The sequence below is a fragment of the Staurois parvus genome, unplaced genomic scaffold (assembly GCF_062004578.1).
Source record: "Staurois parvus isolate SC_StPar_1 unplaced genomic scaffold, SC_StPar_1.0 ptg000732l, whole genome shotgun sequence".
Lineage (NCBI taxonomy): Eukaryota > Metazoa > Chordata > Amphibia > Anura > Ranidae > Staurois > Staurois parvus.
Genome location: NW_028318528.1, coordinates 458849 through 530937, shown reverse-complemented (window position 1 = coordinate 530937; position 72089 = coordinate 458849). Strand labels below are relative to the sequence as shown.

Below are 72089 nucleotides of genomic sequence, written 5' to 3'. Positions count from 1 at the left end.
TAGAAGGGTATGGACACATAGGATAACATAGAAGGGCATGGACACATAGGATAACATAGAAGGGTATGGACACATAGGATAACATAGAAGGGCATGGACACATAGGATAACATAGAAGGGCATGGACACATAGGATAACATAGAAGGGTATGGACACATAGGATAACATAGAAGGGCATGGACACATAGATAACATAGAAGGGCATGGACACATAGGATAACATAGAAGGGCATGGACACATAGGATAACATAGAAGAATATGGACACATGAAATAACATAGAAGGGTATGGACACATAGGATAACATAGAGGGACATGGACACATAGGATAACATAGAAGGGCATGGACACATAGGATAACATAGAAGGACATGGACACATAGATAACATAGAAGGGCATGGACACATAGATAACATAGAAGGGCATGGACGCATAGGATAACATAGAAGGGCATGGACGCATCGGATAACATAGAAGGGCATGGACACATCGGATAACATAGAAGGGCATGGACGCATAGAAAACATAAAAGGGCATGGACGCATAGGATAACATAGAAGGGCATGGACACATAGGATAACATAGAAGGACATGGACACAAGGGATAACATAGAAGGGCATGGACACATAGATAACATAGAAGGGCATGGACACATAGGATAACATAGAAGGGCATGGACACATAGGATAACATAGAAGGGTATGGACACATAGGATAACATAGAAGGGCATGGATACATAGATAACATAGAAGGGTATGGACACATAGGATAACATAGAAGGGCATGGACACATAGATAACATAGAAGGGTATGGACACATAGGATAACATAGAAGGGCATGGACACATAGGATAACATAGAAGGGTATGGACACATAGGATAACATAGAAGGGTATGGACACATAGGATAACATAGAAGGGCATGGACACATAGGATAACATAGAAGGGTATGGACACATAGGATAACATAGAAGGGCATGGACACATAGGATAACATAGAAGGGCATGGACACATAGGATAACATAGAAGGGTATGGACACATAGGATAACATAGAAGGGCATGGACACATAGATAACATAGAAGGGCATGGACACATAGGATAACATAGAAGGGCATGGACACATAGGATAACATAGAAGAATATGGACACATGAAATAACATAGAAGGGTATGGACACATAGGATAACATAGAGGGACATGGACACATAGGATAACATAGAAGGGCATGGACACATAGGATAACATAGAAGGACATGGACACATAGATAACATAGAAGGGCATGGACACATAGATAACATAGAAGGGCATGGACGCATAGGATAACATAGAAGGGCATGGACGCATCGGATAACATAGAAGGGCATGGACACATCGGATAACATAGAAGGGCATGGACACATAGGATAACATAGAAGGACATGGACACATGGGATAACATAGAAGGGCATGGACACATAGATAACATAGAAGGGCATGGACACATAGGATAACATAGAAGGGCATGGACACATAGGATAACATAGAAGGGCATGGACACATAGGATAACATAGAAGGGCATGGACACATGGGATAACATAGAAGGGCATGGACACATGGGATAACATAGAAGGGCATGGACACATAGGATAACATAGAAGGGCATGAACACATAGGATAACATAGAAGGGCATGGACACATAGGATAACATAGAATGGCATGGACACATAGGATAACATAGAATGGCATGGACACATAGGATAACATAGAATGGCATGGACACATAGGATAACATAGAATGGTATGGACACATAGGATAACATAGAATGGCATGGACACATAGGATAACATAGAATGGTATGGACACATAGGATAACATAGAATGGCATGGACACATAGGATAACTTAGAAGGCCGTTTGGAAGCAGTAAAATAAAAACGCCTGACGCCCCCTAAAAGTGGCTGCAAAAACGCCCTGTGTGCATGAGGCCTAAAAATGCTATTTGTATGGCTTTCTTTGGCTTCAGTATTTTAAAGCAGAGCAGGGAAGTTCCGCTTTAATGACTGCTCCCCCGCTCTCCGTTAAGGATTGGCACCTTTGGTGGGGTTGGGGGGACAGGTACCCGCTCCCACTTTCAGTCCGATTGCCTAGGCGATTGGAAGCAGAAGGTGTCCTCCCTCCTTCCCTCCCGTAGTCTTCTGGGACATGTGACAGGTCCCAGAAGACTACAGGACCATTCATGAAGTGCAGCACTTCTCGCACATGCGCAGTGGGTACCCGGCTGTGAAGCCGCAAGCTATCACAGCCGGGTGCCCACACTAAAGATTCCGGCCTCCTGGAATAGAGGACGGCCGGTGAAATGGGCTGCGGGGGACACACCACAGGACCGAGGGACAGGTAAGTGGCTGTTTTTTAAAAGTTAGCAGCTACAGTTTTTGTAGCTGCTGACTTTTATTTTTTGACAGCATGAGTGAAACTCACTCACTGACCTGGAACAATCATGCAGATTAGAAAGCAAAACTCCTATTCTGTATTTCAGCCAGGCAACTAGCATTTTCAGGAGGAGAAAATAATAAAGGCAGCCCCAACATTTCCATCAGTCGCCTAAAAAAAATCTGACAGTTTCCTGCAATAGAAGAACTATTATACTAACCTCATTAGAGGCCCACATTTACTACTTCCCTCCCTGCTGCAGTCTTCCTCAGACTCTTCAGCATTTGACAGTTCTGGGAATGTGACATGTATACGTCCTCGACTGGCGCTGCGATTGATGGAATTACTGTAGCGCTTGGTGAGGTTCAATCAAGGTTGCAACTTTTGGTATCCCTGTTCCTACGCCACTCCATTGTACATTTTAACCACTTGCCCTCCTGAGGATTTACCCCCCTTAATGACCAGGCCTCTTTTTGCTACTCGGAGCTGCACTAATTCAACTGATAATTGCGCGGTCATGCAATGCTGCACCCAAACAAAATTTACGTCCTTTTTTTCACAGAAATAGAGCTTTCTTTCAGTGGTATTTGATCACCTGTGCGCTTTTTATTTTTCACGCTATATGCAAAAAAAGACCAAACATTTTGTAGAAAAACTATATTTTTTACTTTCAGCTATAAAAAATATATAATAAACTCAAAGTTAGTTATAAATTTAGGCGGCACAGCGGCTAGACTAATGCACCTCACCACCCGCTCCACCTCTGCCACCCCCCTCTGCCTCTCCCTTCACTGGCTCCCGATTGCCCAACGCATCAAATGTAAACTTCTAACCCTGACCTACAAAGCCATTCACAACACTGCCCCTGACTACCTCACCAACCTGATCCCCAAGTACCGCCCTACCCGTACCCTTCGCTCTTCACAGGACCTCCTTCTGTCCTGCTCCCTGGTCTCCTCCTCCCCTGCACAACTGCAAGACTTCTCCAGGTCCTCCCCCATCCTCTGGAACTCACTGCCCCAATCCATCAGACTGTCACCTTCCCTCCTCACATTCAGGCGCTCCCTCAAAACCCATCTCTTCAGGGAAGCCTACCCCACCCTCACCTAACGGCCATTCTCCCTCATTCCTCCCACCACTTCATTCCCCTCAGCCACTTCCTACTGTACCACTACCCCCTCCCTCCTAGATAAGCTCGAAAGAGTAGGGCCCTCTTACCCCTCGTACGTTGTTTGTTGTTGTTGTACTGTGCCATGTATTGTCCCCCCCCCCTATTGTACAGCGCTGAGCAAACCCTTTGGCGCTATATAAACTCGATGTAATAATAATAATAAATTTAGGCCAAAATGTATTCTGCTACATGTTTTTGGTAAAAAAAATCCCAATAAGTGTATATTGATTGCTTTGTGTGAAAGTTATAGGATCTACAAACTATGGTATAGATACTGTAATTTACGTCATTTTTTTGCTATACAGTGCTGTGCTAGTTTAATGGACAATTGCGCAGTCATGCAATATGGTACATAAATGCAATTTGCATCCTTTTTTCCCCACAAATTGAGCTTTCTGTTGGTGGTATTTGATCGCCTGTGCGCTTTTTATTTTTTGCACTATAAAAAAAAAAGGCTGACAATTTTGAGGAAAAAAAACAATATTTTGGACTTTTTGCTATAAAACATGTCCAGTAAAAAAAACTTAAAAATCAAATTTAGTCATAAATTTCTGGCAAAATGTATTCTGCGACATGTCTTTGCTTAAAAAAATCCCAATACGTGTAAATTAATTGGTTTACGTGAAAGTTATAGCATTTACAAATGGTGGGAAAGATACTGGTATTTTTTTTTTATTATACTAATAATGGCGGCGATCAGCGACTTATGGTGGGACTGCGACGGACATTTTGACACTGGGGGGAACTGACTTGCAGTCGCTGACATCCCGTGACACCAATACAGTGATCAGTGCAAAAAAAAACACTGACACTGTACTAATGGCACTGGCGAGGAAGGGGTTAACTTTTTTATTAAATGAAAGGGTTAACTGTGTGAGGGGAGTGTTTTACTAGTGGGTGGGGGGGGTGTACTTCACAGGAACACGCTGATCCCAAGAGATAAAGTCTTCGCTCAGGTTCAGCGTGCTCTGTACTGACAGATAGCAGAGCTGCAGTGTAAACACTGCAGCCGTACTATTTGTCCATGATTACCGGTAATTGCTGGCACCCGGCAGCTAATGACCCGCCGGGATCCGGTGATGGACTCCCGCTGTCGCGATCTGCGGGACGGGTAGGGCGGGCACGCGCCTCGCGCACGACCCCTACCTGTTTTGCAGAGCGCCGTTAAAAGACGGCGCTGTGCGCACAGGTGCCGCCCTGCCGCAGTAAAAACACTGCGGCGGGTCGGCAATAAACGTTTTTCGCAAAAGAGAGAGTGTACTGTATGTCAAGTGAAAATAACAACAAATACATTACATCTCAGTGCAGTACATGTACATTTCCTGTGTTTTATCCCTTTAACTGCTTAAGGACTGTCCTATAGCAGATATACTGCTACATGGCGACACCTGTGCGCAGGATCACGTATATAAACGTCATTCTGCATTTCTGGGTAGGGGGCACACACGAGCCCTACCCATGCCTCCATTCGTGGCCACGGATGTCAATAACTGGGTCCTTGCCGGTAATTACCCGCCGGCGCCCGTTGATTAACGAACATCTCCTACAGAGATGCTCGTTAATCAAACAATCATCCTCCCTGTCAACTCCAACACACTGCTCCGTATGGCTGTGCACAGTAAAGCCATCCCAATCAGTGTGCTTACAGTGAAGAACACACCCCCCCGCCCCCTAGCAAAACACATTCAGCACACAGTTAACCCTTTGTTCACCCCTCACATTAACCCCTTCCTGCCCAGTGTCATTAGTACAGTGTCAGTACTTTTTTTTTAACACTGATCACTGTATTGGTGTCACTGGGGTGTCAGTGACACCAAGTTAGTTCCCCCCCAATGTCAGAATGTCCACCGCTGTCCCGCTAAAAGTCGCTGATCGCCACCATTACTAGTAAAAAAAAAAAAATCCCATTATCTATAACGCCATTTGTCTAACTTTCACGTAAACCAATTCATTTACACGTATTGGGATTTTTTTTTAGCAAAGACATGTAGCAAAATACATTTTGGCCTAAATTTATGACGAAATTTGATTATTTAATTTTTTATTGAATATATTTTATAGCAAAAAGTAAAAAGAAAATGTTTTTGAAAATTTTTTATTGAATATATTTTATAGCAAAAAGTAAAAAGAAAATGTTTTTGGTTGATATCGCAAATGATAAATACCACCAAAAGAAAGCTGTGAAAAATAAATTGATGTAAATTCCATTTGGGTACAGCATTGCATGACCGCACAATTATCAGTTAAAGTAGCATATGCTAAAAAGGAAAAAATACCCTGGTTCTGAGGGGGTAAAACCTTCTGGAGCTTAAGTTGTAAAAAAAAAAAAGAGCATTTATTTATTTATTGTTTAAGGAGCCTGTAAAGCATTGCACACGCGATGAGCAGATTCTGGGTGCAGTTTCAGGCTCCTGCAGACTGTCTGTGTAGCTGTCTGTCTGTATCTTCTATATGGGCAGGTAGTTACTGAATGATAGGGAGGATCAATGAACTACCTAGAGCACTCACCAGCATCCTGGTAGTTCATTGAGAATTACAAGCTGTCAGCTGCAAAGGCTGATGGTAGTTGTAGTTCATTCACAGAACTGCGACCCCCGGGGGGTTGGGGGGGGGGCAGGCAGATGGGGAATATGTTACATGTTACAGTACACTCTATATGTGGGTGTATCATTCACAAAGGTGAACCTATCCTTTAACTACCCTGAAAGTACACAGTAATACCTGTGTAATGATCTGTCTGCAGTTCACTCAGGTCCTAGATTCTTTTGTTGGCTGACAACAGACAGCATTTTGGTGCACTGAGTGGTGTCAGCCCTCCCACTGACTTTTTTGCCAAACTACTCAACCACTCCCACTCTTAGATCTCTACAACATAAAGGCTATTTATTCTGTAGTCCATGATAGGAACTAGGAGGGCTAATTAGGTTCCTTGAGATAACACAGAAAACATGCACAGGACAGATCTGAATTTCTGGCAAGGTCAACATGTATTTTTTCACTTATTAACCACTTCCCATCCAGCCCATGTATATAAACGGCCGGACGGGAGCAGTGCAGGAGCGGGTTGCCGTTCATAAACGGCGCCCGCATTTTCAAGCTGTGCGCGCTCCCTGGGAGCTGTACGGGACCTGTGTGTGGTCCCGATCATGTGATCACTGATTGGCCAATCAGTGATCACATGAATAGTAGTAAGCAAGATGTCACTTCTGACATCATTGCTTACTACTTGTGAAACCTGTGAATGATCAGAGAGATCACATGGTACAGGGCTATTCACAACAGCCTTGTACCATGTGACAATCTGTGACCAATCACAGCTCACACACTATTTCTCAATGGCTGCAAGAATGCAGCCAGAGAGAAGGAGACATGATTGCTTTTACAACATTTATGTGCGTAAAACCAATCAATGTAAAAAAAAAAAAATCTTCATCACCCCCCACAAGTAGTACAGTGTCACTATGGTGACATCGTACTGCTAGGGTGACAGTATGTTAAAAAATTAACAAATAATAGTATAAAAAATTTTAAAAAGGAAAAAAAAGTTTTGAAAAATTATAATTTTTCGTTATAAAACTAATTTGAGGTTTTTTTTTTGTTTTTTTTTTACTGAAAAGATAACCAAATACATTTTGGCCAAGCTTTATGAAGAAAGATTATTTGTAAAATGTTATAAGAAAAACACTTTTTTTCACTATGGTGACACTGCACTGCTAGGGTGATAGTATGTTAATAAAACATAAATAATAATATAAAAAAAAAACAAAAAGGAAAAAAAATTTTTTTTCAATTATAATTTTTGGTTATAAACTAATTTGGGGTTTATTTTTTTACTGAAAAGGTAACCGAAAACATTTTGGCCAAGATTTATAAAGCAAGATTATTTATTTGCAAAATGTTATAAGAAAAACACTTTTTTTCAACATTTTTGGACTTTTTCATTTATAAAGCAAAAAAAATCACAGTGGTGAATAAATACCACCAAAATAAAGTTTTATCTGTCTCAAAAAAATGCTAAAAAATTCATATGGGTACAGTGTTGCATGACCGCGCAATTGTCATTCAAAGTGTGATAGCACTGAAAGCTGACAATTGGCTTGGACAGGAAGGGGGTGAAAGTGTCCGGACTTGAAGTGGTTAAACAGATATACCAATATGTGTTCAATTGTATATACAGTGGGTCAAAAAAGTATTTAGTCAGCCACCAATTGTGCAAGTTCTCCCACTTAAAAAGATGAGAGAGGCCTGTAATTGGCATCATAGGTAGACCTCAACTATGAGAGACAAGATGAGAAAAAAATCCAAACAATCACATTGGCTGATTTGGAAAGAATTTATTTGCAAATTATGGTGGAAAATAAGTATTTGGTCAATATCAAAAGTTCATGTCAATACTTTGTTATATATCCTTTGTTGGCAATGATAGAGGTCAAACGTTTCCTGTAAGTCTTCACAAGGTTGGCACACACTGTTGCTGGTATGTTGGCCCATCCTCCATGCAGATCTCCTCTAGAGCAGTGATGTTTTGGGGCTGTCGCTGGGCAACATGTACTTTCAACTCCCTCCAAAGGTTTTCTGTGGAGTTGAGATCTGGAGACTGGCTAGGCCACTCCAGGACCTTGAAATGCTTCTTACAAAGCCACTCCTTCGTTGCCCGGGCGGTATGTTTGGGATCATTGTCATGTTGGAAGACCCAGCCACATTTCATCTTCAATGCCCTTGCTGATGAAAGGAGGTTTGCACTCAAAATCTCACGATACATGGCCCCATTCATTCTGTCCTGTACATGGATCAGTCGTCCTGGTCCCTTTGCGGAGAAACAGCCCCAAATCATGATGTTGCCACCCCCATGCTTCACAGTAGGTATGGTGTTCTTTGGATGCAACTCAGCATTCTCTCCCTCCAAACATGACGAGTTGTGTTTCTACCAAACAGTTCTATTTTGGTTTCATCTGACCATATGACATTCTCCCAATCCTCTTCTGGATCATCCAAATGCTCTCTAGCAAACTTCAGACGGGCCCGGACATGTACTGGCCTAAGCAGGGGGACACGTCTGGCACTGCAGGATCTGAATCCCTGGCGGCGTAGGGTGTTACTGATGGTAGCCTTTGTTACGTTGGTCCCAGCTCTCTGCAGGTCATTCACTAGGTTCCCCCGTGTGGTCCTGGGATTTTTTCTCACCGTTCTTGTGATCATTTTGACCCCACGGGGTGAGATCTTGCGTGGAGCCCCAGATCGAGGGAGATTATCAGTGGTCTTGTATGTCTTCCATTTTCTAATTATTGCTCCCACAGTTGATTTGTTCACATCAAGCTGCTTGCCTATTGCAGATTCAGTCTTCCCAGCCTGGTGCAGGTCTACAATTTTGTTTCTGGTGTCCTTCGACAGCTCTTTGGTCTTCACCATAGTGGAGTTTGGAGTGTGACTGTTTGAGGTTGTGGACAGGTGTCTTTTATACTGATAACAAGTTCAAACAGGTGCCATTGATACAGGTAATGAGTGCAGGACAGAGGAACCTCTTAAAGAAGAAGGTACAGGTCTGTGAGAGCCAGAAATCTTGCTTGTTTGTAGGTGACCAAATACTTATTTTCCACCATAATTTGCAAATAAATTCTTTCCAAATCAGCCAATGTGATTGTCTGGATTTTGTTTCTCATTTTGCCTCTCATAGTTGAGGTCTACCTATGATGCCAATTACAGGCCTCTCTCATCTTTTTAAGTGGGAGAACTTGCACAATTGGTGGCTGACTAAATCCTTTTTTGCCCCACTGTATAACAGAGCAGTCAAGAGAAGCACACTTTTAAGAGTCACGTATTGCTGATTTCTATGGTACACTCAGAAGGCAATACCGGTCAGCACTTTGTTGATCGCTGGAGGCATCTTAAGTAGCCAAGGAACACTTGAGTTGTAACTGATGGTCAACAAAATGTCAATATGCAGATGATGCAGGAAGGAATAATGAAACACAATAAACGCCAACAGAACCATTTATTAAACTGTATCGTTCTTCGCACTGCTACAGTAGTAGGATTAGTCCGGACCTTTGAGAGCATTGGAATCCGAAGCTTGCTGAAAAGTTGAACAGGAGAAATGATGGTTGTTTTTTTCTTCTCAGAACCTGGCTGAAAAGTTGAAGCATCTTCCACTGACAGAGAAGAACCTTAAAATGTTCAACAACGCTACTGAAAACCACATCCCCGCTCACAACCGCCAGTTCTCATGTAAAGAATGTGACAAGATGTGGTGGCGAAGGGTTCCACAGAGGAAAGAGGTGGGTGGTCAGAAGACAAGTGAAGCAGTGGTGGGGTATTCTATTGTACTTGTAGGGTTGAACCTAATATACAGTGCATGTATTCAGACCCCCTTCACGTTTTCAGTTTTGTTATGTTGCAGCCTGATACTACAGTTGTATAAATGTTTTTTGTTTTTTTTTCATAAAGCTACACTCAGTACCTCATAATGACAAAGTGAAAACAGAATTTTAGCAATGTCTGTGAATTTTATTAAAAAGAAAAAAGTGAAATCTCACATGTACTTAAAGTGGAGGTCCAGTCGGAATTTAAAAAAAAAATAAATAAAATCAGCAGCTACAAAAACTGTAGCTGCTGACTTTTAAAAAACGGACACTTACCTGTCCTCACACCAGCTGGGTTGACTGACCGTCCTCTCTCCTCGGCGCCGGTATCTTCAGTGTGCTTCAGACAGCTTGAGGCTTCTCAGCAAGGTGCCCACTGCGCATGCGCAAGTAGCATTAAGGTGAAAAAACGTAAGGTTTTAGAACCACTTTAATGTCCATCTCCACCCATACATAAACTATCTTCCCTACCCATTCCCATCTAACAGCATTTGCCATCACACCCTAAACATCTCCACTGACCACTGGTGGTCCAGCACTGGTGTCCAGGCCCACCACCGACTGGACTTCCATCCTTCTTTATCATGTCATCATGCTGCTGCAGTCTTCAGCCCTTGAAAGGACTTCAACATTGGACCACCAGCTGGAATTGTCCACGTCAACCAGGCAGAGGCATGAGCATCTAAAGAAAGAACCTTCAACTCTAATACAGAAGATAGTAAAACTAGGGTCCAGGCATGTCATGTGACCACGGATTAAGGTGAGTAAGTGGGACTTTCAGATTAGTTTTTTTTTTTTTTTTTGCATTTACGCTTAGTTGGAGGGGGTGGGGGATCACCTCCCTGGTCATTATCTCTAGGGTTAGGTAAATATTTGATTGGCCATGGCCTGGCCACAGGTTCACATTATCCCTTTGTTTGCATGCACACCTAGCCTCATCCCTAAAATCTTGCCTCTCCCCTCTCCACAACAAGTAATCCTTGTTGTCAGAGCCAAAACTAATAATCCGTAATTCTTTCAGGTACTTATATAGCGCCGTCAATTTACGCAGCACTTTACATATATATTGTACATTCACATCAGTCCCTAACACTCAAGGGGTGTACAATCTAAGGTCCCCAACTCACATTCATACATACACATATTAGGGGCAATTTAGACAGGAGCCAATTCACCTACCAGCATGTCTTTGGAGTGTGGGAGGAAACCAGAGTACCCGGAGGAAACCCACACAGGTACAGGGAGAACATGCAAACTCCAGGCAGGTGGTGCCGTGGCTGGGATTCAAACCGGCGACCCTAGTACTGCCAGGCAGAGGTGCTAACCAGTTAGCCACTGTAATGCCGTGGTAATGGGAACAATAGACTAGAGTAGTCCTTAAACTTTAATGTGGAAAGCAAGTCAAAACCTAACTCATCTTAAATCTACTCTAACATCATTCTAAGTCTATTCTATGTACACTGTTGCTCCAGTCCAGCCATGTGATCGGGTCCCAGTGCCAGCTTCAGAGGAGGGACAACGGACAACTGATGCCCCATGGTAAGCCTGACATCATCACACAGGCTCTGCAGCCATTGTTGACGATCTCTCCTACACTGAAGCCGGCGTTGGGGAGATCATGTGACCAGATCAGAGTGACTTCAGAATAGGTAAGCATAGGCATCTTTCCTTTTACAGGGCAGACAGGCTTTGAGTGGGGGCAGGAGTGGAATAAAGCTAAGGTAGGTTTTGACTTGCCTTCCACGTTAAAGGATACATATACCTTTGGAACATGTTACATGTTCCACCTGTTTTTTGGGTGGAAAATGTAACATGTTCCCATAGCCGCAGATGTGCCCGCCACCCCCCTCTCCCTCTGACAGATAATATGGGGTGAAGTTTCCCCGTACTATCTGTTAGATTTGAAAACAGTGTGGCCGTCCACATGGCTGCGTCATTCATTTACAGAGTTCTATGAATGAGTGCCTACAAGTCCTGACAGCCTTAGCAGCTGTCGGCTTGTAGTTTTCAATGAACTACCACAGAGCTCTGGAGCGCCGTGGTAGTTCATTGAAGCTTCCTGTTAGAATATCTGCTTGGCCATACATCCCGTACAGCAAACAGATATTCTGACAGGTCTGCAGGAGACCTGCATGGCACCAGCGGTCTACTGATCGCTGGTGCAATGCTTTCCAAGCTCCTTTGGACAAAAATATTAAATGCACATGTTTTTGCTTAATAAATAATAAATTTATTATTTTTGTCTAAAAGGTGAACTTATCCTTTTAATGCTATGCTGTGATCAGTCTGAATTCCTTGTGTTGTCATAGACCTAAAAGGCAGGATATTCGGTTACAAATGTGTGCACACACACTCCCCCTTCCCATCTTCTGATGTCTGGATTTTCATTCAACTTAATTCTACTGAAACAGTTAATCAGTGCAGGGCTAGTGCTGGGCTTTCTTTTTTGACAACCAGCATGTTCTGCAAACCCACTGTCAACAAATCACCCTGTATTTAATGTTTTATTAGTAGAACAATATTTTAGACAAAAAAAATAAAAGTCACTTTATGGGTGATATATTAATGCCATGCATATATTTCCATATACTGTACGCAATCTACTGAGCGCATCCAAAAACATGTAACTTAAATACTTGTGAATGTAATAATGACCACAACTTATAGTCCTTTATATGTGATATTATCTGTGCATATATAAAAAACTTTGTGCCAGACAGGTGCTCCTTTTTTCTTTTGTCCACATATATTCTTTGATGTGCTCCTCGACCAGAGACATACAGATATACTCTCACCTCCTTCTATGACCCAAATTGCATAGGTCAGATAGTGCCTTTCCCTTTAACCCGGGTAGGTATAATGTATTGCTAGCTCTACAAGCCTCCTCATTCTGCTACAGATGATCTCACCTCCTTCTTTATCCCACATATCCTCCGCATATGTAAACAGAAAAACCTGACATAGTGTAGTACTCAAATACTGAATAATTTATTAAAATAACAAAGCGCACTCACATTTAAAAGTGTCCTGCTGGGACACCACAGTAAAAACGCCTGTCAAATATTAACTCCAGTGCATTTAAGGAAGTTCCAAGATGGCGGCTCGTAAACTTTCAGTTTAGCGGCTTGACGTCATCGGCCCACCCTACGTGTTACGTCACGTCACTTCCTCGGGAGATCCCGATATCTTTGTATTTTTTTCAACAGTATGTGTATTTATGAATGTGAGTTAGGGACCTTAGAATGTAAACTCCTTGAGGGCAGGGACTGGTGTGAATGTATAATACATATATAAGGTGCTGCGTAAATTGACGGCACTATGTAAGTACCTGAAATAAATAAATAATTGATTCATATGCAGTACAAGTTGGTGACTGTTTGTAAAGACAATGCCCTGCATTTAGATCAGTAAAAAAAAAAAAACACCTTAATGTCTAAAAATGGGGCATTTTTAGGTGTCCATGTGCAAGAGGACTAAAATTGCGTACTGTGAGAACTAGCATCAAGGGTAGAGCTTTTACAGCACACAGCCACTCGCTTTCTTCTGTTTTAGGGCCTTTTAGCCCAATTTTATTTAAAGAAAAGTTCCATAACATATGTTGCCCACGCAGGGGTATCCACCATCAAAACAAATGAAACAAATATTCAGCCTCCTGGCTCTCTCAGGTATACAGCCCCTTGCTGCTCTGGCTCCCACCTCTCCTAGGTGGAGCCCTCCTGACTCCTGGGCAATGACCTCCTGTCTGCCGGGGTGGAGCCCAGACCCATGGTTAGGCCTCTATAAAAAGGCCTGCACACACCTGTGCAATCAGTGTGCTGGCTGTTCACAAAACATGGACTCAGGATTGGAGATTTCATCCCTCCCAAATCACTTCGAAATTTTCAGGCCCCAGGTCCCAAAACTGGCTTTACGAACCAAAGAGGAAACTGACAAACGTGTTTCCTCTGCATTAAGCAAACTGCCTGGAGCCCCTCAACCTGTATAGTTGAGAATCCAGGGTCATAACCTTGCTTTAGTATATCTATAAATTAGTGAAGCGCCATAAAATTTATATATACCATAGTGTCATTAATAACTCATAGTGCTCTGTGATAACAAGCTGATAAATTCCCCAAAAAATTTATACCAGACAAATAATAAATAAATAAAATTGGTGACAAACAAAATAGATAAGTGATAAATATATCTTGTGTATCCAAAATAATTCATGAATCAAGTTATTAAACTGATAACTGTGAATCACACAAATAAATCATCCGTGTATATATAAAAAACAAGTCCATGCAGGTGTAACTTGTGAAAAAAAGAAGGTGATCTTCACTTCTAGTGCACAAAATCCTCAAATGGCAGCAGTGCCTGCTCACCTCCCCACACTGACCCACACAGGGCCAAAGGGCTATTAATCTCCTCTATGGCCGATCCTTATTGCAGATTGCTCATCCAGGGATCGCAGGATTTCCACTCCACCTCCACTCAATGGTTATATAAGACACAAAAAAGAACCTCCATAGTGCAATATTGTTTAATGAAAAGAGTTTATAACATAATGGTTACACTCACATTTTTCTCCTTGTCAAAAACAGCATTTCACCTCATCCCATCGGTGTATAACATGAAACAAGGGGAACCAATATGGCCGCTGCGTCCGGACATGCGTCCCCACGTGACCGGAAATGACGTAGCCCAAAACCGGATATGGCGTACCGACGCGTTGCGCCATACCCTGATGAAGTCACGACGCACGTGATGCAACGCGTCGGTACGCCATATCCGGTTTTGGGCTAGTCATTTCCGGTCACAAGGGGACGCATGTCCGGACGCAGCGGCCATATTGGTTCCCCTTGTTTCATGTTATACACCTATGGGATGAGGTGAAATGCTGTTTTTGACAAGGAGAAAAATGTGAGTGTAACCATTATGTTATAAACTCTTTTCATTAAACAATATTGCACTATGGAGGTTCTTTTTTGTGTCTTATATAACCATTGAGTGGAGGTGGAGTGGAAATCCTGCGATCCCTGGATGAGCAATCTGCAATAAGGATGGGCCATAGAGGAGATTAATAGCCCTTTGGCCCTGTGTGGGTCAGTGTGGGGAGGTGAGCAGGCACTGCTGCCATTTGAGGATTTTGTGCACTAGAAGTGAAGATCACCTTCTTTTTTTCACAAGTTACACCTGCATGGACTTGTTTTTTATATATACACGGATGATTTATTTGTGTGATTCACAGTTATCAGTTTAATAACTTGATTCATGAATTATTTTGGATACACAAGATATATTTATCACTTATCTATTTTGTTTGTCACCAATTTTATTTATTTATTATTTGTCTGGTATAAATTTTTTTTGGAATTTATCAGCTTGTTATCACGGAGCACTATGAGTTATTAATGACACTATGGTATATATATAATTTATAGCACTTCACTAATTTATAGATATATTATTTGATCACTTATTGGTTTTAGTCGAGTGACAGCAGCTTTTAATATAGGGATTTCATCTATATAAAGCGCAGGAGGATACCCCCAATCAACCTTGCTTTAGACTGTGGCAGGATACCGCACTGCCACAGTACATTTTCAAAAAGTAACTAAACGCAATTGACTAAATGTCAGTAAAGTTTCCCATTAGGTCAGATGTTATCCTACTAGGCCAAGCCTCCTCTCTAGCTTATGCTCCGGAGCGGGGAGGTACTAGTTTTGGATAACACTTTGTCAGCATTGAACATTGAATTGGACCTGAGAGTTGGAAAATGGCAATTCAGTTCTGAATAGGAACCTTTACTAAGACTCCCAAGAAATGTTGTGACATGTTCTATTACCGTGCTCTCTTCTCTGTTCAGGTGTCCAGATGTCACAACTGCCGGAAGAAATATGACCCAGTACCTTATGATAAGATGTGGGGGATCGCCGAGTTTCATTGCCGGACCTGCAACCGGATGTTCAAGTAAAGCAAAGAGGAAATCTAAGAATTATTCTTCTCTTTCTTCCTGTTTATTATCCAGGATACACTGTGCAATCCCACCACCATTATTTCAATGCTCTCACCTGACTTTATGTTGATGTTTGTTCTTATGCGCTTTCTCCTTTAAGGCAGGGTGCCTATACTAGGAATGGTGTTTCCCTTAACAGGCCAGTGGATCAGCGGCTACAGCTAATCGGCTTCAGAGCTGATCGATGTATTCTGACGGCAGAGGAGTTTCCGCTGTCAGAATACAATAGCGCAGCTGGGAGGATTCCTCCATCCACCTTGCTTGTGTGGAGGGGGGAATCCATTCATTTTTTTATTTTTGATCAGCCCACTGGCTGATTAAAAACAACCTATCTATGGCCTGCCTAAGGGGCCCATTTTATAAAGCAAGCAGTATGGCCTAAAGCTGCAATAGCATTGCTTTCTATTAGAAGCTGCCCTGGCCAGTGCTCTGCATGATAGTAGTTAATGCATGAGATGCCAGAGCAGTGTGGATGCCTATTATACTTCTTTTTTCATGTTTAAAGTGGTTGTAAACCCTCACATACAGCAGGAAAAATACAGTCAGGTCCATAAATATTGGGACATCGACACAATTCTAACATTTTTGGCTCTATACACCACAATGGATTTGAAATGAAATGAACAAGATGTGCTTTAACTGCAGATTGTCAGCTTTAATTTGAGGGTATTTACATCCAAATCAGGTGAACAGTGTAGGAATTACAACAGTTTGCATATGTGCCTCCCACTTGTTAAGGGACCAAAAGTAATGGGACAGAATAATAATCATAAATCAAACTTTCACTTTTTAATACTTGGTTGCAAATCCTTTGTAGTCAATTACAGCCTGAAGTCTGGAACGCATAGACATCACCAGACGCTGGGTTTCATCCCTGGTGATGCTCTGCCAGGCCTCTACTGCAACTGTCTTCAGTTCCTGCTTGTTCTTGGGGCATGTTCCCTTCAGTTTTGTCTTCAGCAAGTGAAATGCATGCTCAATCGGATTCAGGTCAGGTGATTGACTTGGCCATTGCATAACATTCCACTTCTTTCCCGTAAAAAACTCTTTGGTTGCTTTTGCAGTCTGCTTTGGGTCATTGTCCATCTGCACTGTGAAGCGGCGTCCAATGAGTTGTGAAGCATTTGGCTGAATATGAGCAGATAATATTGCCCGAAACACTTCAGAATTCATCCTGCTGCTTTTGTCAGCAGTCACATCATCAATAAATACAAGAGAACCAGTTCCATTGGAAGCCATACATGCCCACGCCATGACACTACCACCACCATGCTTCACTGATGAGGTGGTATGCTTAGGATCATGAGCAGTTCCTTTCCTTCTCCATACTCTTCTCTTCCCATCCCTCTGGTACAAGTTGATCTTGGTCTCATCTGTCCATAGGATGTTGTTCCAGAACTGTGAAGGCTTTTTAGATGTCGTTTGGCAAACTCTAATCTGGCCTTCCTGTTTTTGAGGCTCACCAATGGTTTACATCTTGTGGTGAACCCTCTGTATTCACTCTGGTGAAGTCTTCTCTTGATTGGTGACTTTGACACACATACACCTACCTCCTGGAGAGTGTTCTTGATCTGGCCAACTGTTGTGAAGGGAGTTTTCTTCACCAGGGAAAGAATTCTTTGGTCATCCAACACAGTTGTTTTCCATGGTCTTCCGGGTCTTTTGGTGTTGCTGAGCTCACCGGTGCGTTCCTTCTTTTTAAGAATGTTCCAAACAGTTGTTTTGGCCACGCCTAATGTTTTTGCTATCTCTCTGATGGGTTTGTTTTGTTTTTTCAGCCTAATGATGGCTTGCTTCACTGATAGTGACAGCTCTTTGAATCTCATCTTGAGAGTTGACAGCGACAGATTCCAAATGCAAATAGCACACTTGAAATGAACTCTGGACCTTTTATCTGCTCATTGTAATTGGGATAATGAGGGAATAACACACACCTGGCCATGGAACAGCTGAGAAGCCAATTGTCCCATTACTTTTGGTCCCTTAACAAGTGGGAGGCACATATGCAAACTGTTGTAATTCCTACACCGTTCACCTGATTTGGATGTAAATACCCTCAAATTAAAGCTGACAGTCTGCAGTTAAAGCACATCTTGTTTGTTTCATTTCAAATCCATTGTGGTGGTGTATAGAGCCAAAAATGTTAGAATTGTGTCGATGTCCCAATATTTATGGACCTGACTGTAAGTACTGAACACGTCACCATTTTTCTCGGTAAATATTTTTCTAAAGGTGCTACTGACCACATGTCGGTAAGAATCCATGCAATCCATACATACAAAGAAACAAAAACAAATACGTTCAGATATTCATTTATGTGTAACAAAATGGAATGACACAGGGAAAAAGTATTTAACACATGATGAAAGGGAGGTACAAAAAGGCATGGAAAGCCAAGACACAAGCTGAAATCTATCAGTAATTAGAAAGCAATCCTGCCCCTTGTCAGTGCAAATTAATATCAGCTGGTTCAGTCTCAACTGATGGTCTATAAAAAGGTGTCTCATTACCAAGGTGTCACACAAGAAACATCTCATGATGGGTAAAAGCAAAGAGCTCTCTCAAAACCTTTGCAACCTTATTGTTGCAAAACATACTGATGCCATTGGTTACAGAAGGACTTCTAAACTTCTGAATGTTCCAGTAAGCACTTTTGGGGCCATAATCCAGAAGTGAAAAGGACATCATTTCACCATAAACCGGCCACGATCAGGTGGTCTTCGCTACATTTCTGACAGAGAAGTGAAAAATATCAGAAGAGTTGTCCAAGAGCCAAGGAGAGCTCCAGAAAACCTGGAATTAGCAGGTACAATTGTTTAAAAAATAAATAAAAGTAACGCACTCAACTGCCATGGCCAGTATATGCACACTCACCACACAAGACTCCATTGCTGAAGAAAAAGCATGTTGAAGCTTGTTTAAAGTTTGCTGCACAACATTTAGACAAGCCTGTGAAATACCGGGAGAATATAGTCTGGTCAGATGAGACCAAGATTGAACTCTTTGGATGCCATAATACACACCATGTTTGGAGGTCAAATGGCACTGCACCTCACCCCAAAAACACCCCAATACCAACAGTGATGTTTGGAGGTGGGAACATCATGATGGGGGGCTGTTTTTCAGCATATGGTACTGGCAAACTTCATGTCATTGAAGGAAGGATGAATGGAAAAATGGACCAAGACATTCTTGATCAAACATCTGCTGCCATCTACCAGGATGAAGATGAAACGAGGGAGGGCATTTCAGAAAGATAATGATCCCAAACACAAAGCCAAGGAAACTCTCAATTAGATTAAAAAAAAAGAAATGGTCCAGCCAATCACCTGGTTTGAATCCAATAGAAAATCTATGGAAAGAACTAAAGATCAGAGTTCATAGAAGAGGCCCACTGAACCTTTAAGATTTGAAGACTGTGTGGAAGAATGGGCCAAAATCACACCTGAGCAATGCATGTGACTAGTTTTTCCATACAGGAGGTGCCTTGAAGCTGTCATTACCAGCAAAGTATTTTGTACAAAGTATTAAAGAAATTTCAGTTAGTGTGCTCAATCATTTTTTCCTGTGTCATTCCATTTTATTGAACATAACCTAATTTCTGAAACTGTGTTTTGGTTTCTTTGTATGTATGGGTCCCATAGGTTGTAATCGACATGTGGTGAAAATTTCATGGCAATGGTACCTTTAGTAATATATTTACAGAGAAAAAAGGTGACGTGTTCAATACTTATTTTACCTGCTGTATACCTAGTGACTGGCCTTAGGTGACACACAGAGATTATACAAATCATAGTACATAAGTTTTACCTGTTTTTTCTGCAGTCTTCTCTTCTCTACATCCATTCAAAGTACTAAATTTGTACAGCTTTCTGAGCATTCAGAAAAAAGGGGGCGGAGAGCTGAAGCTACACTCTGCAGAGCTCAGTGAGGAGAGCACTGAGAGCTGATAGGAGGGAATGGACACACCTCCTCCACACAGCTCACAGGAACAGAGCTGAGGTTGTCAATCTGCTGGAGGTTCCTCCTCTGTCACCATTTTTTTTTCATGGTGTCAGGAATACTTGTCAGAAGTGATTCATGCTGATAGCAGAGGAATGAGGCAGCAGACAGAAATGACACTTTGTGCTCTTAACTGAGACAAGTACACGCTATTGAGTGATAAGCTTTGTTCATATTTTTCATATTTCATGTCACACTTTATAGCCTATCCATTATCCTAAACCCATTGAATTAAGGCAGAACTTTACCCATAACAACTTGATAAAAAATAATGTTTTATTTTATCTAGGAACAAACATTCCACATTAATAATTATGCTACCGAAATTAATGTGTGCTGTAAATTTCTTCCAGCGTTGATCCTGTTTCTTCTTGCTGGAGGCTTCCATTTTGCTGAAGCCCAGAGCCCTTAAGCAGCAGTAAATCTTAGAGGAACTAAACCCATTCATTTAACAGTTTCAAAAAACAGTTCTCTTCCTGGAATACCAGGATTGCTAACTGTCACATTTGCTTGTGCTTTCAACCAAACTATCAAACCATCAAATGTCCGGTGTCAACTGACCACATTTGCAGCATCATGGCAGTTGCAGATCAAACAGAAGCAGCTTCCTTGGCTGTAAAGGATAGGAGGGTTTAAGTCCGCGTTAAGGCTGTCAGCAGATCGGCCTCTACAGATTCAGCACTGCCTGAAAATAGAGAGCAACTGAGCATGTGCAGAGCAGGGTGAGATGGTGTATTACTGGATTGTAAACAGTATAAGCACTTATTTTTAATATTTTATATAGATATACCTGCAAAAAGATCCAGCCTGAAGTGATTTAGCAGGACTTAATTTTGTGACTAAAGTTCCACTTTAACAGTTTCAAAAACAGTTACATTCCTGGCATGCTGGGATTGCTACCTGTCACATTTGCTTGTACTCTCAATCAAACTGTCAATTGGCTGGTGTCATAACTGATCACATCTGCAGCACCATGGCAGTTGCAGATCAAACAGAGGCCAAGATGGCAGCTTCCTTGTCTGAAAAGGAGAGGAGAGTTTAGTTCCACTTTAGAATGTACATAGCCACAAATTGATTGAATATGGAAGAACTAATCTTATCAGGTTATTTCGTGCTGTCCATGCTGTGCTGGGGTGATTGTCCTTTCACTTCCCCCGCTGCCCTATAGCACAAATACTGCTACAGGGCAGCAAAGCTGCGCAAAATCACATGTATATATATGAGAATTTGGTGGCTACAGCTGTCAATCAACAGGTCCCAGCTGGAGATTCCCCTCCGGCACCCGGCGATTGCTGACTATCACTGATGGGGCAGAGGTCTTTATGTAAACAATACAGATCTCTCCCCTGTCAGCTCCAGCATGCTACTTTATATTGCTCTGCATAGCAGAGCAATATAAAACAGCATGCCTCCCCTAGTAAAGCGCACACACCACACAGTTAACCCTTTGATCACCCCAGATGTTAACCCCTTCCTGCCCAGTGCCATTATTACAGTGTCAGTGCTTTTTATTAGCACTGATCACTGTATTAGTGTCACTAAGGATGTCAGTGACAGTTCCCCCCTGTGTCAGAATGCCCACCGCTGATTGCCGCCATTACTGGTATTAAAAAAAATAAAAAATCCCAGTATATATACCGCCATTTTTAGATGCTATAACTCATGTAAACCAATTAATTTACACGTATTGGGATTTTTTGTTAGCAAAGACATGTAGCTGAATACATTTTGGCCTAAATTTATGACGAAATTTGATTTTTTAAAAGTTTTTTACTGGATATGTTTTATAGCAAAAAGTCAAAAATATTGTTTTTTCAAAATTGTCGGGGTTATTTTGTTTATAGCGCAAAAAATTACAAATGTAGAGGCGATCAAATACCACTGAAAGAAAGCTCTATTTGTGAGAAAAAAGGACATACATTTCATTTGGGTGCAGCGCTGCAAGACCGCACAATTGTCAGTTAAATTAACGCAGTGCCGTATTGCAAAAAATGGCCTGGTCAGGAAGGGGGGTAAATCCTCTGGAGGGCAAGGGGTTAAAGATGAAATGAAATCTCCCCAAAATGAAAGAATTCCCCTCCTAGACAGTTGTCACCAGAACATTTTCTTCATTGAAATTTCCTGTTGCGTCTTGCTCTCATGATGGTCAATGATCCCCAGGGCCAGTATGGGGAGGCTGAATCTCCCCAGTGGGCAAACAGGCCGCAATAAAAAATGTTTGCCTTTACATACGCTTTAAAGTTTTTTCTTGTTCTTTCAGGGGATTTGCTCAGATGGGCTGCGCTTGTCCATGTTACATGTGTGGTACACCCGTCCTGCCCATTCGCATACTTCCTCCAAGTCGGAACAAAGGCCCGCGAACCCGCAACCCTCACAGCTGCTTTGCTGAAGACTGTTACAGTCGCAGAGGTAAGCAGGATTTGCAATCCCTCAGGAACGTTAATGTTGACCTGTATTTTACATGTAGTAGGCAAATATTGAGTTCAATCATTAGCAAGGAGAGTAAGTGTCATCTTTCCAGCATATTCCCACTGCTTAGTCCACCAGTGGAGCCTAGTTACAAGTACCATTGACTGTAGGGTACCCTGACAGATCCCCCCTAGTTCCTGCAGCCAAATGAGTTCATTTCTTATACCTGCAATGCATTGTGCTGAATAGTGCAGCACATTGGTTGTGCATGATGCTACCCATGAGACATGAGAGGAAAAAGAAGCCTTGTGGGTTTGGAATAATCTGAAGAGGTTATTGACCATACAGAAGATCTATATTTGATGGAAAATAAATATTTTACTTTTTCTGGTTCTCCACAGAGCCTCATGTTCCAGGTATGCTATGTGTCCACCCTAGAAGCAGAGCTAAAAACAACCTACCCAAAGTGCTTTATGCCAGCTCACCACATGTGAGCTCAGGATCCACCGTGGCCACCTGCTTGAGCCAGGGCAGCTTGACCCAGTGTGATCTGGATGACCTTATCCTGGATGATATCAAAGAGACGGATGAAGAGGAGAGCGATGACGACAGTTAAAGACCAACAGTTGGTAACCTGGAGCCCATATGGACTGTCCATATCCACTAGGTCATTTCTTGAGTGAAAGGTTGGCCATTTAGCCTTGTTTATGTGACATTGTTTGACCATTAAAGGGTCATTACAGTGAAAGCTGTTGATTTTGCATAGTTTAGTGGGTTAGAACACCCATCAACTTGTTAAATGTCCCTGAAATTTGATGAGGAGAACAATCCCCCAAGGTCCTTTCCATCTTTGGTCTGAAGGCTGGATTCTTTACATATTGCCTGGAGAATCCAACAGTAGGCCAGCCAAACTATGGCTTGGCATTAAGCCAAGGGGCTTGTCACAGTCGGAGGGAGTGGAGGAAACCACCACTAGGTCCAGAAGTCTTATGACCAATCAGAAGATGATCGAACCTATCATGGGTTTTTCAAAACTTTAGGTTAAATGGGCCCTTGAACCTTGAGTTTTACATTGTTTGTTGACGAAACCTCAGTTGAAGATCAGCAGAAGTTGAGCCTTAAACATTTCCAAGAGAAATCAGTGCCTTATCTTTGTGTCTTCTATCAGTGTACACACTGTGTTGTACTTTTTACTGTTGTTCCTATCTAAATCATATCACTTCACCTGTCATTTGTCACATTATGCTCTGCCATTTTGATTTTGTAAGAGTGCTAATGGCTGACGTATCTGGTTACATCATCTAACATTTGGTATTCTCACACAACGTTGCTTCAGTCTTCACATTTTTTTGCAGTTCGAAATTCTTTGCTATGTCTGGAAAACTTTTTTTGTTACAGAAAATAAAAAGTTATGTTTTGGAACAAATTTGTGTGTACTGAGCTTTAATTCTGAATAATGGGTGACACCATTGTTTCTGAACATTATACACTGCAGCAGTTCAAGATGTTACTCCAGATGTCAATTTGATATTTACCTCTTTCCCAGCTATCAGTTTTTTACTAACATATGTTCTTAACCCCTTGTCCTCCAGACGATTTACCCCCCTTCCTGACCAGGCCACTTTTTGTGATACGGCGCTGTTACTTTAACTGACAATTGCGCGGTCATGCAACACTGTACATAAATAAAATGTATCGGTATGTCCTTTTTTTTCCCACAATAGAGCTTTCCATTGGTGGTATTTGATCACCTCTGTGGTTTTTATTTTTTGCGCTATAAACAAAACCAACAATTTTGAAAAAGAAAACAATATATTTGACTTTTTGCTATAAAAATGCAATAAACAAAATTTTTTTCATAAGTTTAGGCCAAAATGTATTCAGCTACATGTCTAAAAAAATCTCAATAAGTGTATATTAATTGGTGTACGTGAAAGTTATAGCGTCTACAAATGGCGGTATATATACTGGAAAAAAATTTTTATACTAGTAATGGCTGCGATCAGCGACTTATAGCGGAACTGCGGCAGGCATTCTGACACGGGAAGGGGGACTGACTAATTATCACTGACATCCCCAGTGACACTAATACAGTGATCAGTGCTAATAAAAAGCATCGACACTGTACTAATGACACTGGGCAGGGAGGGGTTAACATCTGTTTTACATTGTGTGCTGTTTTACTTGGAAGACATGCTGCTGTGCAGAGAGATACAAAGCAGCATGTCCATGCTGACAGCAGAGAGACCTGGGTTGTTTACACACAGGTCTTTCCCCTATCAGCTTTCCCAACGATCACTGTCCGGGACCCGGTGATTGACATCCCCAGCCACCAATAGCGGCGCAGGTAGGGAGGCACGCGCCCCCTATCTGGAAATGCAAATCACACATATATATATATTATGTGATTTTGCGCAGCCGTACCGCCCTGTAGCAGTACATCTATAGGGCAGATGGCAAGTGGTTAGGGCTGAAGTACACCTTCCTTTGCCCCATTTCCACCACCCAAGCAACATGAATTAAAAATAATTTTGTTTTCAAGAAATACCTCACTTGAAACCCAGGGGTGCCTACAATGACAGAGGTGCTTACAATGATCAGCTTGTATTTTTTAATGTTAAACCTTTATCCCAAAAGAAAAAAAAGCTGTTTGTTGTAACTGCTTATAAAGTATTGGCTGGATTTTGTTTTTCATTTTGTTGTTGTATTTAAATCTGCTAGTACATCTGCCATTCCCCCCCCAACAAGACTGGCAATGCTTCTTTCCAAAGGTGCCCCTATGCTCCTTCATCCAGAGTGGGGACACTCTAATATAGGAGGTGTGTTACTGGCCAGATCGACAGTTGAAAACAGCGGGGAAAAAAGCCTAAAAAAAAAAAACGAATGCAGAAACCACATCTAATGATTAGTTTGCTGCAACACGTTACATTTTAGGTTTTGAGTTTAATACCAGTTTAATATGTTTATTTTGCATGATTTTCAGCTCCATCTAGTGGCCATAATGCAGTATTATCCTGAAATACCCCAATCAGGAAACATACCACATTATGGCCACTAGATGGAGCTAACAATTGTAGGAAATAAACAAATTGTAAACATATTAGGCATATTTTGTGGGTTATTTGTGATGTCTGGCTTAGGATATTTGCACAACACATTTTTGTATAAATAGATGCCTAAAAGTGGAACTTAAATTGGGTGTATTAATGCTCCAGCATTGTTGGTGAACCGACCTTCCTGGTTGCATACTTAGGAATGGATACTCCATATATTGCTGTGAGATCCAGTGACATGTCAAAGCATGCTTGCTCCATTTATCTGTTGCTGCAGCCTACTGGTGGCTTTATAGGCGTATATGGAAACCCAATAGCTCAGGTAACACCAGAGCCCTCCTTATGAAAGCTGGGTGGGGTGAGCTCCTTGTTCACATCACGGATGGCCATCAAACTTTGCTTCATTCACCTAAACTAAAATATACACTCACCAGCCACTTTATTAGGTCCACCTTGCTAGTACCAGGTTGGACCCCCTTTTGCCTTCAGAGCTGCCTCAATGCTCCATGGCATAGATTCAACAAGGTGTTGGAAACATTCCTCAGAGATTTTGTCCATAGTGACATGAGTTACTGTTGCCTTTCTATAATCTCCAACCAGTCTGCCCATTCTCTGACATCAACAAGGCATTTTTGTCCACACAACTGCCACTCACTGGATATTTTCTCTTTGTCGGACCATTCTCTAATCCCTAGAGATGGTTGTGCGTGAAAGTCCCAGCAGATCAGCAGTTTTTGAAATACTCACACCAGCCCGTCTGTCACCAACAACCATGCCACATTCAAAGTCACTTAAATCCTCTTTCTTCCTCATTCTGATGCTCAGTTTGAACTTCAGCAAGTCTTCTTCACCACGTCTAGATTCCTAAGTGCATTAAGTTGCTGCCATGTGATTGGCTGATTAGCAGTTTGTAATACCAAGCAATTGAACAGGAGTGGCTGGTGAGTGTATGTGCGTTCGTTAACAGCATTTTGAGTTAAGTGTGAACAAGCCCTTACTTTAGTAATATCAGATTGCCTCTCGGGGGGTCAGGAAGGATTTATTCCCCTGGAGGAGCAAATTGGATCATGCTTTGCTGGGTTTTTTTGCCTTCCACTGGATCAGTTGTGGGTGTAGGATTATAACTTTTTTTTTTGGTTGAGCTGGATGGACTTTTGTCATTTTTCAGCCAGATTAACTATGTAACTTGTCACTGTAATCTTCTCTGTGCATTCTGATTTTCCCTCCTCCTCCAACCCCTCCACAGACATGGTGTGCAGAGTGGAGAAAGTTCTGTCCCTCTGCTAACCCTCCACACTGTCATCTTCAGAAGTGAAAGTAACATTTCGAATACATTTTGATTACCTTGCCATGAAGGTTTTTTCGTCATGTAAGAAAGCATATGGTGCCGCTTCAAGCCAGGAAACAAAAGGAAGTCATCCCACCAACAGGAAGTTATTCCAGAAACTTAGTGTGATAGGGGGATGAAAGCCGCTCAGACCAGTCCTGGGAGTCCAGTGCATATGAGATGGCCTCAGCCACCATTCTGGCCACACCCGTTGATGCATTTTGCACCCGAAACACATTAGTGGCATGCCCAAAGCAGCAACTAAGGCCATCTCACATGCACCAGACTCATGGGACTGGTCTGAGCGGCATCCATCCCCCTATCATACTAAATGTTTTGTCGTGTTATAAAGTGAAGGAAAAGTTCTATTTGTTTGAAACAAAAAATGCTTTCTGGACACATTCCAGGTGTTCTATCCCGTATTTTTAATAATTTTATTTTTTAGGTAAATTTATCTGCTATCCTTACCTTTTAGTTGATATCTGTATAAAGTTAAAAAAAAATTGTATATAGGATGGACCTCCCAAGCTACCTGCCTATACAACAATGAAAAGGGGAAGCTGGAGGAATGAGACCAGAAGACAAGGTGTGTTAATCAGAGGATCACCAGGTAAACATTTTCACCGGAAAAAAGGAAAACGAATGCAGTTACCAACGCGAAGGACTGGTAAGCTGCAATATAATTATTTTTAAGTTTTTGGGTTTCAATAGGCCTTAAAATAAAGGATAGAACACGTAAAGTGACCTCATCAAAAATGACTGGCACTTAAAGTGTTACAAAACCCCCAACAGTAAAATCTGTCTGCAGTAAAGCGTGCTTGTTATACTCACTGTGGAACCTAAGGGGTTAATCCTCTGCATTGTGAAAAAAGGATGTTTGATTCTGTTTTCTCTGATCCTCCCCTTCTACTGTCCTCAATCCATCTGCTGATAGAACAGAGCCTTGGGGGCAAGCTCCACATGATCAATTTGGTGTGTATTGCTAGAGAGGTTTATTATTTTTCTTGGGAGAGTGCATGTGATCAGCACAGGGCCAGCATTGTCCAAACAGAGGGTTAGGGGTCCTGCAGCCTCATAGGAGAGAATGAAAACTCCTCCTACAAGCCTTAACCAGTGCTCTGCTGGACACTGATAAAGTCACAAGACTGCTATATACTGCTGATGAAAAAAGGTATTTAGCAGTTTGTATTTACTAAAATAATTGCATTTCCATGTTCTGTGTACTGTGGGAGACCAGATATAGTGAATGCAGGGTCCAGGGAGACCAGATATAGCGAATGCAGGGTCCTGGGAGACCAGATATAGTGAATGCAGGGTCCGGGGAGACCAGATCTAGTGAATGCAGGGTCTGGGGAGACCAGATATAGGGAATGCAGGGTCCGGGGAGACCAGATCTAGTGAATGCAGGGTCCGGGGAGACCAGATCTAGTGAATGCAGGGTCCGGGGAGACCAGATATAGGGAATGCAGGGTCCTGGGTTTAGTAACACTTTAAGTTTCCAGTAGAGGCCTGCTATATGACTGGTTGGCCTTCCCTCCAGGCACCTTCCCCACTCATCTGGGCTCCTCATTAACCTGTTGCTCTGGGGAATGTCAAAGGACATTATTATAGTGAATTTAAATTCAGAGATATTTGTTCACGCTTAAGTATATCTGAACTTATTGTAATGTATTCATGCAGACTTGAAAAGTTATTAAATTGTCCCACTTTATTTTTTGTAAAAGTCAGTATTTACATATTGGAGGTCTTGGAGGGCAGTTTAACCAAACACAAGGTATGTACCAGCATAATAACTGCACCAAAATGCTGCATTAAATAGGCTGGGCTGATATCAACTGTATTTGCTTTAAAACAGGAGTCTCCAAACTTTCCAAACAAAGAGGCAGTTTACTGTCCTTCAGACTTTTGGAGGGCCCAATTGTGGCCAATAGAGGTAGAAAATGCCCCAGGCCTGGCATCAGTGAGGGCAAACAATTCCTCAGGTAGGGTGTTTAGTTGCATAGGGCCTGTGGTCAGTAGGAAAAGGAATAGTGCCCCATCATTGGTATTACCAGGAGGAATAGTGCCCCATTGGTGTCAGTGGGAGGAATAGTTTCCTATCATTGTTGTCATTGGCAAGAATATTGCACCATCATTGGTGTCAGTGGATGGAATAGTGCGCCATCATTGATATTAGTTGGAGGAATAGTGCCCTATTGTTGGTATTCAGTTGCATAGTGCCCGTGGTGAGTAGGAAAAGGAATAGTGCCCCGTCATTGGTATTCCAGGAGGAATAGTGCTCCATCATTGGTGTCAGTGGGAGGAATAGTGTCCTATCATTGCTAGCAGAGGGAGGAATAGTGTCTTATCATTGGTGTCAGTCAGAGAATAGTGCTTGATCATTGGTGTCAGTGGAAGGAATAGTGCCCCATCATTGCGAGGAATATTGTCTTATCATTGGTGTAATTTGGATAATAGTGCTTGATCATTGGTATCAGTGGAAGGAATAGCACCCCATCATTGGTATTAGTTGGAGGAATAGCGCCCCATCATTGGTATTAGTTGGAGGAATAGTGCCCTATCGTTTGTGTCAGCTGGGGGAATTATGCCCCACTGTTGGTGTCAGTTGGAGGAATAGTGCCTCAAATCTGTAAGAGAAATAGTGCCCCAAGGGCCAGATAAAGTCTAGCCAAGGGCCACATCTGGCCCTCAGGCCGTAGTTTGGAGATCACTGCTTTAAAGGATGATAACCCTGAAGCTTGCACATTTAAAACCAATTACAGGACCCATTAAGCCATCCTGACACATTCCCTTTAAGACAACATGATCAATATACTTAAATACATTCATTACAAGTAAAATGAATTAACAAACTCTAACAGAACACTTGTTAAGCTCCTCATGGGTGTAGAGCAGATTTTAACCTTGATGCAGGTAGAGTTCTTCACAGTAGGAATTGCTGGATTAAATCAAAAAACACCAAAATCAATCTAATCTAAAGTTATATAGAATGTCTAAATAAAACTGTGTTCACCCAGGGAATAGACCAGAGTCAGGAAGTGGACTTGAGTACCTTACAATAAGATTGGACAGTTGTCTTCTGTTGACCAATAAGGATCATGAAAGGATCTTGATGAAAAAATATATTCTACTTTATAGAAGACAATGTAAGCAGAAAAGATGTCTATTTGTTAGGCCTTATCAGCATAGAGACCTTCTTTAGCGAGTAGGCACCACCACGAAATTCAGCCCAGTAGACGCCATCTTGGTAGCGACTACGGTAATGACCTCCACGATACCAGACACCATTGAGGTTAGAGTGTGCACACATGTTATACCACCAGCCTCCTTTCTGGAAATGGGCACAATTACCTGAGGAAACAGAAAAAGCAAAGGATGCAGAAGGGTATACACTCTTACGAGCAAAACATTGAGCTTGCAGTACCGGTTGTTAAAACCTTTGTTTTGAGAAATATGTAGCAAAACTGGTTTGTAACTACATTTTTCCATCCATATATGTGTTTTGCGTTTATACAGTAAATCATATAACTCCAGTGTTGGATTTTATGGTAAGATTTATAGCAAGGGTAGACTACCCTGGCAAGGTGGAGATCCATCTGAACAACATGGCAGAGATCAAAGATCAACAAGGTGCAGTGCACTTTTTTTTAAGAGATAACCTAGTAAGGTCCCATTAAAAAGTAAGGAAGGTTTGAAGAAAATATATTACAAAAAATCACTGTAGAAAATACAAACCTATTCTATCTTTGTCATGGTTACCGGGACTCATTGCGATTGGTCTCCTTCCTGCTGAGGTTCTTTCAATGGTCACTGTCGGCTTCTTTGTGTTCCACTGAGGTCATTTCTGGTGCACCATGGCGTTACTTCCGGTGTGCGATCTTCGGTACATCGAGGGGGTCCTTCCTGGTTCCTCTCATCCCTCTAGTAGCATTTCATCAGACCGATGGCCTATGGACTCCCTGTTTACCACCAACTGTGGTTTATTACTCTTCCATCCTGAGTCCACTATCCAGGCTCCCCATAGCCATGTCTACACAACAGTAAGTGGCTCCCACTATTCCTTTCAGCTTACGTTTTGCATCAATCCTTGTCTTGCATTATATATTTTCATGGATACAATTTATATGGTGATTATGGTTTTATTGCTTCATTAAACGTTTTATAGACATTGACTGCTGGTCATGAATGCTATCACATTTATTCTTGGCTCACACCATGAGCGCTCTTATTTTCTATGCTCCCAGCAGTTTGTAATGCAGAGGTTAGCAGCAAGTAACCCAGAATTCAGAGATCAGTAGTAATTAATGAAGGGTTTAGAGTTCAGTATGTAATGAAGGTGTCCATAGTAATTCATACATAATGCAGGGGTCAGTAGTAAGTAATGCAGAGTTCATAGGTCAGTAGCTAGTGCAGATTGCAGGTATCAATAGAAAGTCATGCATAGTGCAAGAGTCAGTAGTAAGTCACACAGAGTTCAGAGGTCAGTGGGTAGAGCAGAGTGCAGGTGTCAGTAGTAAGTCATGCGTAGTGCAGGGGTCAGTAGTAAGTCACTCAGAGTGCAGGGGCTAGCAGTATGTATCACAGAGTGCAGAGGTCAGTAGTAAAGAACACAGAGGGAAAGGGTCACAAAAAGTAACACAGAGGTCAATAGTAAGTAATGCATAGTGCAGGGCTCAGTACCACAGCATTACTTTCCCCTTCCCTCTGTAAAAAATTGCTCACCAGAATTCAGATGCAGCAGCTAGTGAAGTCCTCCCAGGTCTCCCCTCAGCTGTGTTATATGATATGTCAAAGCTCAGGAGGAGCCTAGAACCTCTCTCAGTTCTGCTTTCACATTGCTGCTCTGACCTGAGGTCTGAGGGACAGTTGTCAGGGTCAGGACCTGGTAGCACAGCATCACTATTTATCGGTCACATAGCAGCGAATGATGGGTAGATCAAGTTTGGCTGGTTGCTGACCCCCTTTTCTTAAGTTCAACCCATAGCTGATAACTCTGGGTAAGTATAGGTGGACTGCATCTCCCATCAGATTATACAATACATCTACTGTATCAGAGACTCTAGCTCTAGACTCTAGCTCTAGTTCAGTGTACACTTTCATAATTCATATCTAATCAATTCTCAGACTTGTCTGCATAATAATCTACCCACTGGTGGAGTGTCACTTGTGCAGATGAAAAGTTATAGGCCAAATATGAGTTATGGGAGATTTTTGCTCCAGTTGAGGCATCCACCCATCTCTCCACGCCCTAAGCGGAGATTGGTCCTTGATTGCAGAGCCACCCCCTGCTGGGGACTACAAAACAGGCTGTCAGGCCTAAGAGTAGGAAGTTGAAGAATTCTCCCATTGACCATCGTAACATAGGGAGATCAAAGCACCATTCTGCTCTGAAACTTGGATCTGCTAACCCAGGACTTTGGCAAGTACTTAAACCCTTTCACCTCTCTCTGATATCTCTTTGCTGTGATATGGTTCTTTGTATATGTATATCTATATCTAAGGTACATCTTTTTCTGTAAATATTGTTATTGCACCCATTTGACCTTTTAGTAATAAATCTTTCCTTCTGAAAGTGTTGAACTGTTTCTATAGCGCTTTATTGCAATTTACGAATTTCTGCCTCTAAAGAGAATGCTACTGTGTTTGTTTAAACCTCTGTATAACCGGCCTGCGGACCATTTTACACAGACGATTATCTCAATCATTATAGTGTTATAGCTGATAACGCCAAGTTTCCTCTTTCCCTGTACAAAAAGGAGGTGGTGGCAGTGTGAAGGGTTAATTGCGTAATTAACCTGACCCAGTAACAATCGCCCAGGCTGCCGGTACATCAATTGTGGCCCATTAGCTGGAAAATCGTTGTGCAGGGTGCAGCTGGGTGTGGCATTGTTACGCATGTCACATCGCAGTTCTAGATCGGCTAGTCCTTCGGTCACGAGTTTGGGTAAGAAGGTCTGGGGTCTGATGCAGCAATCGTGACATATTGGTGGCAGCGATCGTGGGATCGTGACAGTACCCAAAACAGATGTCCCATTAGAAGATATCAATAAACAATAAAGCTTTTAATTTCCCAACTATATCTCTCTTAATTAAGACAGACATCAATGAAATCCTTCCTTAAGAAAACAAAAAAGAGTTTTTGGTTTAGATATTTAGATTTTCACTGCAGGTAAAATCTACTCCTGCACGCAAGTTTGGTGCATTCCAAAAAACAATTGTAAGCCCAACTGCCTGTAAACGACGATGTGTACATGGACACATAGGAAAATATTAGGGAGAGTTCAAGGGCTGCTGAAAAAAACGCAGAAAAGCTCCTAAACGTGAGTTTATCAGCTGCAGTGTACATGGAGCCTAAAACTGCATCTTCAGGGAGGTCAACCTAAATACTTTGAGTCAACCTTTCTCAACCAGGGTGCCTTGAGGTTTCTTCAGAAGAGGAGAAGGATAGTGCTACCTGTTTTATCTAGTAGTAGTTAGTAATATTCAGCCGGACTTGTCCAAGCCTTCAGTTCTAATGAGTGTCAGGCAGCATTAATATCCTCATATGGTTGCACCAACACATTGATCTTAAAATTTTGGAAAGGCAGATGTTATTGTCCAAAACCAGGTGTGAAAATTGTGGACCCCCCTCATTCTATATACATCCCATGTTTGGTGTCAAGAAGACTTCACAAATGTTAATCCTTCAATTTACCTAGCTGAAAGTGCGGATTGCTGTCAAAAGGCCAGGGTAGAGATGGTAAAATGGGTTGTGGAAGACACATGGGAAATGTTTCACTAAAACTGCATGGTGCAAAATCTGGTTCAGCTGTGCATAGAAACCAATCAGCTTTCAGGTTGTATTGTCAAAGTGTAATTGAATAAACTGAAGTTAGAAGGTGATTGGCTACCATGTACAGCTGCACCAGATTCTGAGTTCTCCAACCTTAGTAACCCTCCCCCATGGTGTTGAAGGCCCCACCCCTGTTCAGTGATGGTTGTTCCAGTTGGTATGTTTTCCTGAAACTTATTAGAATGCAAAAACCGTTTGGACAAGCTACAAAACGTCTTTAACATTATAGAACAAGCCCAGCTGAATGTGCTTAACTACTGCTGGATATACAGTGGATATAAAAAGTCTACACATCCCTGTTAAAATGTCAGGTTTCTGTGATGTAAAAAATGAGACAAAGATAAATCATTTCAGAACTTTTTCCACCTTTAATGTGACCTATAATCTGTACAACTCAATTGAAAAACAAAATGAAATCTTTTAAGGGGGGAAGTAAAAGTAAAAAACCAAAATAATGGGGTTGCATAAGTGTGCACACCTTCTTATAACTGGGGTTGTAGCTGTGTTCAGCTTTAAGCATCACATTCAAAATCATGTTAAATAGGAGTCACTACACACCTGTCATCATTTAAAGTGCCTCTGATTAGCCTCAAATAACATTCAGCTGTTCTAGTAGGTCTTTCCTGACAGTCTCCTACTGTAAAAGCCATGGCAAGCAGACAGCTTCCAAAGCATCAGAGGGATCTCATTGTTAAAAGTTATCAGTCAGGAGAAGGGTACAAAAGAATTCCCAAGGCATTAGATATACCATGGACCACAATGACAGTTATCATCAAGTGGAGAAAATATGGTGCAACAGTGACATTACCAAGAACTGGACGTCCCTCCAAAATTGATGAAAAGACGAGAAGAAAACTGGTCTGGGAGGTTGCCAAGAGGCCTACAGCAACATTAAAGGAGCTTCAGGAATATCTGGCAAGTTCTGGCTGTGTGGTCCATGTGACAACAATCTCCCGTATTCTTCATATGTCTGGGCTATGGGGTATAGTGGCAAGACGGAAGCCTTTTCTTAAAAGAAAAATATCCAAGCCCGGCTAAATTTTTCAAAAACACATCTAAAGTCTCCCAAAAGCATGTGGGAAAATGTGTTATGGTCTGAAGAAACCAAGGTTGAACTTTTTGCCGTCATTCAAAAAGATATAATTGGTGCAAAAGCAACACTGCACATCACCAAAAGAACACCATACCCACAGTGAAGCATGATGGTGGTAGCATTATGCTTTGGGGCTGTTTTTCTTCAGCTGGAACTTGGGCCTTAGTCAAGGTAGAGGGAATTATGAACAGTTCCAAATACCAGTCAATATTGGCACAAAACCGTCAGGCTTCTGCTAGAAAGCTGAACATGATGAGGAATTTCATCTTTCAGCATGACAACGACCCAAAGAATACATCCAAATGAACAAAGGAATGGCTTCACCAGAAGATTAAAGATTTGGAATGGCCCAGCCAGAGCACAGACCCAAATCCGATTGAAAACCTGTGGGGTGATCTGAAGAGTGCTGAGCACAGGAGATGCCCTCGCAATCTGACAGATTTGGAGTGTTTTTGCAAGGAAGAGTGGGCAAATATTGCCAAGTCAAGATGTGCCATGCTGATAGACTCATACCCAAAAAGACTGAGTGCTGGAATCACATCAAAGGTGCTTCAACGAAGTATTAGTTTAAGGGCGTGCACACTTATGCAACCATATTATTTTCATTTTTTATTTTTACTCCCCCCCCCCCTTAAAGATTTCAGTTTGTTTTTCAATTGAGTTGTACAGTTTGTAGGTTACATTAAAGGTGGAAAAAGTTATGAAATTATTTATCTTTGTTTCATTTTTTTACATCACAGAAACCTGACATTTTAACAGGGGTGTGTAGACTTTTTATATCCACTGTACCATGACCTGGATAAATAATAGCCCTCACAGACATGCTACCTTTTTTTATTTCAGCACTGGTGTATATTGCCATTTTGATATGTTAAAGTGGAACTTCACTCTCTCAATCAACATGGACTATTTTGAATCCTTATGCTGCTATCATTAGTAAATAGATAGGAACGTTTATCATATTTTTTTTACATTTCTTCAGTTACTTCCTGGTTTCCATGCCTAGGCAGATTATGTCATACACCCCAGCATTCTTCATTAGGGGAAGGAGGGTTCTCAGCTCAGCCAATGCCTAAGCTAAGGGAAGATGGACTCCAGGAAGAAAATGCTACATGGATCATCTGCCCTTACTCAAGATGGCCACCGCCAGAAATGCCAAGAATGTTTTTCAAAATGATTTCTCAGCAAAATAAAGCATGGAGACCTGAATGGATGGAGGAGTTTGCTCTGAACATTAACAATTAATTAAATAGTATTTTTGGTTTGTGGTGCTCAGGTGTAGTGCAATTTAAGTTGTGAAATTAATTTTTCATTTTGTTGGTACGCTAGTTGCTGAAGTAAGACTAAGTTTAGATGTTGCAGCAAAGACAATAATCCTTCAGTAATTTCAGGTTAGTAGACCTTACTCTTGGAATGCCCTGGAGATAAAGGAAGCCATCATTCACCTATCTTTTGGTAGACCGCGTTTACATTACAATAATAAAACTGCAGTAGAAGCTAGTGTCTTTGCAATTCAACTTACCCAGGTAGGAGTCCCTGTCCTTGTCTAGGGTACTGAACTGTTTGTCATTGTGCCAAGAGAGGGAGTCCCCAGCTGTCCCTTTATACTGGCCCAGCCTCAGTCTGTAGAAATCACTCTCGGGTTCCAGCCTGAAGTGGTCATATTCGGCACTCACTTGCCGTCCCTGCCAATCCTCCATGAGGATCAGGAGTTTGTAACTGTCTTGGTTGGCCAACCAGAAAATGTTCTCAAGGCCCAACCAGTATTCACTGTCCAAATTACCAAATCCATGCTGTGGAAAAAAAGGGCAAAATTAGTAGTTTAAGAGCACAATAATTGTACACACACGTTATATTAAAGTGTATGCATGGATGAAACTTTTATAGATTAGAACAAGGTAAATCCCCTTATTTTGCTGTCATTCACTGCTATTATTGGAAAGATTTCTCTTCACTTCCTGTCTTGAGGACACATTGAGGGAAATGGAAATGAGGGGGCTTAGCCCCTTGGTTGTCACCAAAACAGTGGACCCCAGTGGAAGATTTCTCCTCAACTCTTGTACTTGTGTCATTTGTAAAATTCTCGATTTCCAATCACTTTCTTGGTGACAGTGGTCACAGGACAACCGGAGAAGATAAATCTACCCTCTGGGGACAGCACTAAAAGACTGGGTTTAATATCTGCCAGTAACTTTCCAAAACTAAGGAAACATTGGCTATGCATACACTTTAAGATTTAGAATGTTGTAGAATTTTAGAATGTTTAGTTGTATCTTCTGTAAAGAAATTATAATACAATATTATGTCTTACAACAGCGCCCCATGCTTAATGCATTGGCTGCTACTGTAACAGTGTGAATGGCACATGCATTAAGGTAGGTAGTCACCTACCTTAATGCATGTGCCATTCACACTGTTACAGTAGCAGCCAATGCATTTGGCACAGCAGTCTAAACATGGTTGCACAGAAGATATTTAAACATTTTTGCACAATTACAGTTTATTTTCTGTATTAAAAGTGAAAATGAAGGCTGGGCCCACCTTGTAGTTTTGCCAGGTGGTAAAAAAATTGATTGATCCATCTTGTCTTCTTTGTATGACTGTCCATCCCCCTCCATTGAGTGACTGCTCACACCAGGATTGCATGATCTGGTTGCTGTTACGTGGTTTTAGGAGGTAGATGCCGCTTGACGTCTGTCCACCCAGCAAGGCATCGTAACAATCCACCCATGGTCCTGGCCATAGACATGACAATATTTAGCAGCAATAGCTATGATCTGTTTCCATCCTGATACTTTTTTATTGATAGGTCAGGTTCTCGGGACACTAGTGGATTTATAATTTGTCAACCTTTTATAAAGTTAGGGGTTAAGCTATCCTAGAATGGACCACATTCCAAACTGGGTGAACATACAGATCAGAATTCTTCCTTAGCCAATGAAAAGAATGCAGCATGGGGTTACTGAGCCCAAAGAGTCAGCAGGTGAGGGAAGGACACTGGAATGTTATGTGGATTAGCATATTGTAGGGCTTATCCAGGGGCGAACTGACAACTCATGGGGCCCCCGGGCAATAGGGGATCATACCCAAAAAGCCTATGAAAAAGCCAATGAAAGGTACCAGGGGCATCTCATGGGGCCCCCTACTGAACTCGGGCCCTCGGGCACTGCCCGAGTGCTTTAATGGTCAGTTCGCCCCTGGGCTTATCATTTTGAATGACACCCCAATTCACTATAGAAATGCACCACCAAAGCACATACATTGCAGCACATCACAACGCCCAATAATGTGCTACGTTGCATTGCAAGGCGCTGTATGTTAAAAAAAATTCTGCATGACATTTTTTCGTCCTTTCCTGTTCTTTGGCAGCCCATTTAAAATGAATGGGCTGCGTTAATGCAATGCACATTAATATGTGACACCACGCACATTGTGTATGTATTAATGCAATGCACTAGAGTGCCAAAGTGTTAATGGGCCATAAACGCTGGTTCACTGACAACTGTGTGAGAGTTCAGGTGCTGAAGAAGAGACCCCCAACTTATAAATAATTCATCTATAGCTCACTCTACATTAATGTGATGGTCAGTGAGTAAAGAGCCCCTTATAGGTAACTAAAAAGATCTATGGTGTCAGTGGTTACTTATCTTAGAGGCAGAAATTGCTTATTCTTTAAGCTACCCATAGCAACCTCTGAAGGAACCCTAAGGTTCCACAGAACCATGGTTGAAAAAGATGGCCCTACAATCCAAAACAAAGAAAAATGTCTTTAGATATACATTATAGAACATCTATACTTTCATCAAAGCTACACTAGGCCTCTAGCCCTTCTGAGCTGTTCTGTGTTATAAACCCCATTCCACATGCCGACTTACCTGTAAAAGACAGCATGCTCCTATCTTTAAGCCTCTATATGCAATTTTGGCCTGTGCAAAACTGGAGATGACAGCCTTGTACAACACTGGACAAAATTGCCCCCAGAGTATAGAAACAAAGGCTCAGCTCAGATTAGGTATCAACTGTCTTCTTGTAGTAAGAAAACAAAGGTGGAGGATTTTTCTCCAGATTTCCTCTACCTTGTACATGAGCTTTAAATCAAGTTCAATGGCTTGGGATTTATGAAAGCTACTGTATTTAATCTAAGTGAAATTCCTAAAACATGTCCTGTTGGGGGTACTTGAGGTTTGAGGTTGGGAAACGCTGCTTTATAGTATAGAATATCTCAGGAGGGCAATGAAGGAGGTTAGTGTCCACTTGTCCTTTAAAGTGGACCTGAAATCTAAAAGTGAAAGATATGAAACATTTAGAAATTTTATATGCAAGAAATACTGGAGTTTCAGAGGATCAAAGGCAGCACATCCCATTAAAGATACATATTTGCTGCAAAGAAAGGGGACTGTTAAGGTGCCAAGACACAAAACTCACAACGGTAGTGTATGATAAAAATTTACAGTCATTTTATTACAAAACGCTAAAACAACATTATCACAGTATTAAAGTGTTACTAATCCCAGGACCTGGCATTCACTATATCTGGTCTCCCACAGTACACAGAACATGGAAATGCAATTATTTTAGTAAATATAAACTGCTAAATACCTTTTCTCATCAGCAGTATATAGCAGTCTTGTGACTTCTATCAATTTCCAGCCGAGCACAGGTTAAAGCTTGTAGGAGGAGTTTTCCTCTAGGAGAATGTAGAACCCCTGATCCTCTGTCTGCACAGTGAAGATTGGCCCTGTGCTGATCACAAGCGCTCTCCCAAGTAAAAAAAAAAAACCTCTCTAGCAATACACACCAAACTGAGTGTGTGCAGAGTGACTCCATACTTATGTTCTATCAGGAGATAAGTGGAGGACACTGGAAGAAGGGGAGGATCAGAGAAGACAGGATCAAACAGCCTTTTTACACAATGCAAAGAATTAACCCCTTAGGCACCTCAGTGAGTATAACAAGCATGCAGACTGATTTTACTGTTGTGGGTTTAGTAACACTTTAAGCATAAAACCACCACAACCTTTGAATGCAGCTTGAAAGTCTGTGCAAAATGGTTCAGCTCTACATGTTCCATCACAGTTTTGGCTTCCTCAGGAGACTTATGAATACTGCATAAGTAAGAGTTGTGAATACACTCCCTCAAGAATTGGTTCTGGCCAGCTCAGTGGATTGCTTTAAAAAAAGTCCTGGATTGTTTCTTAGATACACAGAATATAACTGGATATAACATTTATAGGTAAAGTTGATCCAGGGAATATCCGATTGTCTCTCGGGGGATCAGGAAGAAATTTTTTTCCCTGCAGGATCAAATTAGATCATGTTTTGCTGTTTTTTTGCCTTCCTCTGGATCAACTGTGGGTGTAGGGTTATAACTTTTTTTTTTTTTTTTTAAATGGTTGAACTGGATGGATTTTTGTCTTTTTTCAGCCAGACTAACTATGTAGCTATGTAACTATATATGCAAGAAATACCACAAGGGCACACAAATGTGTTAAATGGTGAAAGAATCAAGTTGATGTCAAGATAACCAAGAAAGTAAAGTTCTGCACCGAATGGTCCCACCCAGATGTGTGCTGCCATAGGAGGGGAACCCCCCTATATATATGTGATATGACCAGGATATGGATCCCTGCTCACTGAATGTAAGGTAAAAAACCAATTCTGCTCCAAAGTACAAATTTAATAGATCATCTCCAGAGTCAGTAGCCGCGAGTAGCAACTACTGAGTGAACCAGAAGATGGATGACATATTCAGTGAAGGTAGGAAATCAGCAACAAAGAAATGTAAATAAGGTTTTGCCTGGAGTTCTGCTTTAAAAAATCAACTTTGTTCTTCAAAAATAGCAGTGCACTTACTGACATAGCTACAGTATATATCTGCAGTGTGAGATCTAAGGCTCTTTGCCTCGGACTGCTAATATCATGTGATTTGGTGTGACAGTTGAGGATGTTGCTAATGTGCTAATCACTGTTCTTCTTAGTGGAGAGGAAGTAGTACCTGTGAACCTGCAGTCAAGCATCTCTGTGCTCCTGCTTCATTCAGTGTGTGGATATGTGCTTTCTAGATCTCCCCTGCTTTTGCATGATTATCCTTTCATCAATCATTGCATCACCAGTTATCAGTGGGGCAACTTAGACATAAGGAAGCAAAGCACTCTCCTTTACGAAGATGGCCATTTCCACACGGAGACACATTGTGAAACAAAGCATGGTAAGTCAGTAATGAGGAAACGTTTAGCTATAGACAATACTAGCGACTAGGCCTTTGCCCTCTATTTGCTTTTCTTGGGCACAGCTTCCATAGTTGAGCTCCTGTCTAAAACACCTTTTTTTGTTTCTAGGGGACTGTGCTGGAGATCTCGGTTCTTTATTTTCCAGGTCCACGCACCTGATGTGTTCTTTATGAGGTAGTTTGTTTTTTTCAATTAGAGGTCTGCTTTATTTCACAATATGGAGAAGGTAACACCTCAGGGTGAGTGGGAACACCTCAAACCTCAAGTTGCTGATGGAGTCTTGGTCTACCAAGTTAAATTTCCCTTTTTAAATGGGCCGATCCTTTCATTTTTTATTTCCAAATAAGACTACATTGTGCCATTTTCACAATTACTTACCATCCAGTCATTAATCTGCTCACTTTGCATCTCAGTCTACCCATTCTGTTATATCTTGTAATAAAAAATAATGTCTTGATATACATTTTTTTAATTTGCTATCTTTGTATTCCCGTTTGAAGTACCTGTTGATTTGGTGGCCTCTGGTTCTGTGACAACAGGGGCACTGGAGGTTGTTCTGGGGACTGGATCTGATTGTTTCTGAGGATCTTCTTTCCTGACAGCTATGTGATCCCTTTCCTCTTCATGGATTTGACGGTTCTGTTTCTTCTTTATATCAGTAGGATCAGCATCAGATTGTGTAGCCTGCAAACATATATAGCACATATTTAGCTGAAGCCCAGACTCGTCAGACTGCCAAAGAAAGTAAGGGAAATCTTCACTTAGGAAGCACGAGAACTGCTATGACTAACACTTCCTTCTGTAAATACTATTTGCCTTGAAGCCCTGCTAATTCATTGCCTTCACTCATTTGAAACAAGTATGTAAATCATTTCTGACATTGACTTTGGTTTCTGCATACTTGTTTCAGGTTAGTGAGTGCAGTTTTTTCGTGATTGTATGACTATACGGTGAATGCAAACCAAGGTCCACTGGAAAGATAAAAACTCACCTCACCCCTTACCTGTCCTGCTGAACACTGATGTAAAGAAGGCAGAATCAGACATTCCAGGAGTGTTGATTTTCTGGTCTGCTGCAGTGCTCTTTGGTTTCTTCCATTTACCCCTATGTCTCTACAGGACACAGTTGCCACATAGTATCAAACCACTGAGTGTTGAAGGAGACAAAGAAATCCCCACTCCAGAAAGTGTTGGATAATTGTAGGGTTGGTTGAGTTGTCTGACTACGCCATGTTGTGGGAGGAACCTACCACACCATTAGGGTTACCTTGCCTAGGCGGGAACTGCAGTCATGTGCACCATCTAATATTAAGGCAGTCTCCCGACTGACCTGGCACCACTGCATATGCAGATGTCCCATACCTCTATACTTAGTGGCTTATACTTGTTGCATTTGGGGTGGTGGGTCGAGCCATGCCACCTCCACCAGTCAACGTACCTCTGTCACCTTGCTCCCAGTAACAGAATGAGATCCTGCAGGATCCCATTCTGCATAAACTCTTTTCCTCCCATACAATACAGTCAGGCTGAGAACCTCCATAACACTGGTCTGCTCCTGGTTGCCATGGTAGACAAACCGCTAGGTAGGGAGACAGATGTCGACCCCCTCGCTACTGGAGTGTACCCCACGTTACCCAGGTACCACCCCTCAGTTGATTGCTTTGTGTATTCAGAGTGAACTTGGTTGCCCGTAGTTATGGCCTTGTTCCTCCTTAGTAGGTTCACTTGACACCATATTGTAGCGTACTTCCTTCTAGGGCTGCACCCCTTTGATTAACTTCAGACCCGGGTTGAGGAAAAGTTAACTGTCTTTACTGTTCATCTGTACTGCAAAACAAATGACAAACGGTTCTTTTAATAGCCCTAACTAATAGAAGGCCCAGGCATACCTTATAGGTGACAGGTGGCATAGTACATAGATGGTGGCATAGACCATACTTGGCGGTATCCTGGTACCGCCAGGAGTAGAATAACACACACAGTTCCTCCTTGGCTTTCTTGAGATGTGTCAGGAACAACCGCACAGCAGCACACCAGATGCAGCGGAGTTTCAGCAACCTCAGCCTTCCCTCAATTTATATCACAGGTGGGTCATCTGAAGCCCAAAAAGCCTGCACTCCGGGAGCAGAGAACGTAAACCCTTCCCAACCCAGCCTGGGCCAGTACCTAACATATTAAGCTGCTTACTTATTGATTTGTTTTCAGCAATCACTCACTCTTCATTACAGCAGTGTTTGGTAGCATGGGCAGCAAGGAGAGTTTTTATTATCTTTCCAGGGAACCCTTTTTATCATTTATAGTTTAGTGACTGAGCCACTTTACATTATGGTGACTGTTATACATTCCTCTGGCTGAACTTTTCTTTTTTTGAGCAGAGATAAGCAATCTACTGATCAAAACTTACCTAAATGTCACACTTGCACTTTAGTTGGGTCAATTACAAGCCATAGGCAAGCAACAAATACAAAAATAAACTGATGGAAAACTGTTCACTTAATAATCACCAAATCCTGGAACTCTTTGAAATTGTGAAAGAAGAGATTTCATTAGTTTGCTGAAGAAAGGGTTCTTTACTGTATGAGCTCAGAAAAAGGTGGATTAGCCTTCTGCATGCAACCACTTCCATAACCCACAGTAAATGACTTTTTAAAAGCGCAAATAATGAAATACCTACCATACATTTCTAAAATGCACAGGAGAATGTTATATTCAATTTTGACTAGGAGTCAGAAAGGTATTTACCCCCGACAAAGCAATTTGGACCACAATTTATCAATCTGGACCAATGAAAGTATTTCTTTTTGTTCTTTTTCTGAGCTTGAGCTATGTGATCAGCCTTACCTTATCAGCCTGGTGCCGAGAGCTGGTTTGAATACATTGCTCTTCTAAACGTGCTATGGTAATACTCTGGTTGTTAACTAAAGAGGCTAGGAAATTGTACTTTTCCTGGAGGTCTTTATACTTGGAGGCCAACTTGAGAACTTCAGCAGTAGCATTGATGCCGCTGCTCTCCTCCTGGATGATGTCAGTTGATTTATTGTTCCTCTGGTGGACTTCATGGATGAACTGGGTACGGAGATGGCTGAGACGGGACCCCGTGTTCCTATTCTCTTTTCTAAGATGATCCATTTCAGTGGCCACCTCATGGTCAACATCTACCATTTTTTTAAGCATTTCTATGTCAGTCTGCTGACGGTTCAGCTCCTGTTTTAGTTCTTCCACTTCACTTCTGTTTACTCCAAAAGCTTCAGGGAACTTTGCAGTGCTGATGCAGACAGCCCCAGTAATTTTTTGCTGTGGTACCACAAATGTGTATGTGCATTTGGGTCGACTTGCGCCATTGTTTTCTGAGTATTCAAATGACAGCTGAAGATAGCAAAGGTCTGGAAGAAAAGCTAACCAGAGAATGGTGTAGAAATTCATCTTAGTAAACATTGTTGATTTTCTCCTGTAAAGACAACATAAAAAAAGTCAGATATTACTGTTTACTAGGAATGCCACCATTACAACCACCAGAATATGGCTACAATCCAACATCTATAACAATCATCAACCATCATCTTCATTTCCAGGCTACCTGTATAAACGGTTAAAAAAGATTTAAACTCTAATTGATGATGTTGTGTTTGCCAAAGCACTTGCAATATATATTTTCATAAAATACTGTTATTTTTTTCAGCCATTATTGCATCTCAGTGCTATTGATTTTCTCCAGCCTCTTTCACCCACTTTCTATTTACATGCACACATTCCAGTGTCAGCTGCACAACAACTTCCAGATAATGGTGGTAAAAATGGCATTAACAACGCTTACTGAATATGAGATTTTAGTGATTTGGTTTAGATCTATTTCAACATAAGATTTTTTATTATTATTTAAAAAAATTCTGCATGATGCCCATCCACCCTGGTTGTCGTTTATTGCAGTGCAGTAAGACTGCAGTTTATGTGACTTTTTCATTGGTCTAAGGCCCCAGAAGAACCCCTAAATTAATTTTCAGGTCTTGGAGAACACTATCTAAAACTATATTATTGGGAGTCACTGGAGAAGATGCCCTTACTTCGGTGATCGGTGGGATGAATGGCCCCTTACAGTGGTGGTCAGAATGCTACTCTTACAGATAGGTAAAAAAATAATTGTGTCTTGCTGCATGTTTTTCCAAGCAGCATTGGCTCTGGAACTATGCAAGCACCATCAGATAGGTGGTCCATCAGCCACAGCCCATGGAATGCCTAGCAACCTGTGGAGAAAGCCTAGATGAGAATGGCTGGCCTAAGACGTGTCCTCAAACTGTGGTAGCAATTAGGTGTGCACTGGCTTGTCTACAGCAATCAGCCTCATTCAATCAAGGAAGAACTGATGTCAAGGCATTGTGGGTGGACAGCTAAGCCATAACACCAGATGTAAAGTTGGCACCATATGTGCCTAATATCACCAATGGTATTGGAGGAGAAAGGACTAACATGGAAATTACTACATTTTGTGCTACTTTGTCAGCGACCTAGACTGCCTAGGAATCCATCATAAAAAAGTCTGAAGAGTCTGTATTCTTAAAACCCAACTCCAAGAAAGTTAAAAATTACCCCTTACAACAAGACTGCACCCACACTGCAAGGGTTGGTTGCTCGTTTAGGTCTAGAGGACAAAGAAATGCTGCTACAGGGTGGCACGGGTGCGCAAAATCACGTATATATACGTGATTTTGCTGTCCTGGGTGGAGCCGTTTGCGGCCTCGGCTGTCAATCACTGGGTCCCGGCCCGGTGATCACTGAGTATTACCGACGTGGGAGAGAACTGTCAGCTCCTGCACAATGCTTTGTATGGCTCTGTATAGCAGAGCCATACAAAGCAGTGTGCTTACAGTTGAAAGCACACAGAACATAATGTGAAACGGCACGCAGTTAACCCTTTGATCGCCCCACATGTTAACCCCTGCCTGCACAGTTCCATTAGTACAGTGTCAGTGCTTTATATTAGCACTGATTACTGTATTGGTGTCACTGGGGATGTCACTGACACCAAGTCAGTTCCCCCCAGTGTCAGAATGCCTGCCACAGTCCCGCAGTACTGCTAGACGTTGCTGATCGCCGCCATTACTAGTAAAAAAAAAAGTTCCAATATATATACCGCCATTTGTAAATGCTATAACTTTCACGTAAACCAATTAATTTACACATAATAGGATTTTTTTTTTTTTTAGCAAAAACATGTAGCAGAATACATTTTGGTGTACATTTATGACGAAATCTGATTTTTAAAAATTTTTTATTGGACACGTTTAATAGCAAAAAGTCAAAAATATTGTTTTTTTTTTTAAATTATTGGTCTTTTTTTGTTTATAGCGCAAAAAATTAAAAATGCAGAAGTGATCAAATACCACCAAAAGAAAGCTCTATTTGTGGGTGAAAAAAAAAGGACGTAAATTTATGTACATTAAAAGACCATCAGAACAGAGTCAAAAAAGAACTAAATCTTGGGCAGCACAGTGGCTAAATGGTTAGCACTTCCACCTGGCTGTACTAGGGTCGTTGGTTCAAATCCCAGCCATGGCACCACCTGCCTGGAGTTTGCATGTTCTCCCTGTGCCTGCATGGGTTTTCTCTGGGTACTCTGGTTTCTTCCCACACTCCAAAGACATGCTGGTAGGATAATTGGCACCTATCTAAATTGGCCCTAGTATGAGTATGTATGAATGTGACTTAGGGACCTTAGATTGTACACCCCTTGAGGGTTAGGGACCAACATGAATGTACAACATCTATGTAAAGTGCTGTGTAAAATTGACAGCACTATATAAGTACCTGAAATAAATAAATATAAAAAGAGGGGACTGGATGGAAAGCAGATGGGCAGAGGGAAAAGTGTCTGGCATAAACAGCAATTCAGCTGGCTGAGCAGAAGGTGACAACAGTGAGGCAGAAAAAAAAAACAGTTGCTTGAAAAGGGCCATGGACTAGGCAGAAGGTGACAACATTTGGAAATAAAGCTAAAAAGACAGAGTATGAAGTAAAGCAGCTAAACAAAAAGCAGACACATCTGGGCAAAGTGAGAAAGTGACTGATTAGGTGGAACCTTGGAAGCAGCTGTCCAAGCAGGAAGCAAGAGAGACCTGGGCAGAGTGAAGACGATGCAGCCTTCCATAGATGGTCCTTCACATTGGCTTTATTTCAACTGCTCCTCAAGTCATAGAACAATTTTCCTGTTCTCTACAAGTTCCAGTATAATGTCTACATAATGTCTAATGGAAAGCACCATGATAGATTGCCAAATGCCTTAGAATAACACGGACAAGAAATAAAGCTGAGATTTTTAATGCTTTATCTTGCTCATCTACATATAAGATGAACATGTTCTCATCCAATTGTTTTTAACCATTAGCCGCCCGGCCTATAGCCGTTAGGCGGCCGCAAAAATGCTGTAGCTTTCCGGGGTGTACGCCATTTGGCGTCCTCCCACACATGCGCAGTTCGCGTGGTTGCAGAGCCGCGCAGCGGCGTGATCTGTCACCGGCTGTGTACCTCGGACACGGCCGATGACAGATCTGAGTACCGGCCCCCGTTGCCGGTACCATGTGACCTGCTGTGACCAATCACAGCAGGTCACATGACAGTTGTATTCAATGGATGGCTTCATTCATGCCATCCATTGTATACTAGTGCCTAGCTGTGAATGGTCACAGCAGGTCACATGTACATGTCATGTGATTAGCTGTGGCCAAATCACAGCTTAGCACAAAAAAAAAACAAAAAAAAAAAAACCTGAATGAATCGATGTCATTCAGGTAAATGCTTGCTTATAGCAAAGTAATTCTTTGCTATAAGCAAACTGTGTAAAAAAATGCTGATCACTTCCCCAAAGTAGTACAATGTTACTATGGTAACATTGTACTACTTTGGTCATAGTAAAATATGAAAAAAAAAATCTTAAAAAAAATCTTTAAAAAAATGTAATAAAAAATTAAAAATAATAAAAAAATATATATATATATATATTTTTTTTTTTCATACTGTCACCAGTCAGTGTCCCTGTTCACCGCCATGCCAGTTATATGATGTCGCTGTACTGCACTGGTGACAGTATGTAAAAAAAAAATAGTGAAAATAATTTTTTTAATTTTTTAATTTTCCGAAAAATTATGACAAAAAAAATACAACTTCAAAAAACTCGCCATGCCTTTTATGAAGTACGTCGGACTGTCTACTCTGCAAAAAGGGGTCATTTGGGGGATATCTGTACTGTTCTGACATTCTTGGATTGGCTGTCAGTACTTCAGGATTGATCAATAATCAGATCTATACCATAGTTTGTGAACTCTATAACTTTCCTACAAACTAAATAATACATCCTAATTTGGGTTATTTTCACCAAAGACATGTAGCAGAATACATCTCGGCCTAAATTTATGAAGAACAATTATTTATTTGTAAACTTCTATAACAGAAACAAAGAAAAACTTGTTTTTTTTCAAAATTTTTGGTCTTTTTTGTTAATTTAGCAAAAAATAAAAACCCCAGCGGTGATTAAATACCACCAAAAGAAAGCTCTAGTTGTGTGAAGAAAATGATCAAATTTTAGTTTGGGTACAATGTTGTATGACCGTGCAATTGTCATTCAAATTGTGAGAGCGCTGAAACCTGAAAACTGGCCTGGACAGGAAGGTGTAAAATTGCCCGGTATTGAAATGGTTAACAGGCTAGGATCCTTAACATCAGCAGACAACCCTTGGAGGCTGCTTAAACCAGCTTCTGTAACAGATCCTTGTTATTTTCTATATACACTATTCCCCAGGACCACACACTTATTATACCTATTGGCCCAATATATATCTTCTTTTCTTCAGCATCTTCCAAGTCTTATGCATGGAGACCTTTTGAACCCCTAAAATGTGTTGACTTTAACTGAAGGTGACTTTCATTCAATTCAACTTTTGAACTTTACACCACATGTCTGATGCTTTCCTGCTAGCATACTAGTCTACCTGAGATGTGTTATCCATGGCCTCTTTTGACACGTGCGGACCGTTTGTCTGTTTTTTATCCATCCGTTGATGGATGAAAAATGGACAGCAATGCATCTCTGTGAAAAAATGGATGTAAAATGATGATCATCTGTTTACATCCGCAAACATCCATTTTTTTAAATGGATCAAAGTCCTATTTGTGTTCCCTTAAAAAAATGAAACAGATGAAAACTAATGTAAACGGATGTTAAATAGGTGTAAACATACACCTTACCAACCAATCAGCGACTGCTGCCCCTCTCTGCTAATCCCTCCACTGGCTTCCACTAGCCCAACATATAAAATTCAAAATACTAACCACAGCTTACAAAGTCATCCACAACACTGTCCCTAGCTACATCACCAACCGCATCTGCAGATCTCGTCCAAATTGTCCGCTCCGCTCCTCCCAAGGCATCTTGCTCTCTGGCTCCCTTGTCACCTCCAGGACTTCTTCAGAACCTCTCCCATCCTCTGGAACTCTGTACCCCAGTACATCCACCCTGCACATCTTTAGGTGTTCTTTTAAAACTCACTTATTAAGGGGAAACTACCCCGCCTCCACCTAAGAACTGTACCTGAGCCATCTCCATCAGATCATCCCCCAGAGCTATCACCTTTTGTACCACCTCCCCCTTCAATTAGATTGTAAGCTCCATCAGCAGGGCCCTCCTATTCTTTCTGTACTGAAATGTATTGTAATTGTATTGTCCCCCTGTATATTGTAAAGTGCTCTGCTATATAAATTCTGTATAATAATAATAATAACTGGATAACAAATGAATGATAAACGGATATAAACAGATGACAAACAGAAGGGAACAGTAATGTAGATGGATATAGAAACTGATGAAAATTGATGAAGCAGGCGGACCGCTCGTGTGAAAGGGGCCCTAATTATTGGAAAGATTCCTAAATAGGAGAACTTTGCCCTGCACCGGACTTGAGTACCAAATAAAATAGAACAAACAATCCAGGGCCCTACATTTTACCTCTATCCTCCTGGGGTTGTCTGTGCTATCGGTGAGAAAGATTGAACAGGCAGCTATTACAACCCTGTTCAGTGGCTGTTTTTGCCCACCAAGTAACCTGCTTTTATAACTGTCTACTCCCTGCTCCCTTCTGTCCCAATAGCATTAGAGTGTTACTAAACCCACAACAGAAAGATCAGTCTGTATATATATTTATTATTTATTTATTTATTTCAGGGTTCACTTATACTTAGCAGTTTACCTCTCTGGTCACTCTGCACTCTCCTCCTGTCAGCATGTATTTTATCAACATATTTAGATGTAGCAGTCATGGTTGGCACTGAGTACTGCCACGTCCCCTCCCAGGGGATTGCAAGAGGCTGATACCAAGCAAAATTTGGGTACTTACACTAGCTGCAACTGAAAATGTATTTCACTATTTTTAATGAATATTAAAATAATATATATATAAAACTGCATCTTCAGGGAGGTCAACTTAAATATTTTGAGTCAGGCGTTCTCAACCAAGGGGCCTTGAGATTTCCTCAGGGGTGCCTTGAGGTTTCTTTAAGGGGTGCCTTGGCAAAATGTCTTAAAATTGCCCAAAACTTGTATAGAAGCCAGTGGGTGGAACAAGCCTGACTTTTAGTTACACAAAGTCACAGGTTTTCATTGTGCACCTTTATGACCTTCTAGCCACCGGTGTCCTGACAACCAATGACATCATCAGTTGATAAGGAGGAGCACAACATTCTAGTTTGACCCTCCCCTGCCCCTCTCCATCAGTTCTGGGGTCACATTAGCTCAGTGATGGAGAAAAACTGAAGGAGAAGAGAAACATTGGAATACTAGTCAGTACTAGGGTGCAAAAGTGTATTTGTTTGGGAAGAGTAAATCACCTCTGATGTTGGGTGTCCTACATGTGTGGATGTTGCTGCATTTTATAAAACTATTAGAATAGTTGTTCACATTTTAGAACGGGGTGCCTCAAGATTGTCCATAATTTTAAAGGGTGCCTGGGACTGTCCATAATTTTAACCTCTTCCCGTCTGCCCTATAGCAGATATACTGCTACAGAGTGGCACAGGTGCGCAAAATCACATATATAGTGGGGATCGAAAGTTTGGGCACCCCAGCTAAAAATTTGTATTAATGTGCATAAAGAAGCCAAGGAAAGATGGAAAGATCTCCAAAAGGCAACAAATTACAGATTAGACATTCTTATAATATGTCAACAAAAGTTAGATTTTATTTCCATCATTTACACTTTCAAAATAACAGAAAACAAACAAATGGCGTCTGCAAAAGTTTGGGCACCCTGCAGAGTTAATATCTTGTACTGCCCCCTTTGGCAAGTATCAAAGCTTGTAAACGCTTTTTGTAGCCAGCCAAGAGTCTTTCAATTCTTGTTTGAGGTATCTTTGCCTATTCTTCCTTACAAAAGTCTTCCAGTTCTTTGAGATTTCTGGGCTGTCTGTCACGCACTGCTCTTTTAAGGTCTATCCATAGATTTTCAATTATGTTGAGGTCAGGAGATTGTGAAGGCCATGGCAAAACCTTCAGTTTATGCCTCTTGATGTAATCCCCCGTGGATTTCGAGGTGTGTTTAGGATCATTATCCATTTGTAGAAGCCATCTTCTCTTTAACTTCAGCTTTTTCACAGATGGTATCAAGTTACCATCCAAAATTTGCTGAAATTTTATTGAATCCATTTTTCCTTCTACTCGTGAGATGTTCCCTGTGCCACTGGCTGCAACACAACCCCAAAGCGTGATTGATCCAACCCCATGCTTAACAGTTGGACAGAGGTTCTTTTCATTAAATTCTGTGCCCCTTCTTCTCCAAACGTACCTTTGCTCATTCCGGCCAAAAAGTTCAATTTTAACCTCATCGGTCCACAGAACTTGTTTCCAAAATGCATCAGGCTTGTCTATATGTTCATTTGCAAAGTTCAAACGATGATTTTTGTGGTGAGGACGTAGAAGAGGTTTTCTTCTGATGACTCTTCCATGAAGACCATATTTGTACAAGTATCTCTTTATGAGTGGAATAGTGTACCACAACTCCAGTGTCTGCCAGATCTTTCTGGAGGGATCGTGCAGTCAAACGTGGGTTTTGAATTGTTTTTCTCACAATCCTGCGATTGTCTGATATTTTTCTTGGTCTTCCAGATCTTGCTTTAACTTCCACTGTTCCTGATGACTGCCATTTCTTAATTACATTCCGAACAGAGGATATTGACATCTGAAAACGCTTTGCTATCTTCTTATAGCCTTCTCCAGCTTTGTGAGCGTCAACTATTTTCAGTTTCAGTTTTCTAGACAACTGCTTAGAAGAACCCATGGTGCTGATTGTTGGGGCAAGGTCAGATGAGTCTGGGCATTTAAAACCTTTGAGATTGACATCACCTGGTCTTCCCAGACGATGATTGAGAACAATCCATGACACTGGCAGGTCTCAGCTTGGCAAAGGGGGCAGTGCATGCTATAAATTCTGCAGGGTGCCCAAACTTTTGCAGACGCCATTTTTTTGTTTTCTGTTATTTTGAAAGTGTAAATGATGGAAATAAAATCTAACTTTTGTTGACATATAAGAATGTCTAATCTGTAATTTGATGCCTTTTGGAGATTTTTCCATCTTTCCTTGGCTTCTTTATGCACATTAATACAAACTTTTAGCTGGGGTGCCCAAACTTTCGATCCCCACTGTGTATGAGATTTTGTACTTCTGAGTAGGGGGCGTGCCACGGCTGTCAATCACCGTCCCAGCCAGTAATTACTCGCCGGCACCAGGTAATTTCCGAAGATCTCTGACGGGGAGGAGGACTGTTATGTTTACTAACAATGCTGCTCCCTGTTAGCTCAGGCACACTGCTCTGGATGGCTGTGCACAGCACAGCCATCCAGAGCAGTGTGATTACAGTGAAGCACACAGACACCGCCCCCTAGTAAAACACTCCCTGCACACAGTTAACCCTTTGATCACCCCTCAGGTTAACCCCTTCCTGCCCAATGCCGTTAGTACAGTGTCAGTGCTGTTTAGCACTGATCACTGTATTGGTGTCACTGGGGATGTCAGTGACACCAAGTCAGTTCTGCCCAGTGTCAGAATGCAGTCCCGCTATAAGTCGCTGATCGCCGCCATTGCTAGTAAAAATTAAAAAATAATTCCAGTATTTATACCGCCATTTGTAAACACTATAACTTTCACATAAACCAATTAATTTACACATACTGGGATTTTTTTTTAGCAGACATGTCGCAGAATACATTTTGGCCTAAATTTATAAAGAAATTAGTTTTTTTTAATTTTTTTATTGGATGTTTTATAGCTAAAAGTAAAAAATATTGTTTTTTTTCTCAAAATTGTTAGGTTTTTTTTTATAGCGCACAAAATAAAAAACGCACAGGCGATCAAATACCACCAAAAGAAAGCTCAATTCGTGGGGAAAAAAAGGACATACATTTCATTTGAGTGCAGCGTTGCATGACCGCGTAATTGTCAGTTAAATTAACATAACGCTGTAACTCAAATAAATGGCCTGGTCAGGAAGGGGGGGGGGAATCCTCAGGAGGGCAAGTGGTTAAAGGGTGCCTTGACTGAACATAGGTTGAGGAACACTGCTTCGTGTCACTGAACAAACTCTTACTTGCATACTTGTTTTGAGTCAGTCATTCAAAGTATAATGAAGCCAGAGGATCATCATGATAGCCCAGCAACTAGTGAGTTCAGAGGGAGCTCAGCTTCAATGTGTCTGTTAGGAAGGCATGACTTTACCAATAATATCTTCATGTTTCTGCCAATCCAGATACAAGTCAATACTGTGTACAAGTAAAGGAAAGTTCGCCGTTCAGCAGGAAACCGGTTATCCTATGGCGGTGTCTGCTCTAGGTTACATTGCATCTTTGATCACAGTATGTCTTTCACAAAGGGAATTTTAAATGAGCCTGGTCGTGCTGATTTACTGCTACAGCAGCAAACTTGTCAATTCCAAATAATCCAAAAAAAAGTAAAGTGGGAAGAAAGGAAGTAGAACTAGGATTTTCTGCTGACAAACTAAAATGAAGCCAAAACCTCGAAGTTCAGGCCTTGGCAGGTCTGGTGTGTGGTTACCAACACACAGCTGCAGACAGAATCCATTCAAATGTCTGTCTAGATGTTGCGCAAGCCTACTTATAAAGATTTTATATATAATTCCTCTATTATGGGTTCCTGTTATTTAACCCCTTGGGGCCGGAGCCTCCTGGCCCTTTAAGAGTTTCAGAAGCCGGGAGGCAGGGCGGGGTTTTAGGGTCATGTGATTTGCTGTCACGTTGGTCACATGATCGGAAAAGGTCCCAATCGCAAGGGGAGATCGGGACCTTTCCATGAGTCACGGATGTATGTGCTGGGAGCGCGCTCTCAGCACATATGTATTTTCTAATTGCACGCATATATGCGTCCGCTCGGCGTCAAGGCCCAGACACCAAGAGGCCACATATTTTTATGTGCTCGGCGTCTAGGGGTTAAAGCTGTTAAAGCTGAGCTCCGGCACAAAAACTTTAATTTAAATGTAGCACCTTCCTAGTTAGTTAGGGGGAGATAGCTAATTATTTTTTAGATAGAGAGCTGAGCAGCAACCTGGGTGATAGTCAGAGGGTTCAAATTCAGATCAGGGCTGAGAGGCTCAGCAGATCAGTTCACTGATACCTCCCCCTGATGTAGAGACTTGGATCAGGGGGTGAGGAGGAGCTGGTCTGCACTCTTGAGGGATCTTGGCCAATCCCCAGGGAGGAGGCTTGGCATGGGGTCAGGGCAGCCCTTAAGAAAATGTGAGCCTGCTCACAGGCAGGAGAGTTGAGGTGGAAGATGTAAGGAATGCCAAGATGCAGGAGCCTGGGTGGGGACCCATTGGGAAGTGGCCTACCTGCAAGCTGTGACTTGGAAAGGAGGATCACTCAGCTTCACCAGTCCCCAGAGGGTGGACTACTTGTGCAGCCAGGAAAGGAGCCAGCCCAGCGGAAGGCCTAAAGGCGGCTACCTACCTAAACCAGCTCACAGGGAAGAGACTGAGGGAGTAATCCTATACCCCTTGGGCCAGCTAACAGGGAAAAGAGCACTCTAGTGGGAAACCTGATTAGCTCCTTACCTTGGACTGTTCATCTTAAAGTGGAAGGCACTGTATCTCCTTACCCAGAGATTCTTCCAGATAGCTGGGTTAAGAAGAGGACTTATCTGGGGTCTGGGATGGTACACCAGGAGAGGCTGAAGAGCTCTTCAAGAAGATAAGATCTGTCTTTGGACTTGTATATAGTTGCCAGGAAGTTGTCCTCTGTTTGCAGTTCCCTTGGTCATTTCATAAAACCGTTACTCCATTCAAGTTATTAACCCCTTTAGTAAAATCACAAATAAAATGCTCAAGGACTGTTCACTGTCTCCTGTGAGCAAGATCAAAAGAAATGTGTGTTGTCTTTCTGTGCAGGACTATAGGGGGACCCAAAACTCAGCAACTCCTAAAGGGGTAGTTGCTACATAAATATATTCCTCAGTAGCCACAAAGGAACTAAATCCATTTTGTATGCCCCAAATGCCTTTGATCACTGTGCTGTTTAAAGCACTTGCAGAGAGTAGAGCTGGAGGAGGGGCCCTGTAGCTCCACCCACTACAGGTTGTCTACAGAAAACTAAAGGAGGGGGTGGAGACAAGACCAGTGACTCTACAGAAGGAGAAAGAGCAGCAGTGACTGGTCTTTATTACAGGAAGTATCACACTGAATTGCTGTACAGATGTGGAAGCAATACACAAAGTGCAGAAAGAATTCACAGGTCTTGGATTTTGATAATATTTGCCTAACACCCACACAAAATTCGTCAGTTAGGGAGACAAAAAAAAATCCTTCTCCAGACCAGGACTCCCAGGGCAATGCCCTTCAGCAGGTGACTGTAGCATACTTCCCCAGGCCTTCAGCCCAACACCAGCTGAGGCCTCAAATGCAACTCTTGTCTCACACTAGCTGTGTGGAAGAGCAATTCTAGCTGAGGAAGAACAATCTGGAAAGGCCTTCTCAAATATTTATTACCTTCCTCAGCCACCTTCTAGGTCTGATAAATATTCATAACTGAGCGATTGACCCTCCCTGATCTATTTTCTGGAAACTCTCTCCAGAAACAGGCAATCAATCACCCAGCTTGGGAAACTATGACCAGACCTAGAAACAGATCACCACTCCACTGAGTACAGTGAAGCCAAGAAACAATAAAATGTAGCTTAATCTTTTGGCAGAGCACTACAGGGGATATAAAGGGGGTAAATATATTTGGGTTGACCTACCAGAAAGGTCTTTTCTGCTTGCCTTGTGGGTTGTTGCCAGGAGTGGGGGCTGTGTTGGAGCCCTCTGCCTTTTAGGCCTGATGCCTGGGGAGGGTGAAGCCTGGAGATTGCCTGAATCTGGGGTCTGAAGGACGTGCACTGGTTTGCTGGAAGGTACATCTGGATCCTAGAAGTCTGGAGGGGAAAGGAACTTCACTGCTGAAGAGTGTCCTGGCTGGGAATCTGCATGAAACTGGTGGCACAACAAGAAGGTGTTTTTGTGCTCTCTGACGCTGCTGAACAGTCTGAAGAGTACAGATTGTTGTTCTTGGCCTAAAGAATACGTAAGCCCCACATTTCATATTCATTATATGAGCCTACTGTACCATGTTCTTGTATCAAAAAGTATCCTGTTCTCTTTGTTTTGCTTCCTTTGTGTGCCTCTGATTTCCTAATAAAAATTGACCACACTAGGCATGAGAGCACAGCATGGTCAGTTTTCTGGCTGTGCTCTGAACTCAGCCTGCTCTTCTTCAATGATCCGACTTGTCCTGACATGCCCCCCCTTACAGCCATTTACTGGACAGACCAGTGTACTGTTGTTACTCCTCCGCCACCTCACTAAGCTCATTATGCCTGATGTAAGGTGACAATGTGATAGGGATACCTGATGTAAAGGGGAACTCTGATGGGGATACCTGATGTAAAGGAGCACTCTGATGGGGATACCTGGTGTAAAGGGGCACTCTGATGGGGATACCTGATGTAAAGGAGCACTCTGATGGGGATACCTGGTGTAAAGGGGCACTCTGATGGGGATACCTGATGTAAAGGAGCACTCTGATGGGCACACCTGATGTGATGGGCATACATGATGTAAAGTTGCACTCTGATGGTGACACCTAATGTAAGGGGGCACACTGATGGGCACACCCTATTCGGACCTCAAGCAGAAGAACATTTTAGTGACCGGACCGCCTTGAATTTTAATTCAATACCCCTGATCTACTGAAATAAAAAGAGTCAGAGTCAATTAAAAATTGACTGTACAGAATTTGCAATCAAGGCAAACATGGTTGCATTCATTTTTTTAAATAAATAAAAAAACTGTAATCATTGGGATATTCATCTAATATACTTATATATAAACATCTATAATATAATTAACAATTATTATAAATACCAATATAAGATTAATATCCTAATGACTACAGCTTTTGTATTTTAACATATAAAATTTACAGTATATACAGTGTATGAAGGTGTTGTTTATACTTGACATTATTATACGGTATAGATTATAATATTATAATTTACTAAGTGGTGAATAGTTGATGATATATCTTCAAACTACTACAGTTATCGTCTTTCTTAAACTCCTTCAGCTCTTTTGCCATCTGAGAAGTCACAGGAAGCTCTAGTGGTCACAGTTCAATAGGTTACATATCGCTATGCATTACTAAATATATTTTCACTACAAGCAACAGGAAGAGCTTGCCAACCCCTTGTATATTCCCCAGAACACTTTGATGAGACTACATACCAGCAATGGCTTAAAGTTACAGTATGTCAACCCAATCAATAAAAAATGGTAAAGTCGTTGTCAATATTCTTTTCCAACAATTTATCTTTATCGTCAATAATTTTAATTGCACTGTATGCAAGGTGGTGCAGAGGTGGGGCAGATGTGCACGGAGGTACTGTGGGACAGATGAGAAAGGGGGAACATTGGTGGGGCAGATGTGCAGGGAGGTACAGTGGTGGGGCAGATGAGAAAGGGGGTTACAGTGGTGGGGCAGATGAGCAGGGGATTACAGTGGTGGGGCAGATGAGAAAGGGGGTTACAGTGGTGGGGCAGATGAGAAAGGGGGTTACAGTGGTGGGGCAGATGACCAGGGGATTACAGTGGTGGGGCAGATGAGCAGGGGGTTACAGTGGTGGGGCAGATGAGAAAGGGGGTTACAGTGGTGGGGCAGATGACCAGGGGATTACAGTGGTGGGGCAGATGAGAAAGGGGGTTACAGTGGTGGGGCAGATGAGCAGGGGGTTAGGGGGGTTACAGTGGTGGGGCAGATGACCAGGGGAATACAGTGGTGGGGCAGATGACCAGGGGGTTACAGTGGTGGGGCAGATGAGAAAGGGGGTTACAGTGGTGGGGCAGATGACCAGGGGATTACAGTGGTGGGGCAGATGAGAAAGGGGGTTACAGTGGTGGGGCAGATGAGCAGGGGGTTAGGGGGGTTACAGTGGTGGGGCAGATGACCAGGGGAATACAGTGGTGGGGCAGATGACCAGGGGATTACAGTGGTGGGGCAGATGACCAGGGGGTTACAGTGGTGGGGCAGATGAGCAGGGGGTTAAGTGGTGGGGCAGATGAGCAGGGGGTTACAGTGGTGGGGCAGATGAGCAGGGGGTTACAGTGGTGGGGCAGATGTGCAAGGGATTACAATGGTGGGGAAGGTGAGCAGGGGATACAGTGGTGGGGCAGATGAGTAGGGGATTACAATGGTGGGGCAGATGAGCAGGGGTTACAGTGGTGGGGCAGATGAGAAAGGGGGGGTTACAGAGGTGGGGCAGATGAGCAGGGGGTTACAGTGGTGGAACAGATGGGCAGGTGGGTTCAGTGTTGGACAGATGAGAATGGGATTCAGCGATGAGACAGAAGAGCTGGGGGGTTCAGCAGAGGGGCAGTTGAGCAGGGAAGTACAGTGATGGGGCGAGGGCTGCAGTTAGAAACCATGGGGCCACATACAGCCAACCTGATAAGCCATCCTATTCCCATAAGAAAGCACAGTTTACTATGCTTCAATTATGAATGAACACAGTGATTCATTGGTACCAATCACTCATTGTGTTCATTTAGGAATAAAGGGCCCCAGTAAAGGTGACATATTTACCAGACACTTCCCCCACTCTCCATCTTGGATGATCCTATGGTATGCTTGTAGCTGCTGATGGGAACGAGAGGAGGGAAGCTGGCAACATTACAGGGGTGGGGGCAGCAGGGGGGAATGTATGGTGTACAGGAAGGTGATGGATGCACCAGGGTGGGGCAATTACTGTAACCTTTTCCCTGTACGGCTCTCTCTGCAGCAACTAAAATTTGGCTTCTTCTCTTCTCCCTCCCGCTGGCTTTCAGCTGCTGCAGAGAGAGCCATACAGGGGACCAGTTTCAGTAATTGCCCCCCACCGTGCTGATAACTCTCTCTGCCCACATCACCCTGCTGCCTGGGCCCCTCTGCTGGCCTGGGCCTTATACAGAAGGACTGGTGGTACCCCCTTATCCATGGCCCTGGATAGGGCAGATAAGAAAAGGAGTACATTGGTGGGCTGGTGGGCAGGGGGTTACAGTGGTGGGACAGAAAAGCAGAGGGGTATAGTGGTGGGACAGATGAGCAGGGGGGTACAGTGGTGGGACAGATGAGCAGGGGGGTACAGTGGTGGGACAGAAGACCAGGGGGGTACAGTGGTGGGACAGAAGACCAGGGGGGTACAGTGGTGGGACAGATGAGCAGGGGGGTACAGTGGTGGGACAGAAGACCAGGGGGGTACAGTGGTGGCACAGATGAGCAGGGGGGTACAGTGGTGGGACAGAAAACCAGGGGGGTACAGTGGTGGCACAAATGAGCAGGGGGGTACAGTGGTGGGACAGAAGAGCAGGGGGGTATAGTGGTGGGACAGAAGAGCAGGGGGGTACAGTGGTGGGACAGAACAGCAGGGGCGTACAGTGGTGGGACAGAACAGCAGGGGGGTACAGTGGTGGGACAGTACAGCAGGGGGGTTCAGTGGTGGGACAGAAGAGCAGAGGGGTACAGTGGTGGAAAAGAAGAGGAGGGGGTACAGTGGTGGGACAGAAGAGCAGGGGGGTACAGTGGTGGGACAGCAGGGGGGTACAGTGGTGGGACAGAAGAGCAGGGGGTACAGTGGTGGGACAGAAGAGCAGGGGGGTACAGTGGTGGGACAGCAGGGGGGTACAGTGGTGGGACAGCAGGGGGGTACAGTGGTGGGACGGAAGAGCAGGGGGGTGCAGTGGTGGGATAGATGAGCAGGGGGTACAGTGGTGGGACAGATGAGCAGGGGGGTGCAGTGGTGGGACAGAACAGCAGGGGGGTACAGTGGTGGGACAGATGAGCAGGGGGGTACAGTGGTGAGACAGAAGAGCAGGGGGGTACAGTGGTTGGACAGCAAGGGGTACAGCGGTGGGACAGCAGGGGGGTACAGTGGTGGGACAGAAGAGCAGGGGGGTACAGTGGTGGGCAGGGGCGGACTGACAACTCATAGGGCCCCCGGGCAATAGGGGATCATGGGGCCCCTGTTTACTTGCCCAAACTCAAAAAAGCCTATGAAAAAGGTACCAGGGGCATCTCATGGGGTCCCCTACTGACCCCGGCCCTCGGGCAGTGCCTGACTTTCCAAATGGTCAGTCCGCCCCTGGTGGTGGGACAGCAGGGGGTACAATGGTGGGACAGATGAGCAGGGGGTACAGTGGTGGGACACATTTGAAGGGGGTTAGTGATCTAAGGTGTGAAGGTGCATGAACTGCGGCCAATCTGAGGACTGGAGGTACAGGAATTGGGGCTGATCTGAAGTTTGAAAGTGCAGGATGGTCGTTCCTCACTATTACTCAAGTAGTTTACAGCATTTACTTTATAAAAATTCCTTTTCACCATTGAGAGTGTGAAGTTGACATTTTTTTTTTATAAAACTGGAACTCTCAGTTTCTTTGAAAACATTTTTGGCACATTGTGCTGAAAAGGTTGCCTACCCCTGCCATACAGGACGCTGTTTGTAACCTAACAATCAAGCAAATACAGTTGAATCCCTCATGACACAACAATGCGTAAAATAGTAATAATAATAATAAGTTAAAATAAGAAGCAGAGGGAAGCTGGAGGCAGAGTGACAGCAAACAGATAAGGTGACAGGACGCAGGCCTGGGAAAGGAGCCACAATCTGGTACAAGAGACCAGAGGGGTCACCAGTGTTTATATGGCGGGGTGAAGGAACTTAGAACAGCTATCTTTTCTTGAATGAACCTGAATACAGTAAAGAAAATTAACTCTTTGCCACTCTGGGTTGTATTGTATAACGCTGATCACAAATAGATCTCAGCGGTGTATTTAAAGGATAAGTTCACCTTTGGGAACATGCTACATGTTCCGCCCAATACTGCAGAAGTTCCCCATACTAGCTTTAGAAATTAGTGCAGCTGTGCGGGACTCCGCCAACACAGCCACGTCCAGGGGCGGACTGACAACTCATGGGGCCCCCGGGCAATAAGGGATCATGGGGCCCCTGTGTCCTTGCCCAAACTCAAAAAATCCTATGAAAACGGTACCAGGGGCATCTCATGGGGCCCCCTACTGACCCCGGGCCCTCGGGCAGTGCCCGAGTTTCCAAATGGTCAGTCTGCCCCTGGCCACATCATTCGTTCACAGACTTCTGTGAATGAAGAAACTACAATTCCCGACAGCCTTGGCGGCTGTGGGCTTGTAGTTCTCAATGAACTACCATGGCGTTGTGGAGTGTCGTGGTAGTTCAATGATTCTTCCTGTCTGTATATCTGCTTGAACGAGGAGACCTGCATGGCATGATCACTGGTGCAATGGCCTACAGGCTCCTGCAACAAAAAATAACAAATGTACATTTTTTTACCTGCAAAAAAATGTGCCTTTGTTATTTTTTGTTAAAAGGTGAACTTATCCTTTAAGATCTGCCTGTGCGTAGGACACATTGGGAGAACCTGGACTGTTTCTCCTAAATTACTGCAAAAGCCCAGTCAAAAGATCTTTACTTTGACAAGAAAGAATAACTGGATGATCAGTTTAAAGCAGACAATGGACAAGGCCTACTCTCCAGTATTGTCTGTAGTCTCCCTGCAGATCATCTTTCTCCATGTTGGATGAAAGGCATAGACCTAGAGCCATAACCATATGTAATACATTACCTTGGCCAACAATGACATGTAGACTGGAAGGGGCAAGGCCTCAGCTTTACTGACTTTCCAACATAACAACATAACCAGTGCCAATCACACTAATAATGTCAGCACACCTGCACAGTACCCTAAAAAACGTCCTTATGTAGTGCTCACCCCCTAATGAGTGCTCCCAAGGTTCTGTCCCAAACTAGTGTATCTACCGCCAGACACACAGACACAGTCACCCTTACGGCTCAATGAATAGTCTAGGAGTGTCCTTTTTTATTATTATTATTTTTATTATACAGGATTTATATAGCACCAACAGTTTTGCTCAGCACTTTACAATATAACGGGAGACAATACAGCAACAATACAGTTCAATACAAGAGGGATAGGAGGGCCCTGCCCCTTGGAGCTTACAATCTAGGAGATGCTTTATTATAACTTGAACTTGGATGGGATGCAGGCTAACTGTGGGATACTCCAGACACATAATGTAGCAACTTTATGGCACTTGCCTCTTTCTCAAGTTTCCTAGCACAGTCCTTGCAGCAGCAAATAATGTACTGAACTACACAGGGGCAGCATAAGGAATGTCCACCTTTAAGCACAGGCTTGCTCTGATGCAAGAATGATAGTAGCAGCACAGTCACTGGGATCTCACAGTCTGTACTCCTTGGGTATTTGGATTCCTCCTTTCAATATAGTTCACCTCCTCCCGTGCTTGCCTCCAGGACTTCTCCTGAGCTTCTCCCATCCTGTGGAATTCCCTACCCCAATCTGTCTGGCTGTCTCCTAATCTATCCACCTTTAGACGATCCCTGAAAACCTTTCTACCCTGCTTCTACCTAGTAAACCCCCATTTATTTCCTCCATCAGCTCATCCCCCCCCACAGCTATTACCTTTTGTATCACTCAACCCTTCCTCTTAGATTGTAAGCTCTAACGAGCTGGGCCCTCTGTTTCCTCTTGTACCAAATTGTATTGTAACTGTAATGTCTGCCTTCATTTTGTGAAGCGCTGCACAAACTGTTGGCGCTATATAAATCCTGTATAATAATAATATCACCCAGACATAATTCCCATGAACTCTTCAGACCAGATCCCCAGATATAATGCTTGGTCAGCTCCAGTAGAGTTCAGTAGAGTAGGCCCCCCAGCTAACACAGCTGGGACTTTGATTAGCAAATGAAGACGTACAGCTGGACTTCCCAGAAAGGCAACAGCTCTTTAGGCTGGCAACTTCTCCTCGACAAGAACCTCTATGCTCTAGGCCTCAAACTATTTATTCATTCTCCCAACTACCTACTAGGGATTAGCAGGGACCATATAAATATTCAGGCTATAGATCTGACTCTTTCCAGAACCATCCGGAAGGCAGGGAAAGCAGTCAAACCCAAAACCTGTGAAACTCAGACCAGCCTAAAGCAATAACAAGCTGCTCCACTGACTAGAGAGAAGCTAAAGAACTAAATTTACCTAACCTAACTAGCACCTTACTAGGAGGGTGCTACACCTACTATGAGTGCCAGGAAGGCATTAGACTAATCGAAAAATTCACTTATGTCCAATGACACAGCAGGTCACCGGTAAATGCAGTTGCCGGTTATTGTCTGCACTTTCTGTCACAGCATGAGGAAAGTACTGCTGATAACCGGCAATTGTCAGAGGATGGACCAGCAACGATGATCAGGGCACTGATGATCAGTGCCCAGCAGTGCCACCCAGCAATGCCAACTTGTGCCCAGCAGTGCCGCCCAGCAGTGCCACCCACCTGTGCTCATCATTGCCTAGTAGTGCCAGCCACCTGTGCCCAGCAGTGCCACCCACCTGTGCCCATCAGTGCCCATCAGTGCCACCCGCTTGTGCCCATTAGTGCCTAGTAGTGCCACCCACCTGTGCCCAGCAGTGCCACCCACCAGTGCTGCCCAGCAGTGCCACCTATCAGTGCCCAACAGTGTCGCCAGTCAGTGCCAAGCAGTGCCGCCAGTCAGTGCTGTCAGTCAGTGCTGCCCATCAGTGCTGCCTATCAGTGCCGCCTATCAGTGCCCATCATTGTTGCATATCAGTGCAGCAGCATCAGTGCCGCCTCATCAGTGCCGGCTCATCAGTGCCCATCAGTGCTGCCTATCCGTGTCACCTCATCAGTGCCCATCAGTGCCACCTATCAGTGCTGCCTATCAGTGCAGCCTCATCCACGCACATCAGTGAAGGAGAAAAATTACCTGTTTGCAAAATTTTATAATAGAAACAAAGAAAAACTCTTTTTTCCAATTTTTTTTTGCTATTTTTTTGTTTATAGCGCAAAAAATAAAACCCCCAGCAGCGATTAAATACCACCAAAAGAAAGCTCTATTTGTGTGAAAAAAAGATAAAAAGTCATACGGGTACAGTGTTGCACGACCACGCAATTGCCATTCAAAGTGTGACAGTGCTGAAAGCTGAAAATTGGCCTGGGCACGAAGGGGGTATAAGTGCTCGGTAGGCAAGTGGTTAAATTTGATGGCTGTACGAAAATTGTCCGATGCTGCGGCCCACTAATGGTGCAAAATTCAAAAGAAAATTCTTAGTTACGATTTTCGACCCAAGAAAATTCTTTTGGACTTCGACCCATGTATCGCCTGCTCTACTCTAGTAAAATTTTGTTCTAAATATTTTGTTTTAAGAACGTTCGTTTGATATTTCATTCATCAGTAGTTCATTGCAGTGAAGATTTGAAGGAGCAGGATAGAAAACTTTTCTGGAATAAAAAAATGACAGTGTATGTGGCTATTGCTGTTGAAAAGCCATTCATTTTAAAATCAAATAGTAAAAGCAAGTGAAATGCCTAAATTGGAACCTCACTCTCTCATCAACATTGAATATTTTAAAACCTTGTGCCGCTAACAGTAGTAAATAGATAGGAAAATATATTATATTTACTTGTTTTAAACTTTTTTTTTTTACATTTCTTTAGTTACTTCTTGGTGCCCATGCCTAGGCAAATGAGGTCATAAATCCCAGGAATCTTCAGCAGGGGAGGAAGGGCTCTCTCAGCTAAGCACATCCTCCTGCCTGCATGCCTGAGGTAAGGGCAGATTCCAGGAAGTAATTGCCACATGAATCATCTGCCCTTACTCAAAATGGCCACACCCAGAAATGCTAGGGGGTGTTTTTCTAAGTGATTTCTCAGCAAAATAAAACATGGCGACATGGATTGATGAGGGAGTTTGCTTCGAATGTTAAAAATAAATTAAATCGCGTGTTTGGTTTGTGGTGCTCAGATGCAGTGTAGTTCTGGCTTAAAGTGTTACTAAACCCAGGACCCTGCATTCACTATATCTGGTCTCCCTGGACCCTGCATTCACTATATCTGGTCTCCCTGGACCCTGCATTCACTATATCTGGTCTCCCAGGACCCTGCATTCACTATATCTGGTCTCCCAGGACCCTGCATTCACTATATCTGGTCTCCCCGGACCCTGCATTCACTATATCTGGTCTCCCAGGACCCTGCATTCACTATATCTGGTCTTCCAGGACCCTGCATTCACTATATCTGGTCTCCCAGGACCCTGCATTCACTATATCTGGTCTCCCAGGACCCTGCATTCACTATATCTGGTCTCCCAGGACCGTGCATTCACTATATCTGGTCTCCCAGGACCCTGCATTCACTATATCTGGTCTCCCAGGACCCTGCATTCACTATATCTGGTCTCCCCGGACCCTGCATTCACTATATCTGGTCCCCCAGGACCCTGCATTCACTATATCTGGTCTCCCCGGACCCTGCATTCACTATATCTGGTCCCCCAGGACCCTGCATTCACTATATCTGGTCTCCCAGGACCCTGCATTCACTATATCTGGTCTCCCCGGACCCTGCATTCACTATATCTGGTCTCCCCGGACTCTGCATTCACTATATCTGGTCTCCCCGGACCCTGCATTCACTATATCTGGTCTCCCCGGACCCTGCATTCACTATATCTGGTCTCCCCGGACCCTGCATTCACTATATCTGGTCTCCCAGGACCCTGCATTCACTATATCTGGTCTCCCAGGACCCTGCATTCACTATATCTGGTCTCCCCGGACCCTGCATTCACTATATCTGGTCTCCCAGGACCCTGCATTCACTATATCTGGTCTTCCAGGACCCTGCATTCACTATATCTGGTCTCCCAGGACCCTGCATTCACTATATCTGGTCTCCCAGGACCCTGCATTCACTATATCTGGTCTCCCCGGACCCTGCATTCACTATATCTGGTCCCCCAGGACCCTGCATTCACTATATCTGGTCTCCCCGGACCCTGCATTCACTATATCTGGTCTCCCAGGACCCTGCATTCACTATATCTGGTCTCCCAGGACCCTGCATTCACTATATCTGGTCTCCCCGGACCTTGCATTCACTATATCTGGTCTCCCCGGACTCTGCATTCACTATATCTGGTCTCCCCGGACCCTGCATTCACTATATCTGGTCTCCCCGGACCCTGCATTCACTATATCTGGTCTCCCAGGACCCTGCATTCACTATATCTGGTCTCCCCGTACCCTGCATTCACTATATCTGGTCTCCCAGGACCCTGCATTCACTATATCTGGTCTTCCAGGACCCTGCATTCACTATATCTGGTCTCCAAGGACCCTGCATTCACTATATCTGGTCTCCTACAGTACACACAACATGGAAATGCAATTATTTTAGTAAATACAAATGGCTAAATACTTTTTCTCAGCAGCAGTTAGAGCAGTCTTGTGACTTATATCAGTGTCCAGCAGAGCACTGGTTAAAGCTTGTAGGAGGAGTTTTCATTTTCTCCTGATTGTCCTATGAGGCTGCATGACCCCTGACCATCTGTCTGGATAGCACTGATTAGCCCTGTACTGATCACATGCACCCTCCCAAAGGAAAAAACTCTCTAGCAATACTCACTAAACTGAGCATGTGCAGAGTGCCTCCTAGGGCTCTGTACTATCAGCAGATGGATTGGTGACTGTGGAAGAAGGGGAGGATCAGAGAAGACAGGGTCAAACAGCCTTTTTACACAATGTGGATGATTAACCCCTTAGGTTCCACAGTGAGTATAACAAGCATGCTTTACTGCATATACAGACTGATTGTACTGTTGTGGGTTTAGTAACACTTTCAGTGGCCAAGGCTTTTTCTGACACTCCCTCCTGCAACACCATTCACTGGGAGGATGAGTGTACTGCTGTTTCTCTGCCTCTTGCTGCTACACCCAGCTGCAGTCTCCATTCCCATCTCATCAATTCACTGAGAATTTTTGTATAAATGCCCATATGAATGTTCTACTTGCATATGGTCAACATTTGAATTTTCCAATCTCAGTGGTCCCCAGAGGGGACACAGACAGCAATAAAACAATATTTATTTTTGAATATAGTGAAATGAAAATTTGAAGGAACAAAATGGAAAACGTTTCTTGAATGGGTGAATTCCTACTAGTGTATGTGGTTTTCCATCAGGAAAGGCCATTTGTTCCAAAATCAAATGCTAAAAGCCACTGAAATGTTTACGTACATTCGAATAACATTGATCAAGTCATCAAACGTTCTTAGAATTTTCATTCACGTGAATGTTTGTTCCAAAATCTAGCCAGCTTAACATTTTTATTTTCCAGTCCCTTTCTATCTGTGTGACAGCGGTCCCCAAGAGGGACAGCAATACAAACAAAAACCTTACAGGGATTCTAATCCTAGGATAGGCTTCTCAAAATTGTAAAAGGTTTTGTTTCTACATAACGTTTAATCAGGCAGTAAAGACTTTCAGTGCTTAGCCCTTTAATTCCAGCCCTTTCTCTTATGATGCCGTGATGTGAAGGAAGTGGAAAAAGTGCAAGAAAAAGAGAGAAAAAGAATGGAAAGTTTTATATTTATTCCAACAAAAGAGTCTTTGTGCAGAAAGGTGGCCAAAATATAATAAAAAGACAGAATTAAGAAGTAAACCCCTTACCAGCGAGGCGTCCGGCCGCTGTGTCTGCTTGATGCTCAGCCTGCGGGGATGTGTTCTGAAAGTGGGAGTTGTAGACGCCGTCTCTGTGTTTATTTAGGATTGAAGGATGGGGATGGGAAGCTATTATTGATAATCCCTGAGACAGCCCTTTCTCTGCATACAGAAATATAACTTCTATTCCTCAATGGTATTAGGAAAAATGAAGGACTTGCTATATTTATGTATTATTATTTATTTCAGGTACTTATACCGCTGTCCATTTACGCAGCACTTTACATATATATTGTACATTCACATCAGTCCCTAACCCTCAAGGGGCGTACAATCTAAGGACCTGCTATAATTTATATAGATCAAATGTCAAACACAGAAGATGCCACAGCAGCTCGAGGGTATTTAAAGCAGTATTAAACCAAAAATGTAATATATCGCAGCTTACCAATCATTATATGTGGTGGCTGCATTCACTTTCTTTTTTGGACTTTTTCCCCTCTGTTTGCACCAGGTGATCTAGCCAGTAACACACCTCCTGTATTAGGCCCCATGTACATGGGACACTTCTGAACGATGCAAACTGACTGCTGGAAATCGTAGGTTAAAAAACGTCTGTTTAGCCGCGTTTGCATACCACGTTTATGTGCGTTTGCGTTTAGAAGCGTTTTTTAAAGATAAGCACAGGAGAACCTCCCAAATGCCCAGAACGCACTGAAAAGTGGTAAATTATTAACTATGTCAGACTGTTTCAGAGAAATACAGAGAGTAGAAGCAGAGACAGCAGTATGTGTTGACATTAGCTAGGTGTGAGTTGCTCATTAACATTTCTTTTGTTTCCAAGGGTGGGAAAGGTGTCTGGTGGAGGGAGTCATTAAGGTCACCTGGCAGGGGGTCTTCATGAGGAATTTGAGGTGTGAATGGTCATTAACATTTCTTTTGTTTCCAAGGGTGGGAAAGGTGTCTGGTGGAGGGAGTCATTAAGGCCACCTGGCAGGGGGTCTGCATGAGGAATTTCAGGTGTGAATGGTCATTAACATATCTTTTGTTTCCAAGGGTGGGAAAGGTGTCCAGTGGTGGGAGTCATTAAGGTCACCCGGCAGGGGGTCTTCATGAGGAATTTCAGGTGTGAATGGTCATTAACATATCTTTTGTTTCCAAGGGTGGGAAAGGTGTCCAGTGGTGGGAGTCATTAAGGTCACCTGGCAAGGGGTTTTCATGAGGAATTTGTGGTGTGAATGGTCATTAATATATCTTTTGTTTCCAAGGGTGGGAAAGGTGTCTGGTGGAGGGAGTCAATAAAGCCACCTGGCAGGGGGTCTTCATGAGGAATTTCAGGTGTGAATGGTCATTAACATATCTTTTGTTTCCAAGGGTGGGAAAGGTGTCCAGTGGTGGGAGTCATTAAGGTCACCTGGCAAGGGGTCTTCATGAGGAATTTGAGGTGTGAATGGTCATTAATATATCTTTTGTTTCCAAGGGTGGGAAAGGTGTCTGGTGGAGGGAGTCATTAAGGCCACCTGGCAGGGAGTCTTCATGAGGAATTTGTGGTGTGAATGGTCATTAACATATCTTTTGTTTCCAAGGGTGGGAGAGGTCTGAGGTGTGAATCGGTGGGAGAGGTCTGAGGTGTGAATTGGTAATTACAATGTGTGACAAGCTTGGTAGGAACGTCCTGTGTTCAGTGTTTTGTCCATCTGAGTACCTTGAAAACGCTTTGCATGCATTTTTCATGATGAACAAAGGTTCTGGACAGCATCGGGAACTGAAAGAGTTAAAAACAATTTTCAAGCGCAAATGCTTATAAACGCAATTTGCTGCATTTATCCACATTTACAAATGTTTTGCGTTTGAAATGCTGATAGAATCGACTGCTGAACGCAAATTCAGTGCGTTTAAAAAAACGACTGTAAACTCAAATGCCTGTAGACGACTGTAAACGAAGATGTGTACATGGACACATAGGAAAACATTAGGGAGAGTTCAGGGGCTGCTGAAAAAAACGCTGAACAGCTCCTGAACGTGAGTTTATCAGCTGCAGTGTACATGAGCTCATAGAGTGTCCCCTCTCTGGATTAAGGAGCGCAGGGAGCACAGTAGACAGTAGCATTGTCAGTCTGGGGCAGGGGCGGACTGAAAACTCATGGGGCGCTTGGGCAACAGGGGATCATGGGGCCCCTGTGTCCTCACCCACATTCAAACCACACCCAATAAAGCCTATGGAAGGTACCAGGGGCATCTCATGGGGCCCCTACTGACCCCGGGCCCTCGGGCAGTGCCCGAGTTCCCAAATGATCAGTTCGCCCCTGGTCTGGGAGGAGTGTTAGATGTACTAGCAGATTTAGATACTCTAACAAAGTAAAGTCAAACTCTAGCTCATACTTTATGAGCAGTTACAGCAAACATTTTTTTCCTTATGGGATAAAGGTTTTACTCCTGGTTCACATATCTGTGGCCGTGTGTGCCGTTTTTTGCGCGGGCATGAGAGCCCATTCATTTGAATAGACTCCTGTGCCCGTGACATGCAGGGAAGAAGTTCCTGCACTTCTTCTGAAAACACAGCCCGCATGGGAACCTCGGTTCCCAGTGCGGTTGCGTTTTCCAGTGTGAGTGGCATGCCATTAGAACTAATGGCACCCGCCCGCGGGTCCGCATTCCTCTGTGCGGGTGGTGCGGCTGCGCCACCTGTACATATGTGAAGTTAGTCTTAAATGCATAAATAAAAGTTGACCATTGTAAGCACCCCTGTCAGTGGTAAATGGTTTGTCTCATCACTGTAAACCGATACATCTACATCAGGAGAGGTTGCTGTTTTAAAAAAAAACAACTTACTGGCTGGATCACCAGGTAAAAGTAGAAGAAAGAAAGGCTTAAAAAATGTAAACTAATGTAGCCATCACTTCTAAGAACTTGTAAACTGCAGTATAATAAATGTTTGTTTTAGGGTTTAATACTGCTTTAAAACTGAACTCTAGGCAGATATAGAAGACACAAATGAATGCAGATTGATAATCATTAATACATCGTTAAAGTTGTTTTTTATACACAAGCAGTATAAATAACTGAATTTTACCTGGCTTCAAGCGCTTGCATTCTCAGTACAGCAGAGCACAGAAAGGGGGTGGGAGAAGCTGCACAAGGAGCCAGCTAGGTGTGCTGCAGTTCAAGCAGCATGCTGATAGGAGAAGAGAGCAGAGTGATAGGGAAATGAGCTCATTGATGTGCTGTTTTTTTCTTTCCCTGTGCAGTCACAGGGTGGGAAGTTGACTTGTCAGTGAAAGTGAAACTGCAGCAGAGAAAGATCCCTGCCAGTTAAGACTGTAATCTGTGGCAGAACTGTAAATCTGATGACTGTATCATCAGAAATATGCCTCTCTTCTGGCAGGTAAGACAGCATTCATATATGTATTTCTATTGTGTACTTAGCTATTTGCTTTGAGTTTAGCTTTAAAGCCCAACTTCAAGCAAAAAAAAAAAGTTTTCCCTTGCAGTGCGTGTTAACGGTTCATTTTACAAGGGGAGAGTAGACAGCTGTATACTCACCTGATCCTCTGTTCCACCAGTGAACAGCCCTCCCCCATGATTCAGCAGTGTACTGTTCCTGACGTCCTCATGTCTAGAGCAGGGCTATGGGCTTGATGACATCAGGAACAGTCCAACACACAAGACTATCTCTCCATTGCCCAATCCCCTAGACCAGGGGGCGACTGACAACTCATGGGGCCCCCGGGCAATAGGGGATCATGGGGCCCCTGTGTGCTTGCCCAAACTCAAAAAAAGCCTATGAAAAAGGTACCAGGGGCATCACATGGGGCCCCCTACTGACCCCGGGACCTCGGGCAGTGCCCGAGTTTCCAAATGGTCAGTCCACCACTGCCCTAGACAAAAATGAGCAATTAACTCTTGCAGCGTGTGCACAGCCCCACTGCAAGGGAAAACCTTTGTTACTCGGAGTTGGGCTTTAAAGGTAAAGGAATTCTGGTCTGACTTTGTATATCATTATAGTTATTTTTAGGTGTGTACTATCCTGTAAACATAGACCCGTTTATTTATT

At 42.9% G+C, this 72089-nt stretch overlaps 2 protein-coding genes across 3 annotated transcripts in view; one reads left to right on the top strand and one right to left on the bottom strand.

Annotated features, from left to right (window-relative positions):
* Positions 1-23783, top strand: part of SHFL (shiftless antiviral inhibitor of ribosomal frameshifting) — a 75024-nt gene extending 51241 nt beyond the window's left edge. For both annotated transcript variants that reach the window (XM_089653977.1, XM_089653978.1), the window contains 4 exons: positions 9711-9866; positions 15799-15902; positions 22211-22359; positions 22761-23783. In XM_089653977.1, coding sequence (XP_089510103.1) covers positions 9711-9866; positions 15799-15902; positions 22211-22359; positions 22761-22975 — 624 coding nt within the window. In that variant the 3' untranslated portion in view covers positions 22976-23783. The remainder of the gene's footprint in view (positions 1-9710; positions 9867-15798; positions 15903-22210; positions 22360-22760) is intronic.
* Positions 23784-28429: 4646 nt separating this feature from the next.
* ANGPTL6 (angiopoietin like 6) lies at positions 28430-68130 on the bottom strand. Its single transcript, XM_089653976.1, has 6 exons — positions 68045-68130; positions 43735-44341; positions 41398-41578; positions 37206-37399; positions 36187-36457; positions 28430-30090 (listed from the first exon to the last, which is right to left on the bottom strand). The coding sequence occupies exons 2-6, from the start codon at positions 44326-44328 to the stop codon at positions 29903-29905; spliced, it is 1428 nt and encodes a 475-aa protein (XP_089510102.1). The 5' UTR covers positions 44329-44341; positions 68045-68130; the 3' UTR covers positions 28430-29902.
* Positions 68131-72089: the final 3959 nt, after the last annotated feature.

Excerpts from the sequence above, each read along its gene's own strand:
- ANGPTL6 (XM_089653976.1), bottom strand. The coding sequence starts at position 44,328 with ATGTTTACTAAGATGAATTTCTACACCATTCTCTGGTTAGCTTTTCTT. Across the intron at positions 37,400-41,397 it reads AGAGGCCACCAAATCAACAG|GACCATGGGTGGATTGTTAC; the intron begins GTACTTCAAACG and ends GTCTATGGCCAG. Across the intron at positions 36,458-37,205 it reads CCACCTGGCAAAACTACAAG|CATGGATTTGGTAATTTGGA; the intron begins GTGGGCCCAGCC and ends TTTTTTCCACAG.